Below are 71,768 nucleotides of genomic sequence, written 5' to 3' on the forward strand. Positions count from 1 at the left end.
AGATAAGAGGGGAATTTCTATGGTTTGTTTGAGATAAAATTCGAAAAGTTCCAAACTTGAGTAGTGTTGAGGGGGTACAACCAACAACACTTTTTCATTCATACCAAACATCATACCTTACAAAGCTAACACATCGTTGGTTTTAAGAACCATTCATCGCTCTACGATACAAGGGGCGAATACAAAGGACCGATACATCTCATACTCGCAAGTGCTCATAAGGGGGATGGAAGCTATCCATCGATGCGGAGCGGGAAGGTGGTGTCCATCCCGGCAGGCAGGTGCTGGTGGAAGTCCAGGTCTCCCTCGTCTTCCTCCTCGTAGTCGTCGTCGTTGCTGACGTAGGAGTAGCCATCCCCTTGGATGTCCTCCCCTTCTCCCTCTCCTTCGAGGATCTGGAGCTGCTCCGCCTGAGTGGCGATGGTCTCCTTCAGGATGGCGATCTTGGCCTTCAGGCGGTGAACGGTAGAGTCCCTCTTCACGACCGTCTGGCGGAGAGTTCTACGCTCCTTTGCGATGACCTTGATGGTCTCCGCATACTTGTTCAGCTGGTCCTGGGTGTGGATGGCGGCGGAGCGGGAGTTGTCCAACTCAGCACGAGTTTCGAACAGCATGGAGTCCATGTGATCCACGTGGTGCCTGAGCACCGGGTGGAACGGCAGGCTGAGGGGCAGCCCGAGGGAGGAGTGCCTTGCAAAGTGCTCAAAGCGTTCTCCTTCGATTGCCACCGAGTTTTGCCCGCACAGACGAGCGAGAGCCTCCTGTAGAGCGCGGGCGAGTCCATCCACCCAGGTGTTCTCTCGGAGAGAGAACTGAATCTGGCGGAACATGGGGGACTCCGGCTTCCCCGGGAGACTAGCCATGATGAGCCATTGGAGTTGGCCTCAGGGCTGATCAGAGATCTGGCCTCCGTAGAACACGGGAGGCGAGCGTCCGAGGAACTGGGAGAGGGCCATCAGATCCCTCTCGAAGATCAGATCCCCACCGTTCGCCAGGTCGTACACTTGAGTCTGGATGAAGGGCTCCGTGGGGATGATAGGATCCATCTGTAGAGGGATGGATGAGCAAGTTAGAGATGTGCAAGTGTTCAAAATTTTAAACAGCTTATAAATAAGAACATGAATTTGGCTAGTTTAAAGGATCAAAGGTAAGGATATGATTGTATTTTTCATAACTATTTAATTTATTATTTTGGAAACTATGTTTATTGAACGTCCATTCTAACTAGGGTCTCCTAAGGTCAAACAATGGCTCTGATACCAACTTGTCAACACCCGGATTTTTAAGTCCAGATGCCTATTATGCCGTACATCGCAATCCCAGGAATATTGTTGTTGCGAGACATAATAGTTGAATATCATAGAGTCATCATTTATTACAACACATAATCGTCTTACAAGGGTAGATCACATGATCCAATATTACAATAGTATTTGACCTATTGATCAACGAACATCACAAATAGCGGAAGCGAAGTAGTAGTGGCTATCTAATCCACAGGCCAACGCTTGACGTCAGGAGTAGTCCTAGTTGTCGTAGACGTCCTGCTGTCCATCTTCCTTGTACTGCGGTTCTCCTTCAAAGTCTGGCCATTTGAATAGCCAGGGACAAAGCCATGAGTACTTTTAAAGTACTCGCAAACTAGTACTAGTGTAAGCACTATCAATTTTAGTAAGGGGATACTAAGCTCTAGGTTTATTTGCATAAAGCCAAGTTTATTTCATAAAACATTTAGTAAAGATGCTTGAATCACTAGACTAACTCAAGTGGGAACATTAGTGTCATTCCCACAACTCGGTTGTGTTGTAATCCCAATTCACCATTCACCTTTCCAAATTTAAAACACAAGTCATATGTCACATTTTTGAAAATGGTCTGATGACGGAACAGTATGGCCTTTCCAACCGTCCTTAACCGTGGACGCGGCTATTCGAATAGGTTTACACTCTGCAGAGGTTGTACACTTGTGCCACAACGTTTGATTTCATCCGTCAGGGGTAACCCTGAATAATCGTAACTCAGTACGCGGATCATCAACCATAACCTTTCACTTATATATGCTAGTATGAGCACCTCTCCCCATGAGCTTGGCCTCCCGGTGAAAACCGCAGTCAACCCGGGAACTGCACAGGGCTTGGGCCGGACATTCACCTCATCTTTAACGTCGTTTCTTTTGTGTTGTGGAGGCAGCTCTTGGCATAACCCCGATGACGCTTGTTTAGAGGGAACCCATAATAAGACACATAAACTTCCAGTTAAGCCCTACCCATAATCAGGTATTGTGGGGGTACTTGTAAATTGGAATGGTATCGCATCCGAACCCAACCATCAGTTTTCGTAAAATTCACCAAGTCATTCACCAGTCATATTCACCTTCAAAATCTTTCAATAGAAATACTCATCATTCCAAGGTTTTCAAAGTCATTGGTTTTCACAAGTTCCCATCTCTAGTAGTCAATTTGAGTTTAGCACTAGCAACTACTTATGAGGGATGCTAAGTATCTTGGATTGCTCTAGGCTAAGTTTGATACTCTTGTACTACTCCATAACTAGATTAAGTGAGTCAGGAATCAAAAAGATACTTTGATAAACAAAATTTAGTAAGGCTTGTAAAATAAAAACTTGGGATAGGAGCATTAAGCATAAAAAAAAGGTGGGGATGCCTTGCTCTTGTAGAGCCTTGCACTTTGCAAGAATATTAGCTGGCAACATTATAACTTGCATTAGGCTAGCTTGCCTTGGTTGGTGTATGGATCAAAATGTTCCTCCTTCTTCTCCGTAGATGTTCTCGTCGTCCCCTTCGTAGCCTTCGGTACTAGCGTCTATAAACGAAAACGAGGATACAATCACCACACAAAACTTGCATGCTAGACTAAACACACCAAAGATTCACACAAGCCTATGCTAGCATCACATCTTATTAGCATGGTGATTTACTTTATTTTATTTTAAAGAAAACAATATTTTCCTCTTATTATAATTATTTATTAGTATAACTCTTTAATGCTTTGGAGGAAATAGTTTCCTCTCATTACAATATTAATTAATGTTTCTATTTATTTATTTGGAGAACTAATCTCCTCTCATTAAATATTGTTAAGATTTAATTTCCTCAAATACTAAGGTATGAGCACATGTTGACTAAGGTCAACACTTCACACTTATTATTTGAGAAACATGATTTAAATGAGGGAATACACCTCATGCCATTTAATACCAACATAGTAATGATTTAATATCATCAAATAATTCCATATGAGAGTTAATAGATCATGGTCTCTACCTCATGTAGAATTACTTGAGACAAAGGTTTAAATGAGAGGGATACTTCTCATATGATTTAATAATTAGTTGGAACCATTTAAATGCTACTATGGCAATCATTTAATATTCTTAAGTGAGCAAATATGAGACCAAGCAACAAGGGTTCTTCACATTACTTAATATTACTTGTGAGAATGATTTAAATGAGGTGCTACACCTCATAGATTTAAATTCCTAAAATTTGATATGTAGGTCTTTAAAGAAATTCATTTCTTTGCATTACCTAATATTAAGATTTAATCTCTCCATATAATAATAAGGTATGAAATATAGGTTGACCCCAAAGTCAACATTTCATATCTATTATATGTGAGTTCAATTTAATTGAAGTGCTACACTTCACATAGTTTTAATACTTAACATCTAAATGAATTAAAATCTCTAAGTAATAATTCTCAAGGGTTCATTAGCCTAAGTCATTCCCCCTGGTTATTAGTACTTAGGATCAAAACTTAAATGAGAGGTAAATCTCATGTTAGGGTTGAGTTTGAATTTCAACTTAAAATACTCTAGAAATGACTACATAGCCATTTTATTTGATCTAGTCCATGATCATACAAACAACAGGGCTATGTTATTGCATAATCAATTAGAGGACATCATTTGCGATTTATTAGAATTGGAATTACTTCAAAATCTATTTTGGTTGATTTTTAAATAAAGTTTGAGTGTGCAAAAGTCTCTGCCTTGTTATTTTTATTATTTGAATTTAATTTCGAAATTGGACATGAGGCCAGTGGCATCATTTAGACAATTTCATGGGCTTTCCAATTATATAAAATTTGTCAAATTTGGTGTAGTAGATTTTAAACTATTCAAATTTGAATTCAGCATCAGCATTGGATTTGAACTAAATGGAATAGATCATATTTGAATTATTGGGCCACGCGGGAAAACAGAATGGGCCGAAACGAATTAAACAGAGTAGCACGGCCCAGCAACACAGCCCGTGTGCGCGGGCCACCTGACGAGGTGGGGGCCACCCGTCAGCGGTTCATAACCCGCGAAACGGTATGCGTTATGTGATCCGTTAGATCAGAACGCGATCGAACGGCCGTGGAGCCTCGTCGTCTCCGACGAGATCCCGGCGTGCTGGCGGCGTACCTAGGGGGTCGGAGGGCGCTGTAGGTCGCCGGCGGTCGATGTCGAGGTTCGAGGCGACGTTGGCGAGGGGGAAGAGGCTCCTGGTACAGTGGCGGAGCTTGAGGAGGCGTGGATCACTGGCGATGGTCTGCGAGCTCCGGCGGCTCTGAGCTTCCAATTGGGGCGGCTCCGGCGAGATGAGGTGAAATTGGGTGGTCAGGCAGAGTCAGTGAGGAGAGGGGAGGAGATTGGTGTGAAGGGAGTGTGCTCTGGGTGCCCCTATTTATAGATGGCGAGGTGACCGACGGTGCTGTGAGAGGGTGTCCATGGCGCGGCCGCTCCGGTGTGCGAAAGGGTGTGGCGAGGACAGCATCTTGTAGGCGACGTCTAGGCGATGCTCAAGGTACAGCTAGAGCGTCCAGGGCGTGATAGAGTGGCTCGGGCGCATGCGAGTTCTGCCACGGCGTGCGCGGTATAATCCCGACGAGGACGACGGTGACGAGGCGGCCGCAGGCGTTTGAGTGTGGCTAGCTGGTAGAGGGCGAGTAGGCAATCCTCGTTTCAGTGATAGGGATGCAGGGGGAGGATGGCGTCGATCAAGTGCTGGGCGTCCTGGCGCGTCCTTGCGTGGCCAGAGCGCGATCACCGCGCGTGCTGGCATGATCTGGCGGGTTTTGGGCGAGCGCATTCCGGCCAATGCCGTGGCTTGGCGAGGCTGGGCCGTGTACCGCCTGTGTCCTTGTGTTGCAGGGATACTCCAGGACAAGAAGAAGGGGTGAGATGGTGGCCAGGGATGGAGATGCCAAAGGTGGCCGAAAGTGCAATGGCATGCTCAGTTTTAGGGTTTTCTTCTCCCTCTCTCTCACTTTAATCGATCAAGGAGGTACTGGGAGGATGCAGGGGTCCTAGAGCTAGCTAATGATCACGAGTTTAAAGTGGTTTAGTGAAGAAACTGATGGATAATAGTGTGTAACACAATTCTGGATTCTTGCCTGCCAAGTGTTCGACACAATGCCCGCATGAATATTTTTGTCGAATTTTGGAATTCTTTTTGGTACATCTCAATGATATAATTAATGTGAGGTATTGGTGGTGGTGGCACTCAATTTGGAAGTGATTTGCAACATTTCAAATTTGAGGTGATCTTCTTCTCTCTCTCGGGTTCCCTCTTTGCCCTCTTATTCTGGTCAACCTAGTCAACTTTAGGGAGGGTGGTCAACATCAAAGTTACTCACCTTGACATGTTCTTGGATGACATGGTCATAGTTGACCAAGTTTGGTTGAAGAAAAGTCAAATGCAGGGGTGTAAAGTAGGGAAGATTTTGTAAATGGGTCATATGACCATTATCACATGTATGTGAGTTTTGAATTTTCCTTTGATTTGATTCTTGTTTCTTTGATGCAAATGTGTTTGTTTATCATATATAAGTATTCTACAAGCAAGAGATCAAGCAATGGTGGCCTTGGTTGAAGATTTGCAAATTGGGCTAAGTGTATGTGAGTGAATTTTGGGGATTTTCTCACTATGTGATTTCTCTTCATTTGAATTGACTTTGGTTGACTCTAATGTGATTCTTATTGGTTTAGAAACATTTTCAAACCATTGAAACCAATTCAAATGGTCTTGTTCAAAGATTTGCAAAAATGGCCATAACACATAAGAGGTGATGTGTCACTTTTTATTATTTTTGTAAAGTGTTGATCTTGATTCACTTGGACATGGGTTAGGGTCAATTTAGGGTTATATGAAGTTTAGAAATGGTTGCACACCATGTGGTCAAGGTTTAAAATCATAGGGCCAAAAATTGGGTATTATGGCTATGTGTCACATATGCATCTATGCGTATGTTGCATTTCATTTTAAATTTGACTTGACTTGACCCATTTGGTGTTGTTGAGTGTTGAAATGGTATATGGAAGGGATCCAACCATTCACCACAAGTCCTAGGGTCAATCTTCTCAAATTCACAAATTTGCATTTTACTCTCATATGCCTCTATGGCATTTTTAGTTTCTTTTTAATTTCTTTGGAAACCACTTGGAAATGGTTTGAATAGCCTTGGATAAAGTGTGTGAAGGTTTTCCAATTCTCTAAGCAAAGTAGAAAGCTTAGGGTAAAGTTTTATAAATATGGCCATAGGCACATATGCCCTTTTTTCTTATTTATGTTCCTTTTATTTCATTTTAACTAGGAGGGTGAAAAGAGGGGTGAGGTTTTGGGTTTAGTGGGGTTCACAAAGGTTCACCACCATTTAGCATAAGTAAAAAAAGGTAGAGTTCAAAATTTACCTATTAGGGCTATATGCCCCTATATGTCTTTTAATTTAGTTTGGGGTTTCTCAAAATAGATCCAAATGATTTTTGGAGAAGATTAGGGTTTAAGGTTTTTCTTATTTGATTTCTTTCTCTTTTATTTTATTTGGTTGGTGATCTTCACTTGATCACTTTAGGGTTTTAGGGTTTAGCACATAAGCATACTAACACTCATCATGGCAAAGCACAAGATTTAAACAAGATCTATATGTATCAATCTGATTTTAATAAAAGTTTTTGTTGGTTCCAAGATTTGGAACTAGTAAAATTCATTTGTTTTATTTTGAAGTTCTTGGGATGTTACATTCCGCCCGAGTCAGATTTGTTATTAAACCGTGTAATCTGATTATTAGAGCTCCAGGTAATGGATAACATGTAAAGTTACTGGTATGTGCAAAAACAAAATTGTAGTCACTGGTTTGCGCAACTTTTGCACGAAAAGTTGTTTGTACATGCAATTACCTCTTCTAGTGTAGCGATGTGGGATTATTAGGGCATCTCCAACGCACCGACCCAAACGGACATCCGTTTCGCACCGACCCAAACGGACATCCGTTTCGGGTCGTTTGGGTCGCCGCGCGGACACGCGGATGTCACCCGAATGTCTTTTTAATCCCCAATGCTACATACAACCCAAGAGGACGACGCTGCGCAGGTGCGAGGCGGGCATGGCAAGGCCGGCGACGGCGTGGGCGCGGCGCGGCCGGTGACGGTGAGCCCCGTGCGAGCCCCTACTCCGCGAGCGAGTGCAGCGGCGCGGCCAGGACGGCGTGGCGGGCGAGGCCGGCGAGTCGCGTGCGCAGCACATGCGAGTCCGTGCCCCGCTCCCTCGCCCTACCCCGCGGCGCAGCCGCGGCCTCGGGCGCGCGAGGCGCGGCGCGAGATGGTGCGGGCCCGGGACGGCGGCGGCCCGAGGCGCGGCAGGACGGGGCGGCGTTGAGGCGCTCGCGTCGTGGCGAGGCCGCCGACAGGTGGCAGCGTCGAGGCGCGGCAAGGCGCGAGCCCCCGCGTGGCTTGGCGAGGCCGGCGATGGGGCGAGGCGCCGCCAGCCCCGTGCCCGCGCGGCCGACTCCCGCGGTGGCGTGGCGCGGCCGGCCCTGGCCCCGCGCGGCATTGGCGTGGCGACCCCGTGACCGCGCGGCCGGCGCCCGCGGCAGCGTGGCGTGGCCGGCCCCGGCCCCGCGCGGAGTTGGCGAGGCGAGGCGCGACCAGCCTCGTGCGCGCGGCGAGTTTCGGCGACGCGCACGAGCCGGGCAAGCCATGGCGCGGGCGGCGGGCAAAATCCACGGCGCGGAGGAGGCCGTCGAGCTCGTGGCGCATGCGGCGAGGCATGGGGCGGCGCTAGGGGCGCGGGGTGAGGCGGCGACTGTGCGAGGGCGGCCAGGACGGCGTGGCGGCGGCGCGGGCGTTGCTTGGCCGTGGCGGGCAGGGCGGCGCGGCCGTGGCTTGGCCATGGCGAGCTCGTCGGCATCCAGTCCGGCGGCACGATGTCCATTTCGGCTCTGGCGACTTCCAGCGGGGATAAAAAAAAGGAGGAGGCGGCGTTGAGGATCTCCAGGCGAGGGCGACGGCGAAACCTGGCCGAGTGAGCTCAACTCCGGCGGGCAGCCATGGATACTTCCATGGCAAAAAGAAAATAGATAAAGCAGAGGAGAGAGAAGTTGTTGGGGCCTTTTTTTGTCACTGACAAATGGGCCATGAACGGACATGTGCGGATGAAAAATGACGCACGCGCTTGTCCGGCTCGCCCCAAAAGCCACGCAAATTTGGTCTGGCTAGTTTAGGTCCACGCGTTGGGAGCTGGTTTTACCCAAACGGATCAATCTGACGTCCGTTTGTCCGTTCGGGTCTCTGCGTTGGGCACGGACACAAAAACGTCCGCATGTCCGCATGCGTCTGCCCCTTTTCCAGCGACAGGGACATCATTTATTTGACCGCATGCGTGATTAGAGAGGAGAGAGAGGAAAAGATTCTGTTTGTGTGGCTAGGAATGAACGCATGCGTGATTAAAGGAGGAGAGAGAGGGCTGCATGCAGCCCAACCGGACACAAACGGACGCGCGGACGCGTCCGCAGAGACGCATTACTGACGCATATTTGGTCCACGTTTGCGTCAGGACGGATACTGGCGGACGTTTTGCGTCGCCCCGCTGGAGAGCGTTTTTTGTCCGCGCAGACCGTTTGCGTCTCGGTGTAGATGCCCTAAGACACAAAGTATATATGCGCTACGGAAAACTCTAGAAAAAGGCCGACCTTCACGAAGGGAAGGCAACTCGCTCCGCACGTGACAAGTGGCACGCTGTGGTGCCAGAAAATTCCTGGGAAGTGGTCTCCCTGCTCGCCACGTGTCGCAAGGGGAAGCAATGTGGGGATGGGAGAGGAGACAGAAGACTGGGTTGTGTCAGTTTTTCCCTTTTTCTTCTAGATTCGTTTTTTCAAAATGAAATATCTTGAGAACCGTAAGTCCAAATTGCGAACCGTTTTCACTTTTGAGATCCTCGCGTCGAGATCTTCAAAACTAGATCCCATCTTGATAGGTTTGGAGATATTTTTTTCGTACTATTTAGTATGATTGTACCTGTGGTGTGTATCTAACTGTACTCGTGTTTCAACTGAAAAGTAGTTCTGTTTTTAGTGTGTTTGGTGCAGTTTTTCCCTTTACTCGCTAACTGTACTCGTCCGTGTGCGAGACTGTACCTGTACTTACGCGCGACTGTACCTGCTCGTGTGCGCCACTGTACTTCTGCACATGTACTTGCTCGTGTTCACGACTGTACCTACTCGTATGCGCGTTTGTACCTGCTCGTGTGCGTGACTGTACTTGTACTCGCTCGTGTGTTCAACTGTACTCGTGTGTTGTGTGTGATCAGATTACTGCTCGTGTGCACGATCGCACTCGCTCGTGTGTGCCATCAGCACTCGCCGTGTGGTGTGTGTGATCAGTACCGCATGTGCACGATCAGACTCGTGTGTGCGCCATCAGACCTACTCCTGTGCGTGAGTGTACTTGTACTCGCTCGTGTGTGTAAGTGTACTCGTGCTTCTACACAATTGTAATCGTGTGTCGTATGTAACTGTAATCGCCTGTACATGCGAGGTGTACTTGATTTTTTTGTCACGCTAATCGCTAGCCAGATGAATCGGTCTTGCCCGGTTGTACTTACGCGAGGCATACGCGTACTCGCGCTGGACGAATATATCGAAAGGCCCTCGCATGCACGTACTCGCGCTGGACGAATACAGCGGAAGGCCGCGTCCAGGAAGTACTCGCGCGAGAGTTGTACTCGTTGTGCATAGGATTGGTACTCGCCATGCATGGGTGAGCCCGCCGCGTGCTCGCGTGCTCTCGCGCGCGCGCCTCGCGTACTCGTTCGCGTGGCCAGCGTATAGGTACTCGTTCGCGCATCGCACGCGGCCGGATTCGCTTGCTGCGCTCCCGTGCGGACACGTGGTGTTCGGTTGTGCGTTGTACGGGGGTTGTTTCCCTTCGTAAAGGTCGGTCTCTAGGTAATGGTACCTGTTAGAAGGAAAGTCGAGAGGCAAAGGAGAGAGACAACAAATGATTCAACTGTTTTGTTCCATTGATGATTCACAACTTATATACAAGGAGAAGAGACGCGAATATGGGTCACGTCTGTTCGAAGAGGTGTGAGGAAGGATTGTGTCTGTTGACAAACCAATCAACATAGAGAATTACATGAGGGGGGATTATCCCTTTAATTAACCTATTAATTAAATCCTAACACTCCCCCTAATCCTTCCTTGTCCTTGTGCTTGGTCATCTCTAGAATCATCTTTGGAATCATCTCCTCTAAAAATCCTATGGGAAAAATATGAGGAGAGTAGTGTGTATGTTATGTTGCTAAAACTCCTTAAAACCCAGTGGGGAAATAAGGAGAAAAATGTGCAACATATAATAGTTAGATATGCTGTTAAAACTCCTTCAAAACCCAGTGGGAAAATAAGGAGAAAATGACACAACATATAATTGGTATTGTCTCTTTGTTAACTCAATATGAGAAAAACCTTGTAAAAGGGAAAAACCCATAGAATTTAGGGAACAATATATGTCGTATATACTTTCCTAAAAACCCCGTTAGGGAAAACAGAAAATATGACATATCATCTTGTGTTGATATTACCTCATTAAAAACCTTGATGAGAATCTGTGTAGTAAACTCATGAAGGAAAAAAGAATGTAATATGATGCTTTGAACATGATTGATTCAGGAAGATACCCCCCCTAATTCTTGCAATTTTGGAAGCCGTCGCATACCAATTCCATAAAATATTTCTGGAACGTTGAAATCGGTAGAGACTTCGTGAACAAACCAACAACATTATTGTGTGATTTGACTTGCAAGATGTTTATTCCCCAACTCTTCTGAAGTTCATGGAGATAAAACAATCTAGAGGCAATATGCTTAGTGATATTGCTCTTGATGTATCATGTTTGCATCCATGCAACACAAGCAACATTATCTGTGTAGATAATGATTGATGGTTCAAGAGAACCAATACCACATGACTCATATATGTGGTTTATCATTCCATAAAGCTACACGTGTTAACGCGGCTTTGTATTTTAGAATGATTGGTAGGTGTAGTCACCAGAGTCTGTCTCGAAGACATCAATGGAGCGACAATTCTATCATGTTGATACACATTGTGGGGATCATTCAAGTAGCCAACATCAGTGTATCCTGATGATATTGGAGTTCAGATTGCTCTGAAATTATAAGAATATGTCAAGTAATGTAGGGTGCCTTGGAGATATCGAAAGATATTCTTGATTCCCAACCAACTGTTGTTGGTGGGTCCAATGGCACTGGGATATGGAACTTCAAGTCCCAACATCCGTTCTACATCATCCCGTGGTTTGAGTGAATCTTTCTCTACGTCTAGAGATCGAACAACCGGTATGGGAGATGGATATGACTTGTCCATTTTAAGTTTCTCCAATATTTATGATATAAGCAACTTGGTGTACCCTAATACTTGAGTGAAGTAGCTCGACTTGTAATATCAAGCACTGTTTGGGTTTCACCAAATCCTTCATCTCAAATTCCGTCTTTTAGATGATCACGTGCTTCGTCATTGCAAGAGTGATCCTTGTGTATGACAAACACACATGGGTAATCATCATTGTAGGAGTAATCCATGTCTATAAGGAACTCACTACATCGGTTGTACCAAAATATACCGACAATAATAAGCCATGTTGTGACTTATTAATTTTACACAATACATGTTGCATTTGCATTTCGATTCGGATTGAGATTCCATCGGGAACCATACATGTCCAAATCTAGTGATCCACATGGATATGTAGTCACTACATCTATCAACTACATAGATAGATGATTTTGTACTGCCAATGATATAATGTATCGGAAATAGGATTCCACTCGCGTCTAGAGATTAGGTCTCGGATCTCTGCATAAATCCGACCTTGTGCTACAAGCCTTGCTTTCTCACCACCTTGTTATCTCATTCCGTTTCTGAAAGAGAACATATTGAACCGCATAGGGAATTCATTTGGAGGAGCGAGGCTAATTCTGCTTGGATTGCACCCTTCGATTGTTTCAGTCCAAGCAAGTGGTTTACACTCTGCCATGGCCATGGTCTTTGGATCTGAATCATTATGAAGGATGTTTGCAATCATACAAGATAAATATTATCGACATTTGTAGGCTTTAGTCATATGATTCTCCAGAATCGATATAGTTGGAGGAAATCTCAAGCACCCATGATGACTCTTCGTGATTTCCCAAAACGCGTGAGTCCGGGTGTTCCGATGTCCCAGCCAGTGTGTGCAAGCTGAAGCTAGGTTGTGGAGGTTTCCCTTCCACTGGGTGTATACTACCCATAAGGTGTTAGTCAACGCTAGGTTGATATGTATTTACCGATTCGGAGGATTTCTCCTCGTTTTACCTTGTTGCTTGTAGGAAGCTAGATCCTGGTTAGAGGCCGTACTACTCCTCCTCTTTTTCAGAGATATGAAGTTGAGTGGTTTTTATTGGTACCTCCACTCTTTCGGGCGCATTTCTAGACGGATTAAAGGATTATATATCACCTTCTAATCAGTAAATAAATCTGGCAGGTTATTTGCAAAGTGTTGCAAATTTGTGAATCCTAGACGTATAGTCTATATTCTTGAGTACGTGGATATGAGGAGGAATGTGGAGTTCCAAATGATTTCCTGGCATTCTATTTGGTACTTGAAATCTCCCCCTAATGCCTGGAAATATCCATCCTTCAATATTTGCAATCAGCGTACGAGGCTATGAACGGATCCCTTATGAGGAGTTCAAGGTACTTAGTGATCGACGGAGATCTGTACCCCACATAGATCCCTAATTTGTGGACCTATGATGTACGCTGCGGTGGTGAGATCGGTACGCATGAAGCGATTCCGAACTTACGCAGATGGGAAATGCTCGGAGGATTTCCACGTATCAATTGCAGAGGGGAAGTTCTGCGATATGCAGTTAGTTAGTCAAGGGTGTGTAAAGCCGCATGACTCCAACGTGAAGTTGGTAAAATTTCAACTCATTAACAAAGATCGTGCAACGAGCCTGATCCTCTTGCTCAGATATTCAACCAAACTTTTTGTGTATGGACATATGTTACAAAGTGCTGAACTTCAATCTTCGAAAGCCATGCAATAATTATTGAAGGCACATGAAGAGAATTCTGCATGATTATCCATTTGAATTGATTATAATTCGTTTTTTAGTCCATACAATGGTTGGATGAGACCACAAATATCACCTCGAATGCATTCGATCGAGGGACTTAAGTGATCCAGCTTTGACTTTGAGGTATATGAGAACATCAAAATGAGCTACATAATATCCGATGATTGAGGAAGCTTAGGTTCATGCAAATCATGACCAACGGTTGATTTATATGCAACATGTGCTACGGGTTGGTTGTACGTGTAGTACAATCCAAACAATAGAGAGGGTACCTTTTCTAATACTTGTTCCTCATCCATCGGATTGGCTCCCGCAGAAATCTATATATCGAATTCAAGAGTTTTTTGGTATGAAATCTTCATCAAATATATAGAGGACATCCAATCTTATTTATATCAGAGTGCTGATACAATATACGTCTATTGCAACAACATAAATGGACATGAATAAATCAATCACTAAGGAGATAATGGGACTAGTCAAAGTCTCCAAACATGTCGACTGAGGCATACTCAATCATCATGTTCTCCGTGCCCATAGGGTCCTGTGACCGGCAGAGAGGCATAGTGTTGCAAAGTCCAGGAGAAACATATTGCGAACAACAAGCTCCATTGGTGTGGTATGGATGAAGGTTGAAGTGATCTTCAAACCTTTCCCCTTAAGGTCATTTGCATGGTAGTGATTGTTGATACAGAAAAACCAGATGTTGTGGGGTGTGGCATTCCTGCGTGATATGCGTATAGCATCCACACTCATCGCAAAGCTTAGTTTTGTCAAACTTGTGGTCTGCCATGCCTTTCACGACCCTTATGATCTGGATGTATGATGTCTTATGATGTACAAGACAACATACCTTATCTCTTCTGTTAGCGGCGTGACTCCAACCGTATAGGTGGATCCTTCGGGCCTAGATTTCACGCACTATTCCAAGATGCATGTTTGATCTTTATGTCCATGGCCCATGTAGAGTAGTTGTGGTCATTGAGGGTGCAGACCTCAAATTCTTTTTCGGCCATCGTTTACTTACATGGGTGAACTAGAGGTTATTAATTTACAATTGGTAAATCAAAAACCATCATGATTTGTTGTAATGAACTTTGCAAAATTAATAAAGATTCAGGCGTTGGCTTGAAATCATTAGTGTGAACCTCAAATTGTTAAGTATGACACTTTGTAGATAATCTCCAAAAGAAATTTTGGAGTCCGTCTCTCAGCACTAGAGAGTATAATCTGATGAAATCAGTAGATACTCATAGTTCTAGTGTCTTATGTCATAACTTAATAAAATGTATGAGAGATTACTTGATAAAGTAATCATGGTAGTGAAGATAATCTGCAATGCAGTAGATCAACACGCTACCTTGTATTCCCAATATATCAATATGAAGAAATCACTTGAAATTTTGCATATCAATTTGTGCTCGTATTGAACCAAAGGACTCAAGTAAGACGATGAATTGACGTCTTATTTGCAAGAAATTAAATCTCAATTGCAATGGGTATAATTAATCTCAACATGTGCACACATGGAAGTATATTACACCATATTTTTATTCTGGAATACATGGTACTCTATAGTAAACAGTACTAAAATAGATGTACTGAATTTAACAGATCTTAAAACAGCAATGAAACTACGGTTAAATCTACTGTTGATAAACTGATTTGTTAAAAATCTGAATACGACTAAAGGACAAGACGATCTGGCAGCGGCTGAGACACATGCAAGTGGCCACGTTTGGCAGCCTAGGTAGGACCGGCCTGCTTCGGTACTCAGTAGGATAAGGAAACAGTTTAAGCAGAAAAATCCCCAAATCATGCCGAAGTGCCGCTCCTGCCGTCATGGCGCCGTTCACCGGTGGGCCGAGCTTCTCTCGCGGCGGATGTCCTCGTCGGAGGATCCTCCAGGGAGCCAAGTCCCCGGGGCGACGCCGTTGGAGACTCCGTCCGTGAACCCGAGCGCGGCCGGGTTCCAGGTGCCGGACCGGCCGGCACGGCCACCCAACGGCGGGCTCAGCGTGAAGCCAAGCGCCGTGAGGCGGCGGCTAGCGCGGGCGCGCGGTGAAGGAGGCGGCGTGGCCGGGGTCGGGGACGGCAGGCGCGGGGTCGGGGACGGCAGGCGCGACGCGACGACATTGACGACCGCGGCGTTACCGTGCGGCGCGTTGTCTTCGACGGCTGGCGTCGGCGACGAAAGGCGCAGGGGCGCGATGGAGTCGGCGACCGCAGCGCCTGTGAAGCTCCTCACGCCGGAGTCCACTGTGAAGTTGGGAGCCCCGGTCGGCACCGACAGGTAGGCGAGGGCGTCGCCCTCCATCTCAACAACCGCAGGGGTCGGGGATGGCAGGCGCGGCGTGATGGTGCCAGCGTCGATTGCGGCTGCACTGGAGGTGCCGCCGAACTCGAAGATGGAGGCGGACGACCGCCGGACGGCAGGGCCGTACTCGTGCAGGGGGCAAACGACCCACCCGTGCGAAGGACACCAGAACGGTGGTGGCGCCGCCGCTCGTGCCGCTTCGACATTCTCGTCAGCCCCGAGCATTGGCGCGGCCGGACCAGCGAGGAGCCAGTCAGGCACCACCGGCGCGAGGGGTGCGAGGGGAGCCGGCCGTGGTGCGAGGCCGTTCGCCGGACCGGCACCGTTCTGTTGGACACGGCGGCGGTCGCGGGAACTGCCTGCCATGGCGGCGCGCACGGTAGCCTCCTGCACCGTGGCGGTGGCCGATGTGGCGGCCAACACCATAGCGTCGGTCATCGAAACGGCGCCGTCCTCCAACTCCATGCCGGCGGTAGCGTGCGACAAAGCGCTGGCGACGTTCGTCCTCCTCTAGCAGATGGCGCACGTACGAAGGCATGAATCGAGGCATCCTTCTCACCTGCCCTTTCTTGTTCTTCTTCTCGATCTCAAAATCGCTCAGGATGACGAGCGTGCTGATAACGTGTTAGAAGGAAAGTCGAGAGGCAAAGGAGAGAGACAACAAATGATTCAACTGTTTTGTTTCATTGATGATTCACAACTTATATAGAAGGGGAAGAGACGCGAATATGGGTCACGTCTGTTTGAAGAGGTATGAGGAAGGATTGTGTCTGTTGATAAACCAATCAACATAGAGAATTACATGAGGGGGAATTATTCTTTTAATTAACCTATTAATTAAATCCTAACAGTACCCATGCGCTACTGCAGCTTTTGGATTGGACAGGACAAATTTGACAGCTGACTGCGCTACTGCGGCCCACTCATGCCTACCAGGCCCAACAATGCTACTGCCTATGCAACTGACGAGCGATCCGAACCTGGCCGAGGAGGGTCCTGTGGAGCAAAACTTTTTGCGAATGCGAACATGTACACAAGCGGAGGAAACTTACCCGGTGGCAGTGCTTGTAATTCTGACTGTATAATATTGGTAATTTTAAAATGGATGAAAAAAGTGGACAGAAACCTTACTTCCTTTATTAGTTGGTAGGTATAGATATAGATTTATTTTTATTTTTATTAGATTTTGATCGGAGATTATTTACCGCCCAAAAAGTGATCCGGAAGGTCTAGAACTGTTTTTTACCGCAAAAATTTCGTGTTTGCCTATTTGAGTTGGACCCTAATTAGGCCGGGTTTCGGACATGAATCAAACCCTCTATCCTGCATGAAAAGTTCATCCGCCCTGTTATAATCGAGATGCACAATAAACGAAGAACGAAAAGTAAAACACTGCAGGGGACACGAGATTTTAACGTGGAAAACCCTTGCAACACACAAGGGAAAATCCACGGGCGTCAGCCAGCAAAACTTCACTATTTCGGTGGTGTTTACAAACGCCGTGGGTGTACAATGATGCGACAAAACCCTAGCGGCGGCTTACAGAGAATATATATAGACGGTGGCAACGATCCGTGGCGACGGGCCTCGCTCCGCTCGTCAGAAGTTAGCCTCCCTTTAGTATATGAATTTGGATCACAATATAACAAACTCCACCTTGAGACAAATTTCTTGTAGCATGAACTTCAACAATCACCTGAATCAACAAAGAAAACACTTGCTGGCGCCAATAGCCACTTGGGCTAGACAGTTATACCAACCAAGCTTGAGCAAAGCTCAAACTTCGATACAGGGACAGGCTTAGTCATCATATCAGCAGGATTATCGTGAGTACTAATCTTGCATACCTTCACTTTACCTTTTGCAACCACATCTCTGATTGCGTGGTACTTAATATCAATGTGCTTTGTCCTCTCATGGAACATCTGATCTTTAGTAAGATAAATAACACTTTGAATGTCACTGAACAACTTAATGCAAGAATTATCTCCACAAAGCTCAGCATATAGACCTTTCAGCCAAACAGCCTCTTTACCTGCCTCAACAATAGCCATGTACTCAGTCTCAGTAGTAGATTGTGCAACAGTATCCTGCAAAGTAGCCTTCCAGCTAACAGCACATCCACCAACAGTAAACACATAACCTGTGAGGGACCTTCTCTTATCCAAATCGCCAGCATAATCTGAATCCACATATCCGGCGAGCCCCTCACCAATCCTGCCAAACCTCAAGCAAGCTTTTGATGTGCCGCGAAGGTACCTGAAAATCCACTGAACAGCTTTCCAATGTTCTTTACCAGGATTGGCCATGTATCGACTGACCAAACTCATAGCATATGACAGATCAGGACGTGAACAAACCATGGCATACATCAAGGAACCAACAGCACTAGAATAGGGAACTCGAGACATGTACTCAATATCATCTTCAGAGCTAGGACATTGCAAAGCTGACAACTTGAAATGAGAAGCAATAGGAGTAGAAACTGACTTTGCATCATGCATATTAAAACGATGAAGAACTTTCTCAATGTACATTTCCTGACTAAGAAACAACAAACTAGACTTTCTGTCCCTTTTAATTTCCATGCCTAGTATTTTCTTAGCAGGACCAAGATCCTTCATCTCAAACTCACTACTTAATTGATTCTTTAAAATAGTGATCTCTTTCATGCTCTTGGAAGCAATCAACATATCATCAACATATAGCAGCAAATAAATAGGTGATCCATTAACAAACTTGATATACACACAACTATCATACTGAGATCTCTCAAAACCATGTGTAAGCATAAATGAATCAAACCTTTTATACCACTGTCGTGGCGATCAAGCTTCAGACCATAAAGGGACCTCTTTAATTTGCAAACAAGATCCTCCTTACTGTGCACAACATAACCTTCAGGTTGGTCCATATATATCTCCTCCTCCAACTCACCATGCAGAAAAGCAGTCTTTACATCTAGCTGCTCAAGCTCAAGATCATGCATAGCAACAATACCAAAGAAAGCACGAATAGAACTATGCTTCACAACCGGGGAGAATACATCATTATAATCAACACCTAGAATTTGACTGAAACCTTTTTCTACTAACCTTGCCTTAAACCGTGGAGGCTCATTAGGAGACAAACCTTCCTTTCTTTTAAATATCCACTTGCAGCGGACAGCCTTCTTTTGTTTAGGCAAGTGCACAACATCCCATGTGCCATTCTTCTCAAGCGATTGCATCTCTTCTTGCATCACACCTACCCACTTCTCTTTATCAACCGAAGCAATGGCTTCAAAGATATGTAGCTGGTTCAATATCATGCTCCACCTGTTCAGCACAACTCAAAGCATAATCAACAATATCACATTCTTGAATTAATCGGGTAGGAGGTGTAATATTTCTCTTAGGGCGGTCAGCAGCAATAGACCGTCCTTGTTGCTGAACAAAAGGTGGTGAAGGTGGAACATCATTATCATCATTGTTGGTTTCAGGAACCACATTTTCATTCTTCTTTGCGTGCTCCACCTGCACGCCAATTCTGTGCTGCTCATCATCAGAAACATCAGGAGAATCAATAGCATCAGAAATATCAGTAGACGGACTATCATTAAACATAACCGCCTCATTAAAAACGACATTCCTGCTCAACACAATTTTCTTAGTTTCAGGATTCCATAATCTATATGCTTTAACTCCTGAACCATAACCAAGGAAGATGCACTTAACAGCCCTTGGCTCCAACTTTCCATTATCAACATGAGCGTAAGCAGTGCAACCAAAAACTCTCAAATCTGAATAATCGCAAAGGCGAACTGCACCATACCTCAATTGGAGTTTTCTTATCAAGTGGAACAGAAGGTGACCTGTTGATGAGATAACATGCGGTGGAGGCTGCTTCAGCCCAAAAACTTCTATGCATCTTTGCATTAGACAACATGCAGCGAGCCCTCGAAATAATGGTCCTCTTCATGCGTTCAGCCACGCCATTCTGTTGAGGGGTGTACGGAATGGTATGATGTCTTACCATCCCATCATTGCTGCAAAACTCATCAAATTCATTTGAACAAAATTCCATACCATTGTCAGTACGGAGTATCTTAACCTTCTTTTCAGTTTGGGTTTCTACCATAACTTTCCACTTCTTAAAAGCATTAAAAACATCAGATTTATGTTTCAGGAAATATGGCCACACTTTCCTTGATTAATCATCAATAATAGTAAGCATGTAATTAGCACCACCATTAGAAGTTCTACGGGACGGACCCCAAACATTAGCGTGTACATAATCTAAAATGCCTTTGGTGGTATGAACGAAAGCATTAAATTTTACTCTTTTATGCTTACCAAAGATGCAAGGCTCACGTAACTCAAGATTACCTAAATCGCAGCCATCAATTAGCTCTCTCTTTGCCAATTCTGCCATGCCAAGCTCACTCATATGTCCAAGACGCTTATGCCAAAGGTTAGTCTTACTAGTTTCATCAGAACTAACAGCAGCAGCAATACCAGGCAAAGTGCTACCTCTAAGGACATATAATTTTGCAGAATTCATACCACCAATCATAATAATGAGAGAACCTGATGATACCTTCAAAAGTTTGTTCCCACCTTTGTACTTGTACCCGTCACAATCAAGGGTACTCAAAGAGATCAAATTCCTCGCCATGGAGGGTATGTGTTTCACTCCTGTCAACGTGCGTGTCATCCCATCATGGGTCTTGATCTGAACAGAACCAATGCCAACAATGCCGCACCGGGTTGTCATTCCCCACACGCACAAAATCTCCACTCTGCATGCACTCATAAGAACTGAACCAATCTTTGTTACAGCAAATATGAAACGAACATGCAAGATCAAGAATCCATTCATCATCACGTGAAACACATGCAGCCAAGACAGCTAAGCAATCTCCATCGAATTATCACTACCATCATTACCAAAGAACAACAGCCTCACCCTTATCCGGTGACAACGGCAGCCTTACCATTACCATCATTATTTTTCGGTTGGTAAGTTCCGTTCCTTTTCTCCTTGTTCTGCAGCTTCCAACAATCATCAATATTGTGGTTAGATTTCTTACAATACCTGCAGAACTTGTCACGTCCTTTGGACTTTGAGCGACCTCTGTCGCCCTTGCTCTTATCTCTGTTGTTGTGGTAGTAGTTATCTCGCTGCTAAGGCCTGCCACGGACCTCTAATGCCTCCGCCTTGGAGGACGAACTTTCAGCCTGCATCATAGATTTCATTTTCTCCTTTTGTTCGAGAGCATCATAAACTTCCGCGAGAGTTAGTTTGTCGCGGCTCAATAATATGGTGTCACGAAAATTACTGAAAGAATTAGGCAGCGAGCATAAAAGAAGAAGACCAAAATCCTCATCCTCATACTTAACTTCTATAGACTGCAAATCAGAAACAATCTCTTTCCAGGAAGATAGGTGATTCATTACCGAACCTCCCTCTTGCAACTTATGCGAGAACAGCTTCATCTTCACGTGCAATCTGCCCGTGAGATCCTTGGACAAACAGATCTCCTCTAGTTTGACCCATAACTCAGCGGTGGTTTTCTCCTGCAGCACTTCCTGCAGAATATTATTGGACAGATGGAGTTGAATCAACGATAAAGCCTTACGGTCTTTCCGCTTCTCCGCATCGGTTCAGGTATCCTTCGCTTTCTCGCCGAAAGCATCGATCGCTTCATCCAGATCTGAAGATTGGGCGGGAATCGCCCTCATCTTCACTTGCCACAAAGCAAATCTCGTGGTGTAGTCCAGCTGTGGTAGATCGAACTTCAGTGACGACATCTCGTAAACCCTAGATCCAAAGAACACGGGCTCTGATACCACTTGTTATAATCGAGATGCACAATAAACGAAGAACGAAAAGTAAAACACTGCAGGGGACACGAGATTTTAACGTGGAAAACCCTTGCAACACACAAGGAAAAAACCACGGGCGCCAGCCAGCAAAACTTCACTATTTCGGTGGTGTTTACAAACGCCGTGGGTGTACAATGATGCGACAAAACCCTAGCGGCGGCTTACAGGGAATATATATAGACGCTTCGGCCCAAGCCTCCGGCGACGGGCCTCGCTCCGCTCGTCAGAAGTTAGCCTCCCTTTAGTATATGAATTTGGATCATAATATAACACGCCCATTATATACATGAGGGGTGACAGGCTGATTTAAACAACAACACACAATTACAAAACCAATCTACAAGCATATCTCACCCTATTTTCTACAAAATGAGACCAGCAGGGGAGGGACTCTGCGACATTTTATTAAGAAGAAACTACGGGGCGCAACACCTGCGGAGCTAGGGCTCGAACGCGGGTCGCGGGCAGTGCACGCAGCATAGCCGCACGCCGCTAGCCATCTGGTCGACACCCAGATCCCAACCTAGTTTCTCAACACCCTATTTTCTATATTCTCAACCTAGTTTCTAGTTTCTGCTCTGGTTCATCGGTGTTCTTTGTATTGGAGAGTTTCGATCTACGAAGTCCTAGGGGCGGACGAACCGATCTAGGGCAGCCCATCATCTCCATGCGTCTAGACAGATCTCTCCTAGGCGCGTGGAGTTTCGGGTCTTCAAAAATGCTCGCCGGTGTACATCGTGCTTCCTACAAGACTACTCCGATAACATGTCCTGCGTTATGCTCTACACGCCAGAGGTACATAGTGATGTATTCGTGTGGGCCTCGTTTGAGGTGAAGTGAAAGTTTGTACAATGTGTATGGGCCTTTCGTGTGGTAGCCTAAGTCGTGCGGTGTTTCCCTGACCAGTTATATCTCATGAAGGCAGTTGTGGATGTTTGCAACCGGGTTTGGCTGATTTTCCGCAAGTTAATTGGCCAATTATACTCCATCCTCTTTGTTACTCCCTTTGTTCCGGTTCATAGGGCTTGCGCGTATCTCTAGGTTATTAATTTGGCAAACATAATATCAATTGTACAATATACAAATTATATTATTATAAAGTAGAATTTTAAGCTTTCTAATGATATACTCATTAAAATTATATCACGTAGTATATTTTGTAATATATATCTTGTATTATCTTCATTAAATTTAGAGTGAGTTTCACTTTCTACCTTAAAATTTTGCATTTGTGACACATATTACTCCATTTAGATAAACTTATGCAAAAATATCACATCTAGCGGCGTTTAAACACAGTTTTACCGAGTTTAGCATTTTGCTTATTTTTCTTAGATAGGACCGCTAAGTTTCGCCGATGTTGCACGACAAAATGTGTAAAGACTGGAGGGCGTCATCAACGACTATGTCCAGATTTCTCTCATACAATTGTTTCATTCCTCGTTCTCGTACTGATATTTTTGAACGCCATTCATCTCCTTAGGACCAGTCCAACAGATACCACCACACCATGAGGGTTCAAATGTTCTAGAACTATGAACCGGGACCGAGGGGAGGGGAGTATTAGACATGTATTTTAGGTAGTGTACAATATGGTGTAGTACACCAATTGTACATCTACCAGGACTCTGTATTGCCACGATAGGGGCTTTTCCTATCTCCTATAACATGCAACCAAACCCACCAACGTGGGTATCGTTCCTCCCAGAAAACTAACATGGTATCAGAGCCCTCCCTTCCCTCCTAGTCGCCGCCGGTGCTCTCTGCCCCGCCGCCGCCACAACCTCTCGATCGCCCGATCGGCGACACAAGGACCCTCCCAGACGATTCCTCTCCCAATTCCCTGCAAGGATTCTCTCTTCCCCTACAACATCAGGATCTCTCCACTCAAACCCTAGGTTTTACATTCATGACCTTTGCTGTTTTTTTCGCTCTGTTTTGGCTGAGATCGATCCCATGGCGCAATCATCCAGCTCGACCGCCTTTGACTCTTCCTCCATTGGCACACCACCCTCGACCAAGCTCACCCGGGAGAACTTCTTGTACTGGCAATCTCAAGTCCTTCCTACTCTTCGTGGTGCAAGGGTCATGGGCCTTCTTGATGGATCCGATCCGGCTCTGTCTGAAACAATTGAGGCTGCAGATGCAGAACACAAGAAGATCACAATTCCCAACCCGGCTTATGAGACATGGATTACCAAAGACCAGACCGTCGTCAGCTTCCTGGTAAATTCCCTCTCTGAAGAAGTGTCCCCTCAAGTTTTTGCCCTTGCTCATGCTGCTGAAGTTTGGCGTGCCCTCAAGGAGCTCTACTCATCTCAGTCCAAGTCCCTTTTATCTACCCTGCGTGGTGCCCTCACAAACACCAAGAAACTTGACCTGACGGCTCAGCAATACATCTCGAAGATGAAGGGCTTTGCCGCTGAACTTTCGGCTGCAGGAAAGCCGGTTGATGAAGATGAGCTAAAGGATTATATGCTGAACAAATTGGACGGAGTTTGAACCCTCTTGTTGCTGCTATCAATGTTGTCCCATCTACATCCCTCAGTGATATGTGCTCGCAGCTCTTGGCGGCTGAAAATTGTGACAATATGTTACAGTCTACAGGACAGGCGCCTGGATCCTTCACTTCGTCTGTCAATGCGGCCACCCGTTTTCCGAACCCATCTTATGGGGGAGGATCAACTCGGCCGTCGCTGCCCCCATCGTAGGTGTAGGACAGGCTTTCGTTGCATGAAGGGACATTGCTAGGACCAGAAGATAGTACTCAGTACAGGAGTATTGTTGGAGCTCTTCAGTATGTTACTTTGACAAGGCATGGCTTATGTTTTTCTGTTAATAAGGTATGTCAATATCTTCATGCTCCTACCACAACTCATTGGACTGCGGTTAAGAGGATTCTTAGGTATATTCAGGGTACCAAACATGTTGGCATTACTTTTCAGCTGTCCTCCTCTACGCTTCTCAGTGCATATTCTGACGCCGACTGGGCAGGTGATCTTGATGATAGACGTTCTACAGGAGGTTTTGCTATATTTTTTGGTCCTAATCTCATATCATGGAGTGCTCAAAAACAGGCTACGGTCTCTCGCTCTAGTACTGAGGCTGAATACAAGGCACTAGCAAATGCTACTGCTGAACTTATCTGGGTTGAAGCTCTTGTTCGTGAGCTTGGCGTCATCTTAAAGGAGAAACCGTGCTTATGGTGTGATAATCATGGTGCTACATATCTGTCTGTCAATCCAGTATTTCATGCTCGCACCAAACATATTGAGATTGACTACTTCTTTGTTCGAGAAAGAGTTGCTTCTAAGCAACTTAATGTCAGGTTCATCTCCAGCAAGGATCAGATTACTGATGGTTTTACCAAAACCTTACGTACTAAACAACTAGATGTTTAAGCGTAATCTCAACCTCTCCCAGATTTCGATTAAGGGAGTATTAGACATGTATTTTAGGTAGTGTACAATATGGTGTAGTACACCGAATGTACATCTACAGAACTTTGTATTGCCACGATAGAAGCTTTTCCTATCTCCTATAACATGCAACCGAAGCCCACCAACGTGGGTATCGTTCCTCCGAGAAAACTAACAGGGAGTATTTTGCTTTTTGCATGTAGGTTCATTTCCTTCCAGAAGTGCCACATAGTGTGGATTGGATGGTCACTTCAGGTACCCTGACACGTGACATCCCTCCCCTTTTATTTCTCGTAGAAAGTTGACACGTACTGTCTGTCCCCTTTTAACTTTTGGGATTTCGTCAAAGAGATTTTGCTCGATCAGGATTGTATTGTACGATCAAGGAGAGAAAACGAGTAGCAAATCCAATGTCGAACTTTCAACGTGATGTCTGCTTTCCACCTTAACGAACCGCTCAACAGCGAGTACTAGTATGGTTTGCTTGCACATGTGACATGTGGACATGTCCTGTAAATCGTTCATAACTACGTACTTTGTCCGGTGCCGGTGCATATAAAATATTGGAAACTCCGGCGACCGGTGTCGAGCTTGACTACCTGGAGTGCAGCCGAGCAACTATGGACGCGTTTGGTTGCTGCATCCTCTTAGCTTGCAGTAATTTTTGCTCTGTTTGGATTCCTGCAGCTCACTGTGTTATTGCATGAATCGAATTTTAAATCACCCCGGGATAGGTCCTGGAGGAACGCTCGGAATGGCAGTTTCTCCAGGGCCATGCCCGTTGCGGCCAGAAGCCTGCACGCGTGGAGAAGGGAGTCGGAAACGCCACGTCCCTTCGGAACACGCGCCATAATTAGCCTCACCGCTTCCCTCTCCCCCAAGTTCCCCTTCCGCCGACCAATCCCCCACACTTACGCACAGAGGAGCACCGCTACCGGAGGAGGAGACATCGACGAGCAGCACCGTGACATCGGCCGCAATCTGCTCCGCAGTCTTCATCGGCATCTCGACTTCGCCCGCGACCTCGAGCTCGTCCTCGGCCGGAACAATGGCGATAACGAACTCGCCTTCTCACATTCGTACTCGTTCTGGCAGAACATGCCATTCTCGGGCATTTCCGACGACATGCACATTAGATCTGCTAGGGTTTCCGGTAGGATAGCGGTCGGATTGACGTTTGCAAGGTGTTCATCCCCATTTCTTGATGTTCTTCTCCAGTTCTTGCTTTTCACGGTCTCAATTTCCTTAGATTTGTTACTCTAGTATCAGATTGCGGTATATCCTTCCTAGATCGGGCTTTGGATTGGTGAAAATGGCAGATCTTACTGTGCATGCAAAGAGGGGAAGAGTTTTTTTGTGTTGGGGTTTAACATGTTGAGATTGCTGTGCGGAATGAGTTGTGGTAGTTTGTTGTAGATTGTGTAGTTTCTGATTGAAGTAGGCAGATGATTTTTCGATAAAGGATGCTTTATTACTTTTGGAAGCAATTACATCCAGCCTCTGCATAACCAGGATGCACACAGCCGTTTAAGTATCTGAAGTCAAAAGATGGAAAAAACTAGGCGAAATACATATCGAAGCGATGAATCATATAACGCCTAAGGTGAGGGTGGGGCCGCAATCCGTAGACTATGCTGCCACCCATGTAGGGAAAACATATCCCTCGCCGTAGCCTCCAACCATGTATAGACCTCCGTACATAGGTCTCGGTTGTCCACTCGCTGAAGAGGTAACCACAAACGGAGAATACATGTACATCTGTAGATGACCTGCAACAAAGAACAATTTTTCTCGTTAAAATATTGTCATTTCTACTTAGCCAAAGTGCCCAGATAACTGCTAGCGCCCCCACCCTAAGAAGCAACTTGAACCTTGAATCGATACCGTGAAGCCAATTGCCAAAGACATTGGCCACACTAGTCGGGGGATATAGGTTAGACGCTACTTGGACGACTAACCATATAGATCTCGGAAATTGGCACTGGAAAAATAGGTGTTTAATGGTTTCATCATGATGACAGAAAACACACCGTGCAGTTTCATGCCAATTCCGCTTAACAAGATTGTCTTTGGTAAGAATGACTCCTCGACGAAGATACCATCCAAAAAAATTAATTTTTAATGGTATCTTCATCTTCCAAATTTTCTTCTTATTATCAACTGGTATATCAGAATGAAGGATCACATTGTATAAAGATTTGACCGAGAAGTGCCATCTACATGAAGATTCCATCTAAATTCATCTGGTTCAGGCGATAGGTGAACATCTCCCAGCCGGTGAATTAGGGCATTCCATGCTTGTAGCCTTTGTCCAAGCAAAACCCGTCTGAACGTCACATTCGGGGGTGAGGTACCCATTACTGTGGCAATGGTATCACCTTTGCGATGAACAATACTATACAAAGCCGGATACTGTTCACTAGGCCGATGATTATAACCAGTAATCATAGTGTGAGGAGATGATTGATCAGAACCTAGGGCATGCCTGAACATCACCATGCCGTTGGTTCAGGTCAAACATCTCCTCCATATGTGCTCATTGTATGAGGCCTATGCTACCTTGCTTTCCATGTTTGTACTTCTTCAGTTGTTCAATGGCCAATGATTTAACTATGGCACAACGGAAGGCATGGTGCTGCCCTCAAACTTAGTCGTGTGTGCCATATTACTTGCACACTAGACTTAGTTTGCGAACAGTCCCTTTGCCTACCGTGTGATTCAATATATGATGCCTCATTTTGTTTGTCTAGTGCATAGGCCAATGATTCAACAATGGCACGCTGGAAGGCAAGGTGCTTCCCTCAAACTTAGTCATGTGTTCCATATGACTTGCACACTAGACTTAGTTTGCGGGCAGTCCCTTTGTCTGCCGTGTGATCTAATATATGAGGCCTCATTTTGTTTGTCTAGTGCATTGGCCAATGATTCAATAATGGCACACTGGAAGGCAATGTGTTGCCCCTGAAATTTAGTCGTGGGTGAGCGATATCTTGCACACTAGACTTAGTTTGAGGGAAGTCCCTTGAGCTGTCGTGTGATCCAATGTATGAGGCATCACATGTTTCCAATGTTCGTTTTCATCTATATACTTGTGTAAGAGGAAGATCCATATTCCGTGTTTTGTGTGTTTGATAACAACACTCGAACAATTCTAACCGTGCACAAAATTTGTCATTGATAGGTTTGCAAGATGCACGGTACCCTCGCTGAACACATTATGATCAGAAGACCGAACCGTAGTTCTTAGGGTTTCTGGTTTTGTGTGTGTATCGCGAGGTAACATGGTAGGAGAGGAAAAGAGGAAAAAGCTGTTTTAGCCATAGCGGTACTACCGGTACCAGGAGCGGTAGTACCGCTACCCCTACTGGTACCGCCCGAGATACCGCTCTGAGGATTGCACATGGAAATGTCCCACAGAACACGCTGCGGTACCTTTACGGTACCATGAGCGGTAGTACCGCCCACGGTACCGCTCAAGTACCGTAACGCGTTACGGTAGTGCCGCTCTGGTACCGCTCGGGTACCGCTTGGGATCCAGTAAGGTCTGGACCTTATTGCGGTACCTCAAGCGGTACCGCGAGCGGTAGTACCGCAATGTGTCCACGTGGACAAGTTCAGTGGGGATTCAAACTCAGAGCGGTAGTACCGCTTCCAGAAGCGGTAGTACCGCTTAGGCAAAAACAGCAGGTAACGGTTGGATTTGGAGGGACCTATATAAAGGCCCCTTCTTCTCCAGCCAGCCTCAGCTCTTCTCTCTCTCTCTCCTCCATTGTTGCTGAGCTCAAAATTGAGGGGATCTCCTCATCCACCCAACCAATCTTGCTCATACTTTGAGAGGTGGTGGAGGAGACCCCGATCTATCATTCTACCGAGAGAAAGTTCACCAATTCGTGGTAGTTCTTAGTGGATCTTGGTGTTAGGGTTCCTTGGTGGAAGAGCTTCTTGGTGGAGCACTGGAAGAGCTTCTTGGTGGGGCACTGGAAGAGCTTCTTGGTGGAGCATTGGAAGAGTTCCTTGGTGGGGCATTGGAGATGGGTTCCTATGGTGGAGCATTGGAGATGTGCAGCTATGGAGTCTAGCTTGGTGTTGTACTAGCTCCATAGGGTGTTGGGAGCATCCTTGTGTGTGGAGCTCGCCCCAACCTTGTGAAGGAATCACCGCCTCGACCGGTGCCTTAGTGGAAGAGGGAGAGCACCTTCGTGGAGCTCTCTCGAGGAAGAAGGTGAGGCCTTCCTTCGTGGTGTGGCCGTCTAGTCTCTTGTGTGAGACTAGCACCTCCTCAACGCAGACGTACTTCCTGTTGTGGAAGGAACTGCGGTAAACAAACCTCGCCTCGCCTCCGCGCCCTACGGTTGTCTCGCTCCTTACTCTTACTATCTTGTTGATTCCTTTACTTGTTGCACATGTCCTAGCATCATTGTAGGAACACCGCTATTGCTAAAGTTATCACCTTTACCTTCCGTTGCGCTAAAATTGAAAAAGGTTAAAACTTATCGTAGCGCTATTCACCCCCCTTCTTGTTCGCTACGATCCATTCAACTTGTGAATATGCACACCTCTAATGACATGTGTTCTTGTGGCAGACTGAGAAGCTCAAGGTTGGGTCACCTGAGACCCCCGACGAGGGACCGTTCAAGAAGCGAAGGGCAACTAACGTCGGCCACTTCTAGCCGGACGTAAGGCAGGACCAGTTCCTGCGCATCGTCTTCAAGCCAACCTTCAACCGGCTACGGATCCCTCATGATTTCGTCAGGTGGTTCGGAGAAATCCCTTCGAACAACATCGTCACCACCAACACTGGATGCTACTGGAGGATGACTACGGTGAGAGAAGGCGATGACGCATACATCGACCAGGGGTGGGCGGCCTTCACCGTCGCTCATCAGCTGCAGATAGGCCAGTTCCTCGTCTTCAAAAAGGTGTCCACCTTCCAGTAAAATGTGGTCATCTTCGACTTCACCTGCACTGAGGTGATGACCATGTGCCGTTACCATGGCGACGCGACCAGGTGTGTCGTCTTCCAAAGTCATGTCTGAAGCTCCTGGTCTGTGTGTACTTGTTGTTCCAGTCGTCTGTTGAACTATGATCGTCTATGGTGTGTCGTGAACTATGATCGTCCTGTGTCATTAACTATGACCGTGTTTGAATTATTATCAGTGCTAAGTTTGTCTGAACAGTGAATTGTGTTCTTACTTGTGCTGTTGATCGCTGGTAACCCCACCACCGAGGGTAAGAGGTAAGCAGAAGCAGTTTATGAGTTGCAACCAAACAACAGGAGCGCCGTTCTGGGCTGCTATAAGCCCTGAAAACCAACCTACCAAACGGGCAGAACCCAAATCTCCACGGGGCAGAAAAATTTTTATACAGACCATCAAACAACGTAGCTTTTATAGCTCATGATCCATCTGCATCGCGTAGGGAACTCTTCCCTACACCAGTAGTGCACAAAATTGATACATGCTACCAAAACAATTCTGCCGAGGCAAAACAATTCTTTCCCTAGTGGCAGTGGCAGGCAGCGACAGCACTGAGCACGTCACTGACGATTTTTTTTGTCCCGGCCTCATCACTGATCAAGCATCCAAGCTCAGCTCAGCTCAGCACCGCCATGACCGCAGCTACCGCCCATACTCTGCTTCTTGTACTCACCGTCCTCGCGCTCCCGCGCGTCGGGCGGGCGGGGCCGCAGCGCGACCGCGACAGCCTGCCGCGTGGTTCCTCGATCGCCGTCGAGGACCACGCCTCCGACGTCCTCGTCTCCCCGAACGGCGCGTTCGCCTGTGGCTTCCACGCCGTCTCCCCCACCGTCTTCACCTTCTCCGTCTGGTTCGCGCGCTCCGCCGTGGCCGACCGCGCCGTCGTCTGGTCCGCCGCCGCCGGCCCCACCGCGCGCCGGGTCGTGCACAGCCAGGGCTCCCGCCTCGCGCTCGACGCCCGCCGCGGCGCGCTCGTCCTCACCGACTACGACGGCGAGGTCGTCTGGAACTCCACCGCCGCCGACGGCGCCGCGCGGGCGAGGCTCCGGGACAGCGGCAGCCTCGCCGTCGAGGACGCCCGGGGGGCCGTCCTGTGGCAGAGCTTCGACCACCCCACCGACACCCTGCTCCCCGCCCAGAGCGTCGGCGCCAACGGCCTCGTCTCCTCCGGCAGGCTCCTCGCGCCGGGCCACTACGGCTTCCGCTTCAGCGACTACGCCATGCTCTCGCTCGTGTACGACGGCGGCGGCGGCCAGGTGTCCAGCATCTACTGGCCCAACCCATACTTCAGCTACTGGCAGAACAGCCGCAAGATCTACAATTTCAGCCGCCAGGCCGGCTTCGATTCCTCGGGCCATTTCCTCGCCAGCGACAACGCCACCTTCGACGCCGCCGATCTCGGCGCCGCCGGAGTCACCAGGAGGCTCACGCTCGACACCGACGGCAACCTCCGGATGTACAGCCTGGACGCCCGCGGGAGGACGTGGTCCGTGTCCTGGATGGCATTCCCTAACCCCTGCATCATCCACGGCGTGTGCGGCGCCAACGCGGTGTGCCTCTACACGCCCTCGCCGTCCTGCGTCTGCGCCCCAGGCCACGACCGCGCCGACCGGAGCGACTGGAGCAGAGGGTGCCGCCCGACGTTCGGAAGCTCCACCGCCGTAGCCCGTGACCAGGTCAAGTTCGTGGAGCTTCCGCACACCGACTTCTGGGGCTTCGACCTCAACAACAGCGACTTCCTGTCGCTGGACGCCTGCCAGGCGCAGTGCGTCGGCGAGCCGTCCTGCGTCGTGTTCCAGTACAAGCAGGGCAAAGGGGAGTGCTACCCCAAGAGCCTCATGTTCAACGGCAGGACCTTCCCCGGCCTGCCCGGCTCGGCGTACATCAAGGTGCCCGCCGATTTCGATGTGCCGGCGGTGAACGTCCATCAGTGGCAGACCGATGGCATCAGCGGCCTTGCCACCCAGGAGGGCATCGCCCGATGCCAAGGCGGCGCAGGTTTACCACCGGAGTTTTTGCTCAACGTTTCCAGTACAGCGAGGGCGAGCAGCAGCCAGCGCAAGTCGCTATGGTTCTACTTCTACGGATTCCTGTCTGCATTCTTGGTGATCGAGGTGTTTGTGATAGCCTTTGGGTGCTGGCTCTTCTCCAATAAAGGAATACTGTCCAGGCCGTCAGAGCTGTTGGCTGTGGAGGAAGGATACAGGATGATCACCAGCCATTTCCGGGCATACAGCTACTCTGAGCTCCAGAGGGCGACCAGGAAGTTCCGCACCGAGATCGGCCACGGGGGTTCTGGTATCGTTTACAAGGGGGTCCTGGACGATGAGAGGATGGTGGCCGTCAAAGTGCTGCAGGACGTGAGCCAGAGTGAGGAAGTGTTCCAGGCCGAGCTGAGCGCGATCGGCAGGATTTACCATATGAATTTGGTGAGGATGTGGGGATTCTGCTCAGAAGGCGTGCACCGGATCCTAGTCTACGAGTATGTCGACAATGGATCGCTAGCGAACATGCTGTTCCAAAGTTCTGGAAATTCTGACAAGCTCCTAGGATGGAAGCAGAGGTTTAACATTGCCCTCGGCGTGGCGAAAGGATTGGCCTATCTTCATAACGAGTGCCTAGAGTGGATCATCCATTGCGACATGAAGCCGGAGAACATACTGCTAGACAATGAAATGGAGCCCAAGATCACCGACTTCGGGCTGGCGAAGCTGCTCAACAGAGACGGGTCTGACTCGGGCTTGTCGCGGATCCGAGGAACAAGGGGGTACATGGCGCCCGAGTGGGTCTCCAGCCTCCCGATCACCGAGAAGGTCGACGTGTACAGCTATGGTGTGGTGCTCCTGGAACTGATGAAAGGGAGGAGGGTTTCAGATTGGGTGGTGGATGGGGCACAGGGGCTGGAAACTGATGTGAGAGCCGTGGTTAAGATGATCATCGACAGATCAAAGCTTGATGATGTAGGGTGGGTTCTGGACCTGGTGGATGAACGGCTGGATGGCCAATTTAATCATGTGCAAGCTAAGATGATTGCCCAATTGGCTATCTCGTGTCTAGAGGAAGATAGAAACAAAAGGCCTGGTATGAAGAATGTAGTGCAGATGCTCATCTCTGCAGATGATGAGTCCAGAGGTCATCAGTATCCAGATATATGATTCTATTTATTTCGGAATTCCTTTAGTGTTCGTATGTACATATATACAAGCTTCTGTCACAACTAACCATGTGTCCATGTCTTATTTGCCAAAAGAAAATACTCCTATGTCTTTTGTTTTGAAATTAGAACCAGTAAGTTATACCTTCGTTAATGCATAGCAGGAAGTTATGCATAGACTGTGCAAAAGGTTTCTAAAGTTATCAGATGATACCACAGGCTAGCACAGACATGATACATAAAAGCCTGATTTGTTTTACCGTTGTCAGATTTACAATATGTTCTCGTATAATTTTGCAAAAGAAAGGACTGAATGTACACAGGAACCACTAGTACATCCGTCACTCAATTACCGCATAACATGTGATGCCTATACACAAGTATACAACTATATGCAGTATGATGCTTACAAATCAACGCAGTACTATCTTCAAACTGAAACAGACTTCATTTAGAATATCGTTGCTTCACTAATTTTCAGCTTCTTCAACTGAAAGGAGGCTCTCCACTATTGATTCCATTGTTGGCCTTTTCTTCCTATCCTCCTTCAGGCATGAAACGGCTATCTTTATCAGTTCTTTCACTTGAACGTAGCTGAAGTTGTCAACCAGTCTGAAATCTACAAACTCTGCTAACCACAATGGTTCCTCCCCGTCCAGCCTGTATGAAAGCATCTTAACAAACTTCTTGAGCACCACATGGACATCCTCCTCCAAACCCACAACAAAGTCGAGAATTCTTGTTCCTGTTACTAGTTCAAGGAGGACGACTCCGTAGCTGTACACATCAACCTTTGCTGTTATCGGTAAACCAGTGACCCACTCTGGAGCAATGTAACCTAAGGTTCCCCGTGCCCGCGACACATTCTGATTCGACCCTGATCTGCTGAGCAGCTTTGCGAACCCAAAGTCGGTGATCTTAGGTTCTAGATCCTGATCTAGCAAAATATTCTCCGGCTTCAGGTTGCAGTGGATGACCCACTCTAGACACTCATGGTGAAGATATGCCAGCCCCTTTGCAACACCTAATGCTATGTTAAACCTCTTATTCCACTCCAGCAACATTTTGCTGCTGAACAGTATGTTAGCTAATGAACCGTTTTCAACATACTCCAAGACCAACATCCTATGGGATCTCTCTGAGCAAAACCCCCATATTCTTGTCAGATTCATATGGTTAATCCTTGCAATAACATGTAACTCATCCTGGAACTCTGCCTTGTTTCGTGTTACATTGTCCAGCCTTTTTACGACCACCTCTCGTGCATCGTCCAAGGTTCCCTTGTAAGAAATGCCTGAACCTCCCCATCCAAGCTCATGTTTGAACTTTTCAGTTGCATTGGCCAGCTCTCTGTAACTGTACATCCGGAAATGACTAGTCATCACCCTGTAGCCTTCCTCGGCTGCCAATTGTTGCGACGACCTGAACTCCCTCCTTAGAACGAAGAACCATGCAAATGTGAAGAAGAAAACCTCAATGACAAAAAATGCAGCAATGAACCCATAGAAGTAGAACCATTTTGGTTCAACCCTGGAATCTTCACGCACGACGTCTGGCACTGGCTCTATGGTTTTTTTGCTCACGTGATCACATTGAAGATGATGTCTTTCCTTGGTGAGCACATTGGACTGTGGAATAAGGGTATTTGTAACATTGAAACTTGCCGGGAGTTTGATGTACATTGTGCGCACAGTGGGTGTTGGGAAAGTCCTTCCATTGAATAGAAAATTCTTTGGATAGCATGTACCATTTCCTTCTTGGTATTGAAAACCCTTGCAGGTACAATCACTCAAGCATACCTTCCTACAATCCTGCCAAGATACTCGGTTGATTCGCTGCTGATCAGATCCCCAAAAATCAGTGTTTGGAAGCCTCAAGAATTTGTGTTCACCTTCCCGGCATCCGGTGGTATCTACTATAGGCTTGCAACCCCGTGTCCAGTTACCAGGATTCCTCATTGCATAACCAGGTGGACAAGAACATGTTGGTGCAGGGGAGTAGTGGCAGATCCCATATGGACCACAGAGGCCATGAATCATGCACGGTTGAGGCACAGCCAGCCATGAAACTGTCCACTCCCTATTTGAATCTGATCCATTGCTCAAGCTGTACAACCTCAGATTACCATCAAAATCCAGGGTAAGTCTTCTCTTAATCCCATAACCTTTATCAGAAGCAGCAAGAGGCCGGTGCCGAGCGAAATCACTAGCGAAAATTTCCCCAGAATCATCAAGGCTCCCCATCCTAGTACTATTATAGAGGTTCCTGTTATTCTCGTAGTACTGATAATCAGGATCGGGCCAGTATAAATCAGAAACAGTAGTGTCATCATACATCAGAGACAAGATGGACTGGTCACTAAAACGGAAAGTGTAGTGACCAGGAACATGCAGCTGGGTGGAGGAGACTATCTTTGCCGTGGCAGTAATCCGCTGGGCGGGGAGGAAGGTGTCCGTCGGTGAATCGAAGCTCTGCCAAAGAATGGCGCCGCTCGTGTTCTTCAGGACGAGGTTTCCAGTGTCAAGAAGCTGAGCGTACTGGACATTTGGGAGGCTGTCCTCAGTTTGCCACACAACCACAGCGTCGTAGTCGGTGAGGACCATGACACCATCCTTGCGCAGGGTGACAGCTGATCTCCTGGAGCTCACAGGGCGGCCACGATTTGCACTCCAGACGACAGTTTTGTTGAGTGAGTCAGAGTACCATATGGAGAAGGTGAAGGCACCAGTGTATATGCTGTGCAAGCCGCAAGAGAACGTACCGTCCTGTGATCGCAGGATGCTGGTCTCATACTCCTCGACGGCGAGGGAGGATTTCAGTGCTAGGACGTCACCCCGAGGTGCGGCCTCACCAGCATCCATGGTTGGTAGAGCAAGCAAAGATAAGAGCAAAATAGAGAAGAAAGGAGTAGCCATGGTTGCAGAGATTATCTCAGCTGCAGGGGCACGATGAGCATGACTAGGCAGGCAATGAAGTTCCAGATGCTCCCCGTGGTTTTTAGTCAAACCCATTGGTAACCATGGTTGGAATACTTCTTGTCTGCATGCAGCTTGAGACTTTGTATATAATATCCTGCAGAGGAGAATGGCTACTAGTTGGACTTTATTACCTGAAATAGATTAAAAGTCCACAAGGTGAGAGATGCATCCTGTTCAAAATTACAGTTTACGTGTCTGAGTTTGAGACTCATGAATGAACATACAGACTGTTGAAGACACTGATTGTGATATTTACATAATCTTGAGACATTTCTTTCCGATGAGGCAGTCACTGTCCAGCCAGATGGCACCTCTTAATTTCTTTTCAACCCTGTATCCCTGCTCACCAACCCTCTGTGTTTGCATAACTTTGACATGGTCAATTAAATATTCAGGTAGGGGAACTCTCTCCTTGGTGAACTTTGAGAAACTGAATCTTGAGGATGCATTGGCCATTACCTCTCTGTTACTTGCTCTGTTGAGAAACATACAATGATTTAGAACAGCGTGCAATGTTACTTAGCTCTCTTTTACTAGTATGTTGGGAGTTCTTTTGCTTATGACCAAATAGTCATATATCTTTGAACTGATGTAGTACAAAATCTTACGTGCTACTATTAAATTGAAATAACTAGTCTAATTTACAAAAATAAAAAAAAAAAAAAAAATCGATGAGGAACCAGTGGGTTGTATATACTCAGCACCAGCAGTAACAAAACGACCGAATAGCACATACAAAATTAAATAAGAACATATCATAGTACTAGTAATCAGTATTGATGAATAGGCCACTAATAACTGAACAAATCAATCAACAGGTTGCAGAAATATTAAACAGTTAAATATAATCTGTACCAGCAACACCAAAACTAGCCGAAGGAGATCAGAAGTTATATGAGAACATATCCTAAGCAAACCATGTTGAAAACCAAATGAGAAAATATCCTAAGAGATCAGCGTTCACAGATGCAAGATATATTATTGATTAAAGTCATGGGATACATATCTAAATCAGTGAACAATGAGTAGCGGGAGTACGCAAAAGATAAAGACATCAGAACCGATCGCAGCAAGATGACAAGTGCTAAAGTGGTATCCATATTCTGGCATTCTGTTGGCTAGTATTTACAGTGATTTCTCTTTTTCAAGAGCAAAGGAAGACTATTATGAATCAGGAGACGCTGTGATGCGCAAATTACATCCACAGAAGTGCAGGTTCACTTAGCCTGAGCTTAGTCAGAACCTGCTGCTACACGGTGATAGAATCAAACGTTCACCGCATCTGTGACAAACTTGTCTGAAGAGTGTGTTGCCTTTGCGGTGTAATGCGGCAATGGATTGCCCACAAGGGCTAACTGCAATGGTTTAAATATGAATTTGCATGCTTTAATGACCTTTCAATGGAAGTTGTCCCTTTCAAGTTCTGAAGATGTGATATTTTTGCACAGGTTACATGTCCCGAGCAGCTGGGCTGTAAGGCCAGTTTGTGATAGATGGAGAATTGAGGGATAAAGGACGGAACACTGCGTTTTGCATTTTGCATTTTGTAACATCTATCATGTCAACCGCAGAGTATGCCTTAGTTTCAAAACAAAATTCTAAACCGAACTAAGTATTCTAGTTAACGTGATTTTCCACCAGTAACAAGCTTCAGTAAATAGTCTCAAAGAAAGAAGCTTAAGCGGAAATACTTCATTTTCCTAGAAAAGGTATATATAATATATATGAACATGATCCATACACCATGATTCAGACACAAGAAGAAAACCTGATGGGAGTTTTTTGGGTACAAAATTTAGGAAGCCCAGTTTCACAACTACTTCAGAGAGCACCTTGTCCTGTTACTGCATAGCTTCATTGAATCTTACTTTCGCGCAAGTCACAAGAAGATACCTCTTCTCCACAGGAGTCACTTTCAAACTGCAACATGGAATTCATGCTATCCACCGGCCATGTGTGATTATGTAGCCCATGACTGCTTCCTTGATTGTCCTCCTCAACGAGCCAAGTTACCTTTTCAGTTTCACCAATGTTACGACATCCAGACAATATGAGATCTAGCATTTTCCTTCGGACACTATAAACAGGGTTAGGCTCAACCAGACATCCTTTACTGTAACTCTCCCTAAGAAGCACTGTTTGTGTGCTTCCTTTGGTCGAAATGTAGAAAATGCCAGGGTGCTTAAGAAGAAGTTCCCGCATGTTTACCTCCATAGAGAAAGGTCTCCTGAAGTGTGCCAGCCTCTCAAGTGGAATCATCTTTTCTACTGTCGAGCTTAAAAGCTCATGAATAATACCAACAATGCGTTTCTCAAGCCGCTCAGCATTGCTGATTGGATGCAAACCGTTTTCCTCGTAAGGTTTGGTATAAGGAAGCCTCTGCCAATTCTTAAGCTTTTCCCTAAATCCTTTCTCAATCTTAAATCCAGTAGGGAAGTTAATTGGAAAAGCATATTTTGTCTCATATTCTGCTAGCCATTTCTCTGTATACTCCTTCTCCCTCCATTTTTCGACATTAGCTACAGCTAGATTCTCGTCCCTAGAGATCAATGTCAAAGTATCAGGGATTTCAAGAGAAAACTGAGACTGATGGTTTGGCAGTATAGAAGACCTGTAGTCATCGGGCAGACCGAGCTCCTTCCTGATGAGCCAGATCGCATGCATATTCAGAGTTCCATTCGTAGACATCATGAGAAGTTTCTTCAGCCGCTGAACTATGGCGGGCTCGTTCTCCCTGACGACAGCATCTTCTTCTGCGACCAAATCAGCCATCTTTGGGGTGACCCTACAACAATGGTTCCTTTTGACGGGGTGCACATAAATCTCGAAAATATGGGGGTATTTCTTGAGGAAAGCACCGATCTCAATGTTCAACCCAATCTCACGCCTCCACCTCAAAAGGAGCTGGAGAGATGCGTAGCCGTTCCTCTGCTGAGATATCACCTCGTGCAAATCCAAAGCCTGCCTCAAGTTCCTGAGCTGAATCATCAGCTTGTCCAGCCTATGGTCTCTCGTTCTGCCCTCCAGACGAGTCCGCGCCGAATCCACTGGCTTCTTCCACCTCCTCTGCATGCTACAGTTGAAGGGGCCGCAACAGAACACCTCATCCAGCATGTGCAGGCGGAGGGAAAGTGCATGCAGATTTATTCGGCCTAACACCTTAAATGCCATCTCACTTGTATGCTACCAACCCAATCCTTATTAACTCAGAGTGTACATACAACAGCAATCCAGTGACAAGGAAAAAGAAATGAATCCGTACTGTAAATGAGCAACTCCGACTTACTCAATCTGCGATGAAAAGGAGTTGAAACCATAGTTGTTAGCTCCAACACCAAAATCGAGAAGAAGCCACGAGGAAGTTACGAGGAGTAGTTTGATTACCGAGTCTGCTAAATATGTATCATGTGTGCAGTTGCGGATACGACTGGAGAAACAAGGGACAACGAGCTGGGCATTTCATCGAACAGGATGTGCTCGAGGTGGATGGAGCGAGCTCCGCCGTGCGAAGAGTCGTCGGGGAGCTGCACGAGGATACAGGGGGAGAGCCTGGTGGCCGCAGGGGGAGAGCGACGGCGAGTCGGCGACCAGGGGTAGCGGTGTGGGATCGACGCGGGGGAAGGGGAATGAACAGAGGAGCGCTTTGGGTTGAGGGGTACTCAAGCTATGGAACGGGAGTTTAGGGCGCGGATCCTATTCATCGCTCATTGCGGCGGCTATCTGGGGCGCCGCACAGGGGAGGGATTCGGTGGGCCGGCCCATCACCAGTGATATGAGGGTTTTCCTGTTTTTTTGCATTCTGATCAGACGTGTCTGTTTCTATGGTTCTTCTCTGCTTTTCCTTTTTCTGTTTGGTTTTCTTCTCGATTTATTTCCCTTTTTCTTTTGTTTTTCCACTTTTCTATGAACTGTTTCAAAATCTTAGTAACTTTTGAAATTCAAAAAAAATCAAATTCGAACATGTTCAAAATTTGAACGTTTTTCAGAACTGAACAGTTTTCAAGGTTTAACTTTTTCAAAACCTAAATATTTTTAAAAAGAGAATTGTTTTCTAGGTTGAATTTTTTCATATGTGAACTATTTTCTAGTTTCAACTTTTTTTTGAAGTTTGAACTTTTCAAAATCAGAACAATTTTATATATTTGAATAGTTTTCAAAATTAAACATGTTTATGTATTATAGTTTCTTTCGTCTCTTTATTTTTATTTTCTCTTTTATGTTTCTTAATTATTAAAAATAGTTACATTATTCTAATAAAATGCATAGATTAAAAAGATATGTTCGCATGTTTGAAAATATGTTCACATATTCAAAAAAACATAGGTTCAAAGTAATTTGTCGTTCCAAAAATTGCTCAACGGGTTAAAACATGTTCACGTGGTTTAAAATAATTTGCCAATCGAAAAATTGTTCATCAAATTTAAACAATGTTCAAATGGTTTCCGATCCAAAATTTGTTCATCGGCATTAAAATTGTTCACGTGGTTCAAAATAATTCATCGACCAAAAATTGCTCATCGGCTTAAAAAATGTTCACGTGTTCACCGATCGAAAATTGTTCGTCTGATTAGAAATATGTTCAAATGGTTCAACATAATTTTCCGATCCAAAAAACGTTCACCGGCACAAAAACTGTTCACATGGTTTAAAATAATCCGCCTACATAAAATTGCTCGTCGGGTTAAAAATGTTCATGTGGTTTCATATAATCCGCCGATCAAAAAATTGTTCGTCAGATTAAAAGAATGTTCAAATGATTCAAAATAATTTGCCGATCTATTTTTTTTCATCAACATAAAAGTAGTTCATGTGGTTCAACATAAATCACTGGCCAAAAGTTGCTCGCCGGGTTAAAATAATATTCACGTGGTTTAAAATAATTCACCGATCGAAAAATTGTTCATGAGATTAAAAAATATTCAAATGATTCAATATAATTTTTCAATCCAAAAGTTGTTCCTCGGGCTTACAAGATGTTCACGTTCTTTTAAATGTTCATGTTTTAAAAAAAACATATTAAAAATGTTCATCTATAAAAATATTCTTGTTGAAAAAATGTACACGATGTTTAAAAAATTAATTAGAGGTTCATACGAAACCGAAACGTGAACATGTTTAAAAAATGTACACATTTTTCTACTCCGTACTTGTAAAGCGGAGAGAGAAAGAACATACGAAAACAGAAAAAACAAACTGGCCGAGTGGTCCACTTTTGATCCGAACTTAGCGTGCCCGCGGGGTGGGCCGCAGCCCAGCTGAAGCCAGCGTGCTCACTGTCTGTGCGGCGCCTCTGTTCCAGACCGCTTAAGGCGGTGTAAAGGAGCTCCCAGTTTAGGGGCCGTTTCGTTGAGGGCATATCTGACCATGGGCAGCCTGGTCCAGCCCAAAATTGCCGGGCCTGAGTCTGAAATGATGGCCCGTCTGCCAGGCTGGGCCAGGTATTTACAAAAACAACATTTAGCAGAGAAGCCCGGGACCCGGTCCGATGGGCTTCCCGGGCTTTTGGCCTATCCAGGCTCAGACCTAGTTTTTTGTACTGTAGTTAGGGTTTCCTCGGCCCGGCCTGACTCGGCTAGAATAGTTGAAGGGATATCCTCAAGTGGTTAGGAGTATGTACTGAAAAATGGTTGCCACTTTGGTTTGGAGGCGAGTGGGGATGAGGATAACCAAATTCCACGAATATTTAACCAAAACGGTGGCTTAGCTCATGCGGCAAAATGCGGCGGATGAAGCCAACTACTTAGGGTTCCCCTGCTAGCCTCGCCTTGAAAAGAAATTTCACACCGTTCCGCTTGCTCACCGCCCGCGAAAGAAAAGAAAAGAAACCCTGGCCTATCTATTCCCCGTCTCTCCTTGCTCGCTTTCTCGCGAACCAGGGCGCCGGCGGCAAGAACTCCATGCATGGCGGCGGCAAGAAATTAAGGCGTGGCACCGGGAGACCACAGGCCACAACGAGCAGGAACCTCCCTCCCTCTCCCATTTTTTCTTAGTTAGCGGCATGAAGCTCCCTCCTCACCGAGCTGACAAACGAGTTCAGATTTTCTAAGGGTTAAGGCAGGTGCTCTGACATTCGATTAGATTATAAAAGCAAGTTTATGTACAGTGAATCTCCAAAGAGATCGGAAAAAGAAAACGACACGGCCCAGCTTGTTGTTCCGGTCTATAGGGTCATCAGTCAAGGCGAAAGTACTCTACTCAATCTTATTACGCACAAGGGGCACCACGTCTAACATGGGGAGCACAACATTTGTGAGTACCCTCGTATTGCGCTCCTTGCCTCCTTCTAGACCCCTCAATCATGTAGGTGATGATCCTGCTCGCTGATATCTTCTCCTCCTTGGAGACAGTGGCAATGTAGTGAATCCACCATACGTCAAAGTCTATCTATTGTGGATGAAGTAGACACCGGTAGGTCAAAAGATGCGAGCACAAAATGTCACACGCCCCTAGAGAAGGAGCACTCATGACATAGGTGTTGTATTGTCTCCTAATGAATGTCGCGCAACTTGAAAATTGGGCTATGCATCCCCTTAGGGCGAGATTGTTAGCACTACAGATCTTCTGATGCGCCACAAGCAATGCAAATAATTTGCACTTTTGGCTCAACATGAGCCTTCCAAATCTTGACGTATCAAAAGGCGCATGGCTTCTGAATAATTTGCATTTGTAGGCCGATGCCGCCGTGTAGGCCCATGGAGATGTCGACCAACTATCCAACTGCTTAGTTTTTTTTTCTGAAAGCGGTCTTCTACGGTTTGCACTCACCATTTTTTAACTTACGAAAATAAATTAGGATCCAAAAATATCTAAATGGAAGAGAACCTATGTTGCATCAAAAAAATAAATCTATACTCATTCTCTACATATTTACCTTTTCCAAAACATAAGATTTCGCTTTTGTGAAAATTAATTTGAGACATAGAAGTAGTTTTAATGTTTGGAGATTTCTCTAAATCATGTTCCATAAATAAAATGGTATCATCATCATAGTGTAAGATAGATACACCCCATCCACCAAATGAGGTATAAGTCCACTTACTTGACTGTCATCCTCATCTCTAGCGATTAAGATAGTGAGCATATCCACGACAATGTTCAAGATAATTGGAGAAAAATGATCTCGCTTTCTCATACCATTTTGAGTTTGAAAGTAATAATCTATGTCATTATTAACTTTAGTTCACCTATTCCCTTTTCAACAAACTTTTAGATACACTCACACCTCTTAGGATCAAAACCTCCATACACAAAGCCTATTGTAAGAAGGCCCAATTCAATTTGTCATATGTCTTTTCAAAAATCAATCTTAAACAAGATCCCATCCAGTTTCTTTCTATGAAGTTCATGGAGAATGACCACTCCCTCTAGGATATGCCTCCCTGACATGAAAGCTTCTTCGGTTGGTTGAACCATATCTTTTGCTATATCCAAAATACAATTTGTTCCTACTTTGTTGAATATTTTAAAGCTAACATTAAGTAGATATATAGGACGATAATGCTATAATTGAGTTCCATCATGTTTCTTTGGGAGGAGAGTAATTGTACCGATATTTAATGGAAAAGAGGAAGCTCTCCCTTCTGAAAGCTTCCAAACATTTCCACTAAGTATCCCGTGTATAACATTCTAATTTTTTGATAGTCAGTAGGAAACCCATCTTGTCCCGACGCTTATTCTTTACCATTTGCATTACAGCGTCATGACCATGTTTTTCATTAAATTGGATGTTAATATAACATTTTCAGCAGCGGATAGTTGATTAATATCATGTATGACGGACGCACCCATCACACAAAAATTATGAGGTGGTGGACTGAAAATACTTTTATATACTCCGAGGTATCATTTTAGGTTCTCTGTACCAATTATCATCGCTTACTCTTGTTCTAATTGGAAAATATATTTTTCTTCCATGTTTACCCTTTACAATTAATTTGAAATATTTCGTATTATCACCACCCACCTGAATATGCTTGACTTTGGCCCGCTGAACCAACTTAGACTCCTCATCTCTTAACTTTTTTCGAGAAGACACACTGACATTGTGTTTGTGTTCATCGCAAAGAAGGAGAGTTTGTTACATGGTCACACCTCCATGGAGGGTGAATTACAGCTTGGTTCTACAAGAAATTAGTGCACATCCCAGTCTACATGCAAGATGGTACGAAGGCCGAGCACCCCAGCTCTAGCCCATAGTGCCGCCTCTGCTTTTATCATATCTCTCTGGACTGAAGGCCATTCCTCGTCAAAGACACAGGAGTTGCGGTGCTTCCAGATCAACCAAGGCCGAGCAGTGTTGAAGTTGCTAGGCCTTTGCGCATTGGTTTCGGCATGTCATGTGTCGCGGCTTCCCAATAGTCGTTGAGGGAGGGTTCATTGTCAGGTGGCCTACAGGCGAGCCGTAGCCAAGACAGGGTATCATATCATACCTGCAATTGAGAAGGGGCAAGCCCAGATGAGGTGCTGCATTGACTCGGGTTCTTGATCGCATAGTAGGCACCGAGGGTGGTGTTGTAGTCTGTGTCGTCGCAGTCGTTCTGCCGTCCAACACCGGTCCTTTGTTTGTCAGCCAGTGGAAAAACTTGATGCGTGGAGGCGCCGAAGTTTTTCAAAAGAGCCTCCAAGAGCTACAAGAACTGGAGCCCTAGAACATGCTTAGGTAGCAGGATTTTGTGGAGTAGAGACCATTGGTGCTCCAACGCCAGATGAGCTGATCGGTCTGGTCTGCGAGGATAGGTTGCTCCACCTTTCTCCGGAGTCCAAGTACGTCATGGATGTCACGATCCTAGTTATGGCCAAGTAGCCCATCCCTGATCGTAGTCGCCTTTTGTCGCCTCTTAGGGATGCAAGCGTATAGCTCGGGGGCGATTTGACAGACGGAGTTGTCGTCGATCCATCGATCCTCCCAAAACCTACCCATGCGCTCATCACCGGCGATCATGTGCGTCGAGGCGATGAAGAAGCTCGTTCCTGGTGCGATAATTGCATCTCCAGACCATTCCATGCCCTTTTCTGGTTCGTTTTGTTGTACCATAGCCAGCGCAACCGTAATGCCAGCCCGGTCTTGAACACCTAGGCCGCCAAGAGATAGTGGCTGGTTCACATCATGCCAATTAACGTGGCAGTGTCCGTCGTTGGCTTCATCTCGACCATCCCACAAAAAAACCCTATGAGTTTTCTCCAGAAGCTTGAGAATGCACTTAGGCGGCTATAGCACTAGGATTTGATGTAGGGGTATCGTTGGCAACACAGATTTCACAAGGACAAGCCTCGCGGTCCATAAGCCTAGACTTCCAGGTTGGAAGCTTGGCCGCAGTTTTGTTCACCAATGGCTACATTTGCCCCTCTGGTAGGGCGACGGAGCTTGAGAGGTATGCCCAGGCAGGTCAGCGGCAGCTCCGCTAGCTGGTAGCCAAGTGATGCCATGATCACCGTGCTGTCCTCTGGCTCGCAATTGAGCAAAGTCGTGGAGCTCTTGCCGTAGTTCACCAAACGCCCCGAGGCTTTGCCGAACAAGTGTAGGATCGACCTGACGACAGCAGTGTCGGCCCTAGTGGGGTGACAAAAAATGACCACGTCGTCGGTATATAGGAATACCACCGGGATTGCCTTCATCGGGTGCAGAAGGATACCGACGTCAACGTCATGCATGATAAGCCTCCCGAAGTTTTTGAACGCCAGCACAAACAGCTGCGGCGACATGCATGGGTTACCCTTGTCGCGGTCCTCGACGATGCCAAATTGGTGGCCCGGGGCATCTGTTCAATAGAACGCTAGTACTCGCAGAGGACCGAAGGATCGCTAGCCAGTCCAAGAACTTGGCGCCAAACCCGTAGCACCGGAGGACTTCGAACATAAAAGCCCAGGAGATGGTGTGGAAACCCTTGGCGAGGTCGAGTTTTAGCAGCACTCTCGGCGCGCGCAATTGGTGCAGCTGGTGCATGGACTGTAGGACGAGGACAAAGTTTTCATGGAGGTTGCATCCTCCAAAGAAGGCGTTTTGGTTCTTACTGACGAGGCGATCAAGCTTGGAGTCAAGCGCATCGACAACACCTTCGCCGCGACCTTAACAATGACTCAATGAGGTGAACCAGACTAATGGGACGGTAATCTCCAAGAGTCTTGGTGTCCGGGTGCTTTGGCAGCAAGGTGAGCAGGGCTAGTTGAGCTTGTGGAATCCTCTACCCCGGAGATCATTGAGCTGTTGGAAGACACAGCGAGCATGTCGTGCTTCACCAAGGGCCAGCAGGCCTGAAGGAATTAAGCAGGGAATCCGTCAGGTCTGGTGCCTTGCGTGCATGCAAACGTTTGACAGCAGCCTAGATTTCGGCGTGAGTGAACAGCTCGTCGAGCTTAGCTAGGTCAGCAGATGGATCGATCAGTTGCTCCGGTTTTAAGGTGCAATCAGGGTCGGATGTCGAGCCAAGCAGGGCGTCAAAGTGGGTGAAAGCCTCCTCTGCCATCTTCGTGGACTGGTTGAGAACCTGATCACCCACCATAAAGCTGTGGATACGGTTCTTCTATCGACGGCAGGAGCACTGATGATGGAAGAACGCCATATTGGTGTCGCCCTCTGTCACGCGATCGTGCGCTCAAGGAATGTGTAGCTAAGGTGGGACAACTTCAGCGGTTTGTGCAACCAGGCCTCATGCGGTGTCAGCATGCGCTCCTCGCGGGCTTTGTCGAACCGGAGGATGTGCTCCGTGCAGATAGCTAACTTATGCACGTTCCCCACCGTATTGTCGAAGGTGGCGGATCTTGTTCTGCCATGTCTCCATCGCTTCAATACCCTCAGTAATAGACGTCAATTCTTTGCTACCATCTAAAAAAGAACCATCATGTTTTAATCAAGAAAGTTCAAAAGAGAAATTCAATTTGTTCCTAGTGAAGGCTTGTTGACCTGGATTCAAAAGAAGAAGAGTATGATCGGAACCGCATCTAGTTAGTGGGCCCTAATGGACACTAGAGAATTCTTTTGTTCCCATTCGATAATGGCAACAATTCTATCTAATTTTTCGTTTGTTGGGGATTCTCTGCGATTTTTCCAAGTTTTTCGATAAAGGGAATATATTAATATCAAAAGATACCAATTACACCCAGCCTCTGCAACAACGCCCCACCCTAATGGCAGTACGGATGCACACAGCCCAAAAAGAGTAAAGAAAACTAAGAAATAAAAGCCCCGCTACAGCCTTCTAGACCTAGCAACAGCAATACAACCACCACCGTGACAACACATGAAGTACATACTCTCCAAAAGCGACGCCTCCAAGAAGGAAACAGTGCACCAGCGTCGTCGTCGCCCGACCAAAGGTCTTAGGATTTCACCCTGAAGATAGTCCTCACTCTCAAAACAATGCCTCCAACAAGAACATTGCCAGACACAACCAGTTAAGGCCAGACCTTGGGTTTTCACCCTGAGAGGTAAGACTCTGAACTTCCCCTGTGCTGCCGCCCCCATATGCATACCACTATTCCTTCTTCCGACTTCACCATGGACCAAAAAGTCACCTGATGTCAACACAGAATATAGCTTCGCGGCGCTCCCTCCGCAACCAAACGGTCGGAATAAAAACATGGGTGCGCGCGACCGAATACCACCCGATCCAGCAAACTGCAGGCAAAATATGCACTGATCCATTCGCCAGCGGAGCTTTCCGGAACTCATCTCTCCAGCCAGATCAAAGCAAACTGATCTCCGGTAGATCTTCATCTTCGCTTGCGAGAAACCCGAGGACCGCCACCAAAAACAAAGCAAGACCAGCAGCCCCCACGCCGCCAGTCCCTCCTGTCGGATCACCAGGGAAGAAGACGGCGGCGCGGATCATGCGTACCACCGCTGAACCGTTACCGGGGGCGGAGGCCGCCACCGCTCCAACGAATCCTCCATGGCTACCGACGGAGAGCATCAGGCCCCGGCCAAGTAGCCGTGCCGCCCGGCTTCCTCCACTGGCGCTTCATCGCCTCCCATGGAACGCCACCGTGGAAACCCTCTCCTTCCCCTCGTCGTTCGACGGAAGGGGCGCCGCCACCGCTGCCGTGGCCGAGGCCGAGGCCGGGGCCAGGGTTGTGGCCGGGCCGGGGCCAAGGCCAGGGCCGGGGCCGGGGCCGAGGCCGGCAGCAGCGGCGGCTGAGGTGCGGCGGTCGGGGGGAGGCTGCTCGGAGCGGGGTGGGTAGATCCTCCTCCGCCGCCCGGGAGGGGGGCGGGAGAGGAGGAGGCATTAAAAATACTAGTATATTGTCTATCTAAAAGTACTAGTTTTCTCAAGTCAATACTCTCAATAATGGCATTAAAAATAAAAAAACCGTATGTTGGGGTTTTTCTGCGATTTGCGAACGCAGCGATTGTTCAGTACTTCACGGAAAGTCGGGTGCATCCGTTAGGTTCTCCCATTTTTCTACTTTGATATTTGTTCCCTGAGTTTCATTCAGTTTCGCACATACAGGAGAGGTCCCGTCCATGCGACGAAGTCATTTGTCGAGGCTCTGCCTTCTTTTAAGAAAAACACTACATCATCATCCGGCAGCTCTCCGGCGCGTAAAATTAATGAGCTAAACTATGGTTTTTTCATTAATTAGAACAAGAAAAATAGTGCACACCTAAAATTGGTGAGGGCTAAGCAATAATCTTTCAACCCCCTCTTTGTACATACTGCTGCAATAGAAACTGCCGATGGATTTTCTCTACTGAGCCATGGTACTGCGTGCAGTCACGCTGACACTTCAGTTTTCATATCAAACAGGATAAATAAATGTTGACAAATGTGAGATTTTTCCAAAATAGTATACTTAATCTGGACAAGCATCAAAATCAAACCAGATAAAGTTAAAGTCTAGAAAGTAATCTGAACAAGTCTCAACTAAGTAAACTACGCTGAAACTAGATGGCTCACAAATGTGATTAGCAGGATCACATGAGCCCTGATAGGCAGATACCAGAAAAGCATTTATTTTATTTACTTAATTTGAAGGAACCCCGAAAGAGCACTTCATATACTCCAATTCATGCACCACGCCTCAATATACCTCATGAAATAGTCCTATTTCCACCTCGTGTAAAACTATAACTATAATATAATAACAACTGCTTCACATCTCAGCTACCAGCCCGCCGTACTGATCCAGAGCCAGGTCAAAGGATGTGAGCGAGTACGGAACCAGCAAGGCCTGCATCTTTTCTGCAGCACCGGGTAGACCGCTGCGAACCGGCACAACCTGCACCATTTGGCACATTCATGTTACACAACAAATATAGTGTATAATGTATGAAACGAAAAGTACATGAGCAAAGGAAAGGCTTCAGCTTGCCTTATTTGGGTCACTGAACGAGTTTTCATCAAGCAAATCACTGGATGTGAGAACAGTCACAGTTGATCTTGCCGTATCGACACCAGCTTGAAGTCCAGTTGCAGATATTGTTAGGTTTACAGCATGCGAACCAAAGTTTACAATCTGCAGAAGATCAGTACCAAGTTCTTAGATCTAAACATGTTACTCCAGCAGTAGAAACCATGTTGACTGGGTTGTTATGCACGAACGTAAATGTTCAAGTAAATGCGTATTGTCGCGTATGGATTGGGCCATTTCAAATATCAAGGCAAGTTTACCCTTTATCTAAACATGTTACTCCAGCAGTAGAAACCATGTTGACTGGGTTGTTATGCACGTACGTAAATGTTCAAGTAATTGCGTATTGTCGCGTATGGATTGGGCCATTTCAAATATCAAGGCAAGTTTACCCTTTATCTAATGAACTGAAGCATTCACATGCAGGCTAGGAGAAAATCGGAACCACTGAGTTTACCTTTATCCTCAGGAACATATCCTCATTGTCTTTCCAGGTGATTGCAGATGCTGCTAATGAACTAGAGTAGCTGGAAGCGATTCCCACAGGATGGATCACAGAACCACTTGATTCACGGAAAAATGTCTGCATCCAGTAACTAGGAGTTCCATACTGTTGCCAGGAGTTGAAGACTATTGCATCTGGGTTCCAGCTGATCATTACATATAGACATAATCACTGAAACTGTCATCAACAAGAATGCTAGTATGAAATAGAGAACAAAGATGTCGGTACTAACGAGCGGTCATTGTCATTTACGAAGAGTGGAGCATAGCTCGCCATGTGGACGATATCACTGCAAAGGAGAATGGCAAACTCATCTCATTAACTAACAGCAAATAATTGTTGTTACTTAGTTCCACATTTAGAAGATTTGTCATTGACAACTGTCAAAGATAATGTCGATTTACATCGGGAGAACTCAAGCTTGATAGAAGGATAACCCTATGCATTTGCGGTGTTTCCCCAATCCTCAAAAACAGAAGGAAGGTGTGAGAGAGATTACCTATTCTTCTCTAACCCAATAAGGAACGCAGCCTCTGCCAATGAAGCAAGAAGGCTTCCATTGCCAGCATCCGTTGCATCGTTAACAGCATACTCACTAACAAATACCTGAAATAAGATCTCAGCATACTTAGCTATAATATCTTTAGTCGACATAGTATGAAAGATTTTCAAGAACATGCTAACACTCTCACAATTGTTACTGTTGGATCAGTTAAGAATTTCCTCTCAAGAACTGTAAACTAAAAAGCATGGAAATTGCATAAATCAGGAAAACTAGGTATAGTTACACACTAGAAAGTCAGAAACATAGGTCTATGAGCCATCTATACCGAAATAAACGACTCCATAGGCCGGTAGAAACTAATGCATACCTTTGGACCCTGGCGTGATGTCCTGGTAAACTTATCTTTCATGAGAAAAATAAAAGTGGCATTGCTATAGACCTACATAGAAAAGGAAGTATTCTAAGATACACATTGATAAAATAAAAACTGAAAATTCTGGTGAAAGTTAAACAGGGGCAGAAAACAAATCAATTTGCATGCAATAAACTTACATGAAAATCATATAAATCAGCAGGGTGGTGAAGTGGCTTAGATGAGCCATCACAGTTTGAAATAATTTGAATATCTGGATAGGCCTCTCGAATTGCATTATAAAACATGAGATAATTTCCTGTAAACAAAGAACTTAAGAACATCATGTGCAAAGTGGAAAATTCTAAACTAGCTCTTCACTCTTCAGTACTCCAGCAAAGCAAGTGAACTATACAACAGTTCTGTAAGCTATGATGAAATTTTGTAAATCCAATGCTAGTGGTCAAGTGGAGCCTTAACTACTAAAGTGGATGGCTCGATTTTTCTGCCATTTTTTAATCATATTGCTATGAGCAAAATGGGGAATAAAAAGAAAAATGTGGTTTCAAATATGCTCAAAATAAAACGATCACGATGATACATATATTTGTAATTTAATGAAACCACTAAGGTATTCAATAACAAATACAACTTTATAGTTTACTTATTTTTATTGACAAAAAAGATTACCCTGGTAAAGTTGTTTTTCACAATCTTCATTCCCAATTGCAACATACTTCAACGGGAATCGTTCAGAGTGCCCCATTGCAGCTCTAATGGAACCCCAGGTTGATTCTGAACTTCCTCTAGCGAATTCAATACTGTTCAATACATCCTATAGCAAGGCAAGAAAAAAAAGCAAACTTAAAATCATGAGAAATGCATATAACTAATTTTTATATAGATGTGATAGCATCTACTATGAGGTAAATAACAGAAGGACTACTAATATTTAAGGAAATTGACAGTAACTTAGGTGACACACTAGGCCCCTACTTAATTTTCATGTGGATGTCCTTTTTTTTTGCTTTGAAGAACCATTTTTCAAGCTTGGCTTGTTATGACAACTATCTTTTCCATTTGAGACATGTTCAATCAAGCAGACGCAGCGGTTTTCATTCGAATCCCATACCCATAAACTAGTCTGTAAATGTTTTATTTTGACAAGGCCACCTAACTTACCTGATTTTAATATGCCCGTAAACATGTTCAAGGAAAGAGGCCTTATGTTTTTTGTACATGCATCCAAATAACATTGAACTTACTGCACTAAGGACGACCCATACAGTGAAAGATCTAAGGCATTGAATACATACCTCTACAAAAGGTGCAAGTGTAGTGGTATCAACTTCATCATTGTGGCTGATCCCTAAATTTCGAGAGAAAAATTTCAAGCAATTAATGGGTACACAAGTGCTGATTAAATACATGCTAAAATATAACTAATGGAAAAAATAGCAAGAATACTATTACCAGCATTGAAAACCCAGATTGGCTCAGCACCAAGGTCTTCGGCAAGCTTTCATAACATTCCGAATTAAATGTATGAGATATATGGCCACACCTAGAGAACTCAGTACAAGATTAATCAATACATACCTGGAGAAACTCGTAATACCCAAGCCCATCATCTGTCCAGTACTTCCAAACGTCTCCATAGTGCCCAGGCCTCTCTTCCCATGGACCAATAGTTTCCCTCCATCTGAAAGCATTTCTTAACCACTCGCCTTCAACAAAGCAACCACCTATAAAAAAATAGTGTGACATATCAGCATATGTATGATTGGAGAATTTAAAAAAAAAATAGAGTTGGAGAATTGTTGAAAAGTTGGTTTCCTAAACTCATTTCTGTCTAGAAAGTACCCATTATGGTATCTGTACAAAAAATATAGAGAAATATGGTACCATATACCATCATAGTAAGATAGTCATTTTCTTGTTGTAAAATTCTAAAAAAATTAACCACTCTTCAAATGTATGTGTTAAGCATAACATGTCAAGTATCGTCCCTGCTAATCTGGACTAGGAAGATTAATAAGTTGTACAATGTAAAAAATGGGCAACCATGTAAGTATGTGTTAAGCATAACATGTCAACTCCACAATTCTGTAAAAGAGAAGGTTGCACAGGACACTAATATAAAAAGAACTGTGTACTCAATTATAGCTTGTTCTTGTAAAGTAGTGTTAGATTCTTATGTTTTCCATATCTTGGAATATGCTCCAAGATTTAAAAAAAACAATTATCTGCTGGGCACACACCATCTGCATTTTTTGTTTTTAGGGTCAGCCAACTTGATACATAGAAGAACATTAGGGTCTGTCGATCAAATGTATTTTCACTGTTATGTAATAAGGTGGGCTACTGCTATGGCCTAAGGGGGCATACATAAAGACAGTACCTGGCACAATATAGACCTACTCTATCTATCTTGCACATCAAACCTTATCAGTTTTCACTTGATTTTGCAATCATCAAAATGCATTTTACTGGACAAAAGGAGACTGAAGTACAAAGACGACAACATTGTATTTATACAGTTATGTACTTCAGACCTTCAGTCATTAGTAGTTCCTTTGACAGACGTGATAAAGTTTATGATTGTCACTGTAGGCATGTTCAGGTTTGAGTTCAGTTGCTTAATTAGTTCCCACCAAAATCCTAATGGCTGCTGAATATGATATAAAAACTACAATGGTAGCAAGAAATCATTGGATATAAACTACTATCATAAATACACTAGAAGTGTAGAACATATACAAGCAGCCTTTATTAGTTGATCTTGATTGCAATAACATATGAAATACCAGGAAATCGTAGGAACTGTGGTCTTAAATCCATAAGCATGTGTATGAGTTCCTTGCGAAAGCCATGGCCCTGTATGTGTAGAACAAAATGACGATTAACGCCTCTAGTTGGCTCATAGAAAGCATGATCTGGCATTAGAAAAAGAAGATTACACTTTTATAATTACTTAAATTTCCATAAATCAATATTAGTTTTTCGTTTGATCCTATTAATCAGCAATGAGAGCTCTTGGACAAACATTTTGGTCATCATCGATTTTCAATAACGGTCAAACAATTTGATGATTGATTTATTGTTGCTAGGTAACAAAACAAGCCTGTCTTTCTATATGGTATTAAGATTTGAGGTAAAATACATTTTGGTAGAATCTTTACGAGATCATGCCTTTGTGATTGTCAGTAGCCACTACCAAGACAAAGGATAAAAAAGCAATTCACCTTATATGTATCTGAAGGCATAAGTGACACTTGATCTATCCATATGACCCCCCTCTTGGAAGTTGTTAACTCAAATCTTGAAGTTCTGCATGTTCCTCGAGCAAATAATTGGATTTCTATCTTTCGCCAATCTGACACATTATTATCTCTGCAACCATGCAGTATGCATTCTTTCGCAGTTAGTGGAGAAAATTAACAAGTTAAAAATTTATCTTATCTCATTAGGGAAGATATATACACTATATCAGCTGATGCGATATTTTGTAATCCATCGAAACATGTGAGTGAAGCAGTCAACTCCACAGGTTCCATTGATCTGATATACATGACTAGATTATAGGTCTTCCCTTCTTCTATATTCTGGAAGTTGAAATTGCCAAGTTAAACACAAAACCAGAGGGGAAAAAGTTGAAATGATTCTCAGAGAAAACTACCAACTAAATTGTTGTAAACTACCAACTAAAATGTTGTTTTACGAATTGTATTTTCATGCTCATGTTCCAGTCCACATATACATTGAAAAATAAATCGTACCATGCCCCAGAATCCTGGGTTATAAATTCCAACGCTGCCAGCTGGACACTCGTCGCAATGAACCTCCATCCTTAGAGCAATGATATTTTTACTGAAACAAGATGCTCTTTCAGTCTGCACGTATATGGAAGATTCATCCCCAATGATGGACCAAGGATCTATGTTTGAAGGAGTGTTAATCCCTCCTGCTTCAAATCCTAAAGCATAAATTGCAACAGTCAGTACGTGGCTATAAATGAAATTTTACTAACAGGTTATAAAAAGGAAGAGGCTAATTTTTTTCTTCCACCACTGTTATGTGTTGCAATAATGATTTCTTTGTTCTTCAGTTATTACAGAACTACCTAAGGGAACAGGCAACAAACAGCGTGAAAGAAGGGGAATAAATATAACAGTAACAGAAATCTGTTGTGTGATTGTACTCTGCACAAGATATTGTAAGCTTCAGTTCCACAAAAAGGGCACTGTGCTCTCTTATTTTCATATACAAGCTATTCGACCTATATGAATCCTTGTTACAATGGCAGGCGTATCACTGACATGTTAAGTCAGTGCATGGCATCTGGAACTATCTATCTTTTTTCCTTGGAACCAAGCAATCCAAGTTTTGGTCAAGTGCATCCAGCCCTTTGTGAAACATTTTTCAGAGAGCAAGAGGCATACACAAGAGCAGAGATCGAGTGGCACTGGCATTACCTCTGTTACTGACAAGCTCAGCCCAAATTCCTCCAGCTCCAGCGTGGTTGATTTCCTAGGATAAATAATCAGTGGCTAGTTATAATCAATGGTGTGGGTAATACAAAACACTGACGGTGGATAGAAATTAAAGCAACTGTGAGAGGGTGGACCAAGAAGAAGAAAACCATAACCTCAAAGAACAACCCAAAGAGGGTCTGAGGGATCTTTCTGGCGGCTACCCATGACGTATTAACCTCTAGCACTGCCGTCTTAGCCAGATCCAAGTCTGCTGCCAGGCAGTCGCAGCTCAACGTGAGTAGTAGCAAGGTGCAGAGGACGGTGCGGCAAGTTGCCGCGTCATCTGTACCCATCGTCCCCTTACTCCAGCCTGCAGATAAACAACACCAATGTTGAGTTCCCAGATCGATCGACCAACTGAAATGGCCGCTGACAGTAGAATCATTTCCACAATAAAACAAAAAAATTGGGGATAGCGAATGCGGATGAAGGAGAAAAGAACATCCAGTGGCAAACAAGTAGTAAAGGCAGAAAACCTAGAACACAAGGGAAACTAAGTGAACCTCCTCTCCTAGACATTCCATCGAACACATCAACCTCTCAGGCATGACGACCAAACAGAGGATTGAGAAAAAGATACAGAGAAGAGGGGAGAGGAACGGATCGCCTTACTCAACAAGATTGGACCCTGGAACTGCTCACCACCTCCGGCTGACACTCGAGGTCGAGGACGCGATGCGCTTGTGAACTGAGCTGCCAGGGACAGGGTGGTGTGTGCGTGGGGAGCTCGATCGGGGTAGGGGAGGAAGTGCCGCTGCTTGCTGTGTACTGTGCTTGTGTATAAGTAGCTATGAGCCTGCGAGCGAAGAAGAGAAGAGAGGTGTGGGTGGGTTTGCTGGGGCCGAACGCCGCGTGGAGCCTGAAAATTGGTACCCGATGATCTGGGTACCCGGAAATTCGGGTTCGGGTTCGGATTTTCCCGATTAGCCCCCCGAATAGAGAAGTAGGGTGGGATGCAGAGGATGATAACTGTGGGAGCAATCGACAGAGGGGGCGGACGATGGGCGGCGCGGCGCTGCACTCCATCATGCCGCGACCGTCGTGGCGCTGCACGCAGTTGATGGAGGCGACCGACACCGGAGCTGCTGCTTGCCGCTCTCAAGTGGGAGAGGTGGGAGGCTACCAGCGCGGAGCTGCTGCCGCTCAGGCAGGCGGGACCGGCGCAAAGCTGCAGCTTTCCGCTCTCGGGCGGTCGAAGAGGCAGTGCTCAAGGAATTGGTGGACCGGTGGTGGGTGCGATTATACCTGGGCATTGTTCGGGCCTGGCCGGGCTTCGGGCTGGGCCTAACAAAGCCCGACACAAAAAACCTAGGCCCAAGCCCGGCCCGACCATCAGGCCTAATATTTCAGCCCAAGCCTAGCCCATAGCAGCAAATACCCATCGGGCCTCGGGCCGGGCCTCTTCCCTATTTGCCATATTTTCCAAGCCCATGCCCGGCCCGGCCTAGCCCGACCATCGGGCCTAAATTTGCGGCCCAGGCCCGGCCCACGAACATGCTCAGGCTGGCCCAAGCCCGGAAATTTCGTGCCAGGTCGGGCTGAGCCGATCGGGCCGGGCTTCCCATGGCCAGATATAGGTGCGATGCAGCGGTTGGTCTTGGGGCCTTGGGCTTGGGCTGTGCCTGCATGGGATTAAACTAGCTAGGTGCGTGGGCTGGCTAAAATATTGCATGCATAGTACTTCGAGTTAAGCGGGTAGTTTAGGTCCCGACTGGTACACCAAAATCTCCTGTATTAACTTTGGGTTTCTGGAATTAGCACCCGTTTTAGCACCCGATTTCTCAGGTATTTCAGGTCCGAGTAACTCTGGTTCGGGGCTCGGGTTTCGGGTTTTACGTCCACCATGATGTGATGGGGCAATATGCCACTGCTTGTGTTGGATGATACGCTTCCCGGTTAGACGAATTTAAAGTGAATCGGTACTAGGTTTGAAATTGTGAAACTGGAGTTATAATTTTACTTCTAAGGTTGTGTGGATTTTTTTGAGATTCAATTCAGACTGGAAACCATCCCCACCCACCCAACTATTGGATGTTAACCTTTCCAAAATCTCCAATGAACACAACAAGGATGACTATTGACGGCTACTCCAATATCATTCGGCGACACAATCAAATGTCCCCAATCCCACACCCTCAACCACAATAGATCATTTGATGCATGGTTCCTCAACTATATATATATACGTAATGTAGGGAGGAGGAAAGGGACAATTACGAGACGACCGCCTATTTGAGGGACTCCCTTCTCTCTATTTGTCGCGCTACCTCGGAGGTCTACCGCAACAAGCTGCCTGCTGGCATCGACGCGTGCAAGAACAAGGTCGAAGTGGAGCTCATGTGGGAGTCGTCGCAACCGCGAGGGTCAGAGACACCTCAGACCAACGCAGGAAGCGGATCCAAGATACGCACTAGGTTTTTCAGCCCCCCTCTGCCTAACCCTAGCCACCACCCTTCCCATCTCCTTCCTCGCTACCGCTAGAGGATGGTACTGGGTAAATCCCACGCAATGGACGACAATGGCGGGCCCTTCTCCATGGGTGGCGGCCCCTTTCATCTAGCGTCGGCTGGTGGGCAGCGAGATTTTGGCGGTGCGGTGTTGCTGATCTCTAGAGGCGATCTTGGCGTATACGTCGATGGTGTGGGATCCCTCTGCCCGGTGGTGCCACCCATGTAGCTACAGCCGGCGCCGTATGCGTCAGTGGCTATAGGTGGCGGGGCGGTTCGTCCTGGTTGCGAAGGCTGCCTAGCACCATTGTGGTGATGGCGTTGACGAGATAGGTGGTCATGGCCATGGCATGGCCGAGTGTCACAACATCTCCGGTGATGGTGGCGGACCGACCTCACGGTTGGTGGCGATCTAGCTAGATACGGGTTGTGGTTGTTGGTGAAAACCGAGCCCGACTTCGGTAGTGGCGGACGATGCGGCGCCTGCTCGTCGCTACCTTGTTGAAGGCATCGTTGTTGTAGCCCCCAACTCCTTGTCCGGGCAGCTTTAGGGGAAACCCTAGATCTGGGTCTCACGACCGGACGATGGCAACGCGCCGCAACACCCTTCTACCCCCAGGCATCGTTTTTTGGAGCATATGATGGCTGGATGGCTATGGGGTGGAGCGACGTTGTTCTTACCGTGTCGACGCCGGTGGGTCGCGGCAGCGCGGAGCCGCGGAGTCTCCATGGAGAATGCATGCTGAGGTGCGCGCACATGGAGAAGGCGATGTCTGGCGCCATGGTGGTGGCATCGGTAGGATCAACGAAGTTTATAAGGATCTTAACTGTGAAGAATGCTCGGCGGTCCGGTGGCGGTGATGACATCCGTAACATGTACATGAGATACTTATTAAGAGCCTGCGAACGGGGAAGAGAACATAGGTAGTTGGATTTGGTGGGGCCGAACGCCTCGTCGAGGCCGAAGTGACCACGCTAGCCAGGTGTACGTGGGTGCCGTGGCTGTCCAATCTTGATCGGGCGGTGGTGGTGGGGCAATATTCCACCGCATGTGTTAGATGATTTGCTTCCCAATGTAGCCTAATTTAAAGTGGGTTTGAAATCGTGAAACTGAAGTTGGAATTGTAATTTCATGTCAAAGGTTGTTTGGATTCAAACATATGTATATGGATTGAGATTGAGTTTATTAGATCGAACTAACCTGGTATTGGTTGGAAACCACCTCACTTAACTATTCGATGTTAACCTTTCCAAAATTTCGAATGAACACAGCACAGATCACTATTGCCGGCTACTCCAATACCATTCGATTGCGCGCACCCTCAACTACCATAGAGCATCTCCTACCTCCGACTAGTCATGGAGCATGTCAACAAGCTCATCCATGGTCATGATTGTCCCATGTGGTTTCCTCTATCCCAAAACACACATCTACAATTAAGCAATGTCTATAGCGTATCCTCCAATACGAGCTTTACGTTTTTTTTTTGAAATGGAGGAAATATCGTCTTAGCTTCTGCATCCAAAGGATGTACACGGTTTTTTTATTAGATTATTCACAACATCTTACAAGAGCAATACAAAAGATCAAACTCGAAGCCACCTCGCTAAACCTACAAAGGGGTGAAGGGGATGACAATTCACCAACTCACATCAACCAAAAACCAAATGCCTTCCCAGGCCATCCAATAGCAGATGAGAAGCACATCCACTCAAGCAGACTCTCAGTATACGCCAACGCACACGCCATAGAAGTTGCTACCACCGTCTTCCTCGACTCCATCGTCAAGAGAGATCACCGCATTGACCATGACAGTCCTGCCATCGATGCCGCCACGGCGCCAGACGACTCCACCATCCTGCGCGAGTCCATCACACTGCATCCGCCCCGAGACACCACAACACCATGCCGCGGCGACACAACGACGCCGACATAGCAAAAGCACACCGCTCCACGTCAGCACCATCGCCATCCGTTGTAAGCTCCAAAAACGATGCCCCCAACAGGGAGAACGGCGTTGCGTGCCGCCATCGTCCGATCCGGGAGACCCGGGTCTAGGGTTTCCCCTGGAGTAGCCCAGGCGAAGAACACAGACTGCAGAGAGAATGCCTTCAACAAGGTAACGACGAAACACGCTGCCATCATCCGCCATGACCGAAGTCTGGGTCGGCTTTCACCGGCAGTTGCGCCTCGCCATCGAGAGCTAGGCGACAGATCGCGAGATCTGCCACGGCTAGCCACACAACTAGTCGATCTCCTCCGGCGAGAGAGAAGACCACCACCGCGGTGCCACGGTCAGGCACCAGACGCCCGCCACCTGCCACCAGGTTGACGCCGTCCCCGCCATCCAGGGCTGCCGCCCTTGGTGCCGTGATCCCAGACCTTGAGGAGGAGCAGTACAAGATCCATCCCCATCACCGCCTGCCCGGCGATACCGAGGCGGGAACGGAAGGAGAGGACCACGCCGCCAAGTTCCGGGGCCGCGCCGCCGCCCCCATCACCGCCCTCCCGACGAGAGGAAGTGATAAGACGCCGCGCCACCAGATACCAGGGCCACGCCGCCGCTGCCATCACCGCCCGCCCGGCGAGAGGGCCGCGCCGCCATCATCCTCCAAGTGTTGGGACCATCCCCCCAGTACGGAGGCGAGCCTCCATCCGCCGCACAAGGGGACCACGCGAGGATCCCCGCCGCCCCCATCACCGGCCGCGCCAGGCTTCGCCGGCGGCGGCCTCCAGGGACGACGAGGAGGGGGAGGGGGAGGGGAAGGCGGCGGCGGTGGGGGCTAGGGTTCCGCCCCGAGTCGCCCTGGAGGGGGACGACCCGAGCGGTTGTATGTTTACTACGAGATTTACGTGGATCTACAAATTTCTTCCACAGACTAAACATTTATTACTAACATGTTTTCTTCACTCAGTACCCCGGATCTGAGGTGGCTCACGGCTCACGCGGAAGCCTGTATCCATGGAAGAACGAGAGGTGATGGAGAGGCACTTCTCCTACAGAGTCCCACAAGCGGTCGAGTGTTGACCGTTATCATAAAGGGATTTGGACTGAACATTGTTTTTCCATATGACCTTGAGAAGGCTAAAGTTCACTATAACGAAACAACAAACCACAGTTCTCCAACATATCGGTGCAAACTAACAAGATAGAAAAGGTTTTCAAAGTGTCGCATACTTCTAGCAGAAGAAAATATGGACCGGACACTTTATCAGGAGTAACATCTGATTTGCTTTAATTTTAGCTCAATACTGTAACTAAGGTTCTTTTTTTCTCGTTCTCCATCCGAGATCCTTTATTTTTTAAAATACTAGTCCAAAATTTATCTAAATCATTTAAATTTTGAGCAGATTATCAAATACAGGTAAATAACGGCCAAGAAAAAAACACTACCTGCTACTAAGAGATGCATCCTAAAAGAACAAAATGAATCACCTTGCAATTCAAGTTCAACACACACTGAGATGGACCCTAGGAAACGGAAGACGTGTGTGGATCAGATGAGCTCACAGAAGCGTATATACGATCCTTATAAAGCAAATGCATTGACGTGGAGCATGTTTAATTTGCAGAAGAAACTAATGGGACTCATGTGCCTACAAATTCCATATTGGTACAGACATCACTTGTCCTAGGGTAGTCACGTACGTAGCGTGAAGATTAAGTTCGCCCCATATTGTTGCTTCTAGACAAGAGGCATATTCCTGTAGAGAGCCCGATTTGTAGCAAAAGGTCCACAAGGCTGTTGCTTGTCCACCTCATCTATGTTGGTTCCTTTTTCGAAATGGAAAATATGGGAAAAAATATCTTGGCCCACTTATAATTGTACCTCTTGCAAGAGTGGCAGTACCTCTGTTACCAATCGGTTGTCATCTTACCTCAATTAACAAGCATGCACAGCAGCACAGAGTGGCAGTACCTCTGTTACTAATTATTTTTTTTGGAATTGATTTTGTTTAGTCTACCCTGCAACTTCCAAAGAAAAGAAATGGAATCACATTGCAAATAAATCGGAGACCTAATCCAGCTGACCCAATTCAATTCCAACTATCGTACGGCGGATCGAGATTGCGTGTGTAACCGTATGCCTCACTACTACTCCTGCGCTTACAAATTAAGCTATCCAAAGGAGCTCACAGAAATGTATCTACCGGTCTTTATACAGCAAATGCATTGAACGCGCAGCATTTTTGCACAAGCTAATGGGCTGTCATGCATATGCATCGTGCCTACAAGTTCCATATTGCAAGGGACATCTCTTATCGTGGTAGTGTGAGAATCAAGTTCAGGACATACTCAGGAGTATTGTTGCTTCCAGACAAGAGGCTTTTTGTTCATTTTTTTTCTTCTGAAAATGGGCATTTTATTATATATCCGGCCTATACATAACTAAGATGCACACAGCCGCACAAAGATTCGTTACAAATCCACGAATGGTGTTCAAAGAGGCTTTTTATTCATATAGAGCCCGATTTTTATAATCGGAAGGTCCAAAGTGTGTTGCTTGTGTCTTCTTCTACGTCCATCCCTTCTAGACAAGAGGCATATATTTCCTTCTTCGTGATGGAGTTACATGGGACAAAATATGTCCTAGCCCGCTTATAATTATACCACTTCCTTTCATTTTACCTCAATCATATCACCCATTTTACGAGTTCCATTTTATTACCTCTTGGAGAATTTCTTTTGTTTCTTTTGTACAAATGGAAATGCATACATGCTTATTCTTTTTTCATACCTGATTTGGAGGACATACTATTTTGTCTTCAGGAGAACTACAAAATCACAAAATGAAACTAATATGCATGCACGGGAAATGAGTAAAAATGAAACTTCATTTCTAGAGAATACCCCTTGCCTGGGTTGCCTCTCTGGCGGCTCGGGTGGAAGCCAAGGGTTCTACCACCGCTAGCCCCTCCCTTACCCTCCATCCATTGTAGTCAATCGAATGAGGCCGCCTCCTGGGCGTCTTTGAACGATGCCAACGAGAATTGCCACTCGACCATTGGCTCCTCTCCCCGATGGTTTGGTTTCTCCGGTCAACAGTGGCAGTCCAAGCGACATGTGACATCACGTGTAGGTCCCCCTCTCTCCACTAGTAGGAAATTGCAGATCAGTGGTGCACGTTTTTGACTTTCTGTGACGCATATCTCATGCGCCAGAGAAGTTACACCACTAAATTTTATTTCTGTGGCACATACAAGCGTCCCAAAATTTTCATATTTGTGTGGTCATCCACAACATATCCACATAATTCTCAAAAAAAATAAAAAAATAAAAAAATCAGGAAAAATGAAATAATATGGAAAAATCCATATATTTGAATTTCTGGAACATCTAGTAACACTGCGAACATATCTCAAATGATATTGAAATCAATGTTCAAGAAATCGTTAATCTTAACTTATCGGCCGGCCTCAAAATGAAGATTAATCGCTTATCGGCCAACTAATCGATTTTATCGGTCAACCGTTTATCGGCTTACAATTTTGTAAATCCTAATTTTCGATACAAAATTTCTATAATATGCTATGTAAAAGATAATATCAGAGCATCGCACATAAGTATCACCTTGATCCCTTGCATTTGAATCAATAATAATAAATATTTTGAGCTAATGCACAATTATACGAAATCAATATTGACTGCCAATACTAAATTTCGTTGATTTTTGACTAACAATCAGCCGAAATATCGGCCATAAGAGTGAAATCGGGCGAAATATCGGCTCTTATGCAAAAAATCGATCGAAATATCGGTAACGCGATAAACTGGCTGATATGCTAAAATCTTATCGGTTACCACCCGATTCACAATAAATCGGCAGATAAATCGGTATCTCGGCCGATGTTTTGAATAATGATTTGAAATCATAAATTTCATGTAGTTCATCCATCCTCAAATTGCTCCAACCCTTCTAAGTTCTATTTAATTGAGATACCCTTATGCTACTAAAGTTTTTATTGATATTAGTATCATATCAACCCTCTTATGCTAAAAATTTCAAATAATCCAAAAAGTTGAAAATTTCAGAAAAATGCAAAATAATTTAAAATGAAATAATTTTTTAAAAATTAAAATATCGAGAAATTCTTAGTATAAATTATATAAATTTTTAAAAAAATCAAAAAAAATCCTTGAAGTCCAAAGATTACACAAGAAGCTAAAAAATTCAAAAAATTCAAAATCTAAAAAAATAAATTCAAAAAAATCAAAAGAATCTAGAAAATAAAATATTCAGAAAAACTAATTTTTTGAAATAAAAAAATTAAAAGAAATCCTAGAAGTTCATACATTGGAAAAGATTCTACAAATTCTAAAAAATTTAAAAATGCAAACAAAAAATTATGTTGCAAATATAGCAATATGCACATTTTTGTGGCGTATTTCAAGTGCGCTACAGAAAGCCTCAATTCTATGGTACATTTTTTTTATGCGCCACATAATCCCAACAATTATATGAAGCATTTTTTATGTGTCACATAAATATTTTGTGGAGCACACCTTTTTAAATACGTCATAGAATCCATTTTTATATATAAATCTTTTCCTAGTAGTGCTTTTGGTGGGTTGTTTTGGCATAGTGGGCGTCGCAATATTTGCTCAGCGATGCATTTTGACAGTGTAACTCTTGTGTGCCACTGCGGCTAATGTGTATTTATATAAATAAATGGTAATATATTACCACCAATATGATGCCACCCTAATAGTACAACCTTTCTAGGCGACATTACGACTAGTGGCGTACTTCTAAAGCCACACGCCACTGATATCTGCACAAATACTGGTGCGCTCCGAAACACCAACACACGCACTAGTAATATACTACAAGTGGCATGCCATTATTTTGGTATGTCATCACTAGGTGGGGCCAGTGACCTGATTAGGCAATCCCATCCACCATTGGCCATGCCGCCAATGCTACGCGCAGCCCACAACCCACAACCCACGACGTGGGCCCACCATGGTAGAGATATCACTGCGTTGCTCAACCACTCACTCACTCCACCCTCACATCCATCTCCCATCCTCCACTCTCTAGCCACATCAATGTCGCACTAGTAGGAGAACCCTAATAGGCGACATTACGACTAGTGGCGCACTTCTAAAGCCACAGGCCACCGCATCCTCATCGCCCGATGGATCCGCGACGCCCGCGATGCATCCTCACCGCCCTGCCATGTCCACATCGTCGGCGCCGCTCAACCGCGCCACTCTCATACTTGAATAGAAAAATAATCGCTTCTTCATGGAATGGAATGCATGGGCATTTGGTTTATATATGGGATGAATTCTTAGGATTATGCCTCCAAGTTGGCGCTTGTACTTACGAAAGTTGCTCTCTTGTATTTCAAAGCACTAGCGGACCATGACAAACAAAGAATGGACTTGGTCCACAAAGGTAAGCGAAATCGCGGCAAAGTACTCTCCTACAAAAAAATCGTGGCAAAGTAGCCCATAGCAGCATCAGGATGGACTTGGTCCACAAAGGTAAGCGAAATTATTAAGCTGAATCTGATGGGCTATATAACTGGAAAGTTATTTTTTGCAATTCGAAAGACCGGGTCAGGGTTTAGTATCGTCCCCAACACAACCAAACAATGCTTCCAAGTACATGTCATCGGAGGTGGACCTAGGAATTTGTCGAAGCCTAGGCGCGCTGGAAGGCAACTAAAAAATCTCTGCGCGCAAATAATGTTTTAATAATATTTTTAATGCGGAAAACATGAATAAAATACATTACACGTTCGCAAAGACAATCCAATCTTCACAAGTTCACAACACATTCGAACTAGCTGATTCCCGCGTGTTGCAGTGGAAATTGGAGATGATTTTCATGTATGCAAAATCATGAACAATCTAAAAACTCCATGAAATAGGGTCTTCGCTGATTGAATTGTCACGGAATTTTTTAACATTTCAAAATTTATCAAAGATGAATTTTAAAATAAAGTGAGCATACGCACCAAAGAGCCAGAATATCACTTCCAATGTATTAGCATTACTTACATACTAAACACTACATTTATTTGGACTAATAGGCTATATCATGATACTGCCTGATGAAATTTGAATATAACTACTATATAAAAGGGTAACAAACATCTTCTTTTCCAGAATTTTGAATTTTTTTTTGGATTAACAACAGATTGACACGTAAGTGATTTTGTGGTTGATTATTTTTCTTGTGTGCACTTCGGGTGTCCTCTTGCACTTTCCCTTGTTGTTTTCTTTAACCTGTGTTGTGCTTCCTTTTGAACTGGGTGGATCTAGCATTTTTTTAGGGAACCGCTTTGACCACCCCTCGATTTTCTCCCCGCACTCCCTCTCTCCCCATTATCTCCACCGCCTCGAACTCCATCCATGCCCCAGGCCTGCTGCCTTCCTCCCCCTGCCTGGCCATGTCCGGCGCCGCCGTCTCCTCCTTTTCCGTTTCCGCACCACCGCAATGCTCGGCCGCGCCCCTACGTGCTAGAGGCTGGGGCTACGTGCTAGAGGCTAGGGTTCAGCATGGTGGGCCGACCGCGTCCGCCGCGACGGACGATGTCCGGCAGCCGTGCAGGCCGATTCCGGGCGCGCAGCTGTGCTCCGGATCCAAGAACCGGGCCCGAAGCCGCCGGTGGTGATCGTGCACTAGTGGCCGAGCACGCGGAACGCCCACGTCGTGGAGGTCCATCGCGGATTTCGCGCGGCGCGGGCGCCGTGGCGCGCTGGTTCTAGGCGCTTCTGGGCGCGTCACAGACGTCGTGGTCTGCAAGGAGCCCTCGCTGCTCGAGCTCCGGGGCACGGCCATGATCCTAGGATTGCAGGGCGCTTGTGGTGACCCTGCATACCACTGCATGTTGTAGTATGCCAGTCGTTGATATAACATTCGCGAAGTACCATTCCGCAAATATTACATCCCTCAGAGTAGTACAACAGAACATAGCAGGGTCCATAACTCATTCACATATTATTACAATCATCATACACAAGTCGTCTCGGAGCTCCTCTTGGGTTCTGAGAGGATAACTCCTGGGTTCGAGGCGAACCCAACTTAACTTACAATACCATTGTCTCATTAAACTAAACATTTATTTAAACGAGCAGCTAAATAGTAAGAGTTCGCGCTGCTCGGCTACTACTACTCCTCCTGATATCCTTAGGCTTGTTCTCCTCCGGAAGCCTCCCCGGATCCGTAGACTATGATGTAGTCTACGCCTTCAACACCTCCTGAGGGGTCTGGTTCCTCGTAGCCGATGATCTCGGCTCCATCATTGCTGTCGTAGTCCTCCTCCTCCAGACGGTTCAGACAATCTAAGCATGGGGTTTAAGAGTGGTATGAGTACGAGCGTACTCAACAAGTTCATTTTAGATAAGAGGTGTTTTATGCACTAGCTACGATACTAGACCAGAAAGTCTAATACCAATGCAAGTTTTGATAAACATTTCTTCAAGAGATTGTTTTTATTTCAAAGAGCTATGTCCGTCAGCCTTCACCGGTTTACTAGAACTCCATGGAGCTCCTTTCCGGCCGCGTTCGCAGTTCCTCAATCCCGGAACAGGGAGTGACAGGTCACAGTTCTTTATACTCTGTAGAGGTGTGTTGCTTTACCCATAAGAGATCTTAACCTTGGTGCCAACCGGGCAGCTTTCCCGTCCACACTTCCTTTGGTGTGAGGCCCGGTATAAGGTCTAGCCAATCATGTTCCTCCGCTACCTCGCACACCCACCCTTTGTTGCATACCCCGACCCTGGGTCCTCGTCGGTCCTCTTATACCACTTAAGGATGGACCCCGACCACGACAACAGTTTGGGACTCGTTAACCAAACTCCTTCGCCGGTAGCTGCAACCCATCATAGACCACTTACCGTGGGGAATTAGAATGGGATCCCCACCCCACCGCTTGCCCAACCTGGGTCAAGTGTCTACGGTAAGCGCATCCGTTGATGTACGAGAGGTGGAAACACTTTTGACTACTCCGTCCCACTCCAGATCTTATGGTTAACACGGGTATTACGGCACAAGAATCACTGGCGACATTTGTTGTTTAATCCTAGATGGATATAAACCCTTGCAATGGAACCTCCACCATATCAACACAATCCATGGTTCCATTGCCCACCATATAGTCATATTCATAGTTATGAAAATAGTGGTTTTGTTTTTCATGCAATAGTGATAAATATAGTACTTTGCAAGTAATTTGGTAAAAATACTCAAATGACATGAGCAAGCGATGAACTTGCCTGAACACTGCAAAGTTCTGCAGTTGGTAGGTATGGACTGACCCTTGTCCTCTTGTTCTGAAAAATAGCATCATTGTCCGATAAGGGCAATGGTTAAAGAAGCAATTATGCATGATTCCATTTTTTAGGGTTTGTTCCCCCCCTTCCGATGTCGTTATTATTTCATGTAAGAGGTTAATACTAAGAATAATTTGGGGATACTTGTTTAAGAGTAGAATACTACCTTGAAATGTTGTCAAGGTGTTTTGAAGTCCAAATGCATTAATGGACTTATTTTCATTATTGAAAATAATATGTGTGATTTAAATTATTATTTAAATCATCAAATTAAGATTTATTCTTAATTGTCTTCAAAAATTCTCTTTGACATTTTATTTAATTAGAGAATTTTATGCTGATCTATTTTCATATTTTTAATTATTTTTTTAGAGCTATTCAACATTTCTTACAAAATTTTAAAGTTTCTGTATTTCTTGGAATTAGGAAATGACCTAAATGCCCTTGGGCCCCACCTGTCAGGGTGGCCCAACGGGTTAGGTCGCACCCGAGCCACCCTTTGGGCTCGGTCGGCCCATTCGTTCTCTCCCCTCTCCTCGCGCAGAAACCCTAATCTCTCCCTTTCTCTCGTGACACCGTGGTCGCCTCGCCGTCGTCGAATTATTCCGACCGCCACCGGCCGTCCCCGCCGACGAGATCGGACGCAGTCGAACGGCCGCACGATGGCGCATCGATTGGTCCGCGCCGATCTGCGTTTCGCCGCTTCCTCGTCGCGCCCCCTTCGCCTCTGCTCGTCTACCGTGGAGTTCCGCGGCGATTCGTCGCCGCCGACGTCCCTGGCGTCACGGCGCTGCCGTGGGTTCGCCCCTGTGGCCGCGAACTGCCGTGGCACCACCATGGCCCGGCTTGGCCAGGCGCCGCCGTGCTCCGGCGCGTGCCGCCGTAGCCGCCATGGCCGAGCTCTGCTCTTCCTTTCCCTGGTGAGTACCCGTAGCTTCCTTCTCTCCCTCTCTGCTCTGCTTCCTTTTCTCCTCATCTACGTTGTCTTGCTCAGCTACTGGCCTGCATCTCCATGTTGAGATGCTTGCCGTGAACATGCGCTGCTGCTGTGTTGTTCTTGCTCAATTGCTCACTGTGGCGATTCATGGATTAGTGCTTATGAGCATGCTGTGGTGCCCTGTGTAATTTAGTAGCTCCTGCTGTTGCTTGATGCTCTGCTGTGCTTAGCTTACTGCTATCGCCAAAGATCCTAGCTTACTGTGCTGTGCCTAATCTTGTCCCTGGCTTGATTGTGGTGGTTAATTCTTGCATATTAACAAGTACCAGTGCCTCTGGGCTAGTTCATTGAGTTCAGGTTCTTGATTATGCTCCATTGAGCTGTACTGTTGGCTTAGCAGTGTGATTCAGTGATGAATTGACATGTGCTTTTCTTGTATATTGTGATCCTTTGGTTCATCAAGCCTTTGATGTGCTTCTGGATACAATTATAAAGCCTGATACTCTTATCTGATGCAATTGTTCAGTTATTTAATTATCTGTTCATGTGTTAATTACTTGGAATGAGTTCTAGCATGCAGTAGCATGCTCTAGCAAGCTTCTGGTGATCATATGATCTCCAGTTGCTTGTAAAAGCTGCTCTTTGGTGTCTGTGGCTCACTGTTGCTCACTCTGTGCTGTGTGTGTATCATACAGACTTAACCTGGTGTGTATTGTTGTTGGCTTAAGCAACTGCTGTTGCTTTGATTTATTTGTTTTGTTCACTTATCTGTGTTGCCTGAGTTTTACTGAAGTGGATAAGTGATGTGAGCTGCTTTGCAGTTGTGATCATCTAATTAATTGTGACAGGGCTAGATGGATGCCAACTTTTAGTTGTGTACCCTAGCCCACTACTGAATCCAAATGGATAATGATGTATAGGTTCTTGTGCTGGCTCAGGGTTGAGGTGGCCCTGGCAGCACTTGTGTTGCTGTCCTGGTTGCTCCCCTATCTGTGATTTGCCATGGTTTGTGTTGGCTGACTGGAATGGAATAATTGTTCACTGGCTTGATCCAATCTTGGACTTCCAGTGACCTTTTGGTGTTGACAAAATATATAGACAAGTAATTGTCTATAATCTGATGGCCTAGCTAGCTGTAGGTGCTTAGTGAGTGGTTTAGGCTAGCTATGGTTTCATTCTTGGCTGGATTCCTCTAGTTATGCATGGATTTGCATAACTGTTGTTCCCATAGGATGTTTACCTAGTGGTCTTACCCATCTATGCTTGCACCAAATGGCCTGGTAGCCAGATGATGATACACACAGGGTATTCTACCCTTCTGTGCTTCAGTGATGCATTGTATGCTTATTTATGAGCAAGATATGATCTTGCTCAGGCTCTTGTGTGGTATACCTCACTCCAGCTCCTAGATTGTTTGTTGGTGTAGAGGATTGCTTCTGGGTTGCTCTTGTGATTGATTTACTTGCCCTGCTCCTCCTGGTGATCTTGTTTTGATTCAATGGTGAGATTGAGCAAATGGAACAAAGACCGGTCGTTCCCCTTGTTCAAGCTGGTCGTGGTGTTCTTGGTAAATTACCACTGCTGCTGTCGAGGGAAGAACAAATGGCTAGGGTTTGGGCTCGGAAAGGTTAAATATGGTGCCTCTATGCTCTCCGGTCGATGACTTGGCTCTGGTCACTTTGGTGACTCACTGATGCTGTGTGTGTGTTGTGCCACATGCACAAGCAGTGCCTGGGTGTTGAGCATGCACACCTGATGTGTGTGTTGTTTGTGTGTCTGTGTGAACCAGATCCTGTGAATCTGGCCTGGAAGGGATCAGCTCGGCAGAGCTGTGATATTATCCACCATTTTAACTTCTTTTCTAACCTGCCAAGTGGCTTTGCCACTTGGCATAATTTGTTCTTCTTTGTGATTTTGTGCAGGGATCATCCATTGAGCAAAATGGACAAAGAATTCATCAGATACAAGATCAAATGAGGATGACCTTGTAGAATTTAGACTAGGATTATTAACTTGTAATTTTTCTTTATTTTCCTTTCTTCTATTCTTCCCATTTATGTAATATGTTGTATTATTCTTTTATTTCACTTATGAATATTGTAATGACATTGTAATGTGTGTGATGATCAATAAAGCTCAAAGTTTTCTCTAATGAGCTTTACTTTAATATTATTGTTTATCTTGATTATTATTGATTATATACTTAATGAATTTCTTCATTTGAATTATTTAAGTAGTTATTTAATGTTTGAATTTGAAATTCAAATTCAACCTTGGTTTGAATTCAACCATGTCATATCATTTGGAATTCAATCAAGCAAACTCTCCTCTCTCTTCTCAAAACCCTAAACTAGTGAAGTGAGAAGCAAGTTTGTCGCACTCTCGAAACCCTAACCCTGTAAGGTGTCGAGAGAGAAACTTGTCCCCCTTCGATGCAGTTTTTGTTTAAAAGCGCGAAATTTCCCCAGAATTTACTATGCAATGCACATCCCTTTCTAAAATCTACCCCTCGATCGTCTCTAAACCTGGGACATTACAGCCTTTCCCCCTTAAAGAAAACTTCGTCCCGAAGTTGTGGTTGGAATACCTGAACAGCTCGGGGTATGTTTTCCTTAGGTCTTCCTCTTTTTCCCAGGTGGCTTCCCTCTCGGGATGATGCTTCCATTGTATCTTGCAATACTTGATCGCCTTATTTCTGAGTTGTTTCCAGCTCTCTTCGA

At 45.7% G+C, this 71,768-nt stretch overlaps 4 protein-coding genes across 5 annotated transcripts; 1 reads left to right on the forward strand and 3 right to left on the reverse strand.

The window, feature by feature from the left end:
• The first annotated feature begins 30,536 nt into the window (after positions 1 to 30,536).
• Positions 30,537 to 33,330, forward strand: LOC127294769 (putative receptor protein kinase ZmPK1). The gene has a single exon (XM_051324653.2). The coding sequence runs from the start codon at positions 30,632 to 30,634 to the stop codon at positions 33,152 to 33,154; it is 2,523 nt and encodes an 840-aa protein (XP_051180613.1). The 5' UTR covers positions 30,537 to 30,631; the 3' UTR covers positions 33,155 to 33,330.
• Positions 33,331 to 33,421: 91 nt separating this feature from the next.
• Positions 33,422 to 36,164, reverse strand: LOC127294768 (putative receptor protein kinase ZmPK1). Its single transcript, XM_051324652.2, has one exon. The coding sequence runs from the start codon at positions 36,162 to 36,164 to the stop codon at positions 33,624 to 33,626; it is 2,541 nt and encodes an 846-aa protein (XP_051180612.1). The 3' UTR covers positions 33,422 to 33,623.
• Positions 36,165 to 36,248: 84 nt separating this feature from the next.
• LOC127294770 (protein ROOT PRIMORDIUM DEFECTIVE 1) lies at positions 36,249 to 39,794 on the reverse strand. 2 transcript variants are annotated; one of them, XR_007847014.1, is made up of 3 exons: positions 39,516 to 39,794; positions 37,900 to 39,422; positions 36,249 to 36,606 (listed from the first exon to the last, which is right to left on the reverse strand). XR_007847014.1 is itself a non-coding variant. In XM_051324655.1 (3 exons), the coding sequence occupies exons 2-3, from the start codon at positions 39,300 to 39,302 to the stop codon at positions 36,598 to 36,600; spliced, it is 1,287 nt and encodes a 428-aa protein (XP_051180615.1). In that variant the 5' UTR covers positions 39,303 to 39,422; positions 39,516 to 39,794; the 3' UTR covers positions 36,249 to 36,597. The 2 variants fall into 2 exon arrangements, 1 of the variants encoding a protein (XP_051180615.1); XM_051324655.1 differs by having other exon boundaries at positions 38,025 to 39,422.
• Positions 39,795 to 49,064: 9,270 nt separating this feature from the next.
• Positions 49,065 to 56,479, reverse strand: LOC127294767 (alpha-L-arabinofuranosidase 1). The gene is made up of 18 exons (XM_051324651.2): positions 55,988 to 56,479; positions 55,489 to 55,685; positions 55,316 to 55,370; positions 54,620 to 54,816; positions 54,324 to 54,445; positions 54,086 to 54,233; positions 53,648 to 53,717; positions 52,440 to 52,585; positions 52,314 to 52,359; positions 52,157 to 52,209; positions 51,531 to 51,675; positions 51,041 to 51,159; positions 50,856 to 50,927; positions 50,483 to 50,589; positions 50,216 to 50,272; positions 49,936 to 50,128; positions 49,440 to 49,583; positions 49,065 to 49,346 (listed from the first exon to the last, which is right to left on the reverse strand). Exons 2-18 carry the CDS (start codon positions 55,666 to 55,668, stop codon positions 49,221 to 49,223), a joined length of 1,980 nt encoding a protein of 659 aa, XP_051180611.1. The 5' UTR covers positions 55,669 to 55,685; positions 55,988 to 56,479; the 3' UTR covers positions 49,065 to 49,220.
• Positions 56,480 to 71,768: the final 15,289 nt, after the last annotated feature.

The sequence above is a fragment of the Lolium perenne genome, chromosome 4 (assembly GCF_019359855.2).
Source record: "Lolium perenne isolate Kyuss_39 chromosome 4, Kyuss_2.0, whole genome shotgun sequence".
Lineage (NCBI taxonomy): Eukaryota > Viridiplantae > Streptophyta > Magnoliopsida > Poales > Poaceae > Lolium > Lolium perenne.

What these genes read in the sequence shown, in the direction of transcription:
- LOC127294769 (XM_051324653.2), top strand. Translation starts at nt 30,632, where the DNA reads ATGACCGCAGCTACCGCCCATACTCTGCTTCTTGTACTCACCGTCCTC.
- LOC127294768 (XM_051324652.2), bottom strand. Translation starts at nt 36,164, where the DNA reads ATGGGTTTGACTAAAAACCACGGGGAGCATCTGGAACTTCATTGCCTG.
- LOC127294770 (XM_051324655.1), bottom strand. Translation starts at nt 39,302, where the DNA reads ATGGCATTTAAGGTGTTAGGCCGAATAAATCTGCATGCACTTTCCCTC.
- LOC127294767 (XM_051324651.2), bottom strand. Translation starts at nt 55,668, where the DNA reads ATGGGTACAGATGACGCGGCAACTTGCCGCACCGTCCTCTGCACCTTG. An exon ending in GGTATTACGAGTTTCTCCAG is followed by an intron (nt 52,360 to 52,439) that starts GTATGTATTGAT and finishes ATGTTATGAAAG; the next exon opens with CTTGCCGAAGACCTTGGTGC. An exon ending in ATTGGGTTAGAGAAGAATAG is followed by an intron (nt 50,273 to 50,482) that starts GTAATCTCTCTC and finishes TCTCCTTTGCAG; the next exon opens with TGATATCGTCCACATGGCGA.